General features: G+C 40.4%; 2 protein-coding genes across 3 annotated transcripts; one reads left to right on the top strand and one right to left on the bottom strand.

Annotated features, from left to right (window-relative positions):
• Positions 1-3,079: 3,079 nt before the first annotated feature.
• Positions 3,080-5,035, bottom strand: LOC135116055 (uncharacterized). Its single transcript, XM_064033268.1, has 2 exons — positions 4,183-5,035; positions 3,080-3,948 (listed from the first exon to the last, which is right to left on the bottom strand). The coding sequence occupies exons 1-2, from the start codon at positions 4,386-4,388 to the stop codon at positions 3,480-3,482; spliced, it is 675 nt and encodes a 224-aa protein (XP_063889338.1). The 5' UTR covers positions 4,389-5,035; the 3' UTR covers positions 3,080-3,479.
• Positions 5,036-21,488: 16,453 nt separating this feature from the next.
• LOC135116170 (NADH dehydrogenase [ubiquinone] 1 beta subcomplex subunit 3-like) lies at positions 21,489-46,867 on the top strand. Of its 2 annotated transcripts, none has more exons than XM_064033450.1 (3): positions 21,489-21,639; positions 38,339-38,457; positions 46,608-46,867. In XM_064033450.1, exons 2-3 carry the CDS (start codon positions 38,339-38,341, stop codon positions 46,762-46,764), a joined length of 276 nt encoding a protein of 91 aa, XP_063889520.1. In that variant the 5' UTR covers positions 21,489-21,639; the 3' UTR covers positions 46,765-46,867. The 2 variants fall into 2 exon arrangements, with proteins under 2 accessions (XP_063889520.1, XP_063889519.1); XM_064033449.1 differs by lacking the exon at positions 21,489-21,639 and adding an exon at positions 23,011-23,079.
• Positions 46,868-72,089: the final 25,222 nt, after the last annotated feature.

The following is a 72,089-nucleotide window of genomic DNA, read 5'->3' as shown; positions in this document are numbered from 1 at the left end:
AAGAGAATCACACAAAGATTTTGGATTACATCATGGAAAGAATTCCCAGTAATTTATTCAAGAGAGTTGTCATGGATTTTGAGTCTGCTGTGTAGGAAGCCTTCCAGAGAGTAAAACCCGAAGTCACCCTTACTGGATGTTGCTTTCATTAGACCCAGGCAGTGTGGAAAAAGATTAACGAATTAGGATTAGCTCCATCATACTGTAGAAAGAAGAACACAAGTAGGTTCCTACGTCAACTTATGTGTCTTCAGTTCTTACGAGCAGAGCAGATATGATCTACCTTCAATGAGTTCAGGAATATAGTGGCAGAAAGTCATACAATAGCCCTCCATAGCCTGTTCGAGTACATCAAAGACACTTGGATAGAAGGACGTTTGTGGACACCCAGTAGCTGGTCAGTCTTTGGCCTAGCAATAATAATTTGAACATTTTGTGTAGCAAACATCGGAATGTGAACGTGTATGAGCCAATAGAGGTTTTGCATGAAGAAGCAAAGCTTGTAAATATCCAGTGCCTTTTAATGTCAGAGGGCAAGCTGCAAAGGTACCAAAGACAGACATACAAGGATTACCAGAAAAAATTTTTTGACATGTGGCAAGAGTACAAAGATGGTGAGCTACAGCCTCAAGATTTACTTCGCCATGTCTCCCAGTATCACCATCCTCATTATACTAGGTCATCGGATGAAAATGTGGAAATGTAGGTTTTAAGTGTATAACTTTTACTGTACAATAAAGTATTTTATCCTGTGTTATCTGAATAATGATAAATAAATAAATAACATGAATATCCTAATGTTGATTTTAGCAGAACCATCGAATTGCCCAAGACTGGAAAATATCCACACCGTCGAATCATCCAAGACAGACCGTCGAATTGTAGTTCTGTCGAAATGTCCTGTATTCCCTTTCCTCGACCCTACGATGATGGGTGTGATCAGTAAAACAGATCATCTGAGAGCTAATGAAGACCTGCCGGTGCGGCTACAGTAAGAACTCGTCCTACAAGCAAGAAATTGGCTCCACTTGAAACCATAATAAGAGTGACTTAAGCCTGACTTAAGCCTGTAGGTTGACCTCTGAGGCCCCGGGGTCAGCTTTACCCTTGACGACAACCACTCCCTTCTATCCACAGTGCCTCACCACTATTTTGTAGAACCCATGGTCACAGGCAAGAAAGTATAATAGTATGTATGTGCACTGAATTGAGTAGCCTAAGTGAACGAAAATTACCCACAATTAGTTAGTATTAGTGATAATTACACAATTAAGTTGTTAAATATGTCTGATACTGAGGAAATTAATGCCATAGATGGCCTTAGGGAAGGTGAGGATGAGCGAATAGACAAGGGTCAAGCTTATAATGAAGAAGTTAGTGTCAGGGGATGAGTGCTGACCTACAAAGAAAGGGAATATCAAGTCATTGTAACCAAGGGAAGAGTAGAGTTCTGTAAGCGTAAATGGAGCAGTGTTACCAGCAAAATTAAGAAAGGACTAAACATTGTAATTTGCCCCTTTGATTAGAGCCCATGTCAAATGAAGTAATAGAGGCATTTCATCAGTATTATGTGGAATACACAAAACTGGTGGAACTAGAGCCAGAAAGGTCAGAGGAACTAAATAAAGAGCTGGAACACAACCGAGTTTACCATGAAATATTAGAAAGTATAGAATATAAAAGAAAAAAGTTAGAGTGACAAAAGAAAAATTTGTTCTAGCAAATGGTCTAGACATTCTAGAATCTCATCTACTTGATCATGTTCATCAGCACAAAGAAAGCAAGAAGCAGCAGCAAAGGTAGCCAGACTTAGAAAGAAAATGGAATATCATGATAGTTTAGCAGAGGCAGAGGTTATGTTAGCTAAGACAAAAGCAGAGGCAGAAGCAATGTTCTCAAAGAAAAAGAAAAGAAAGAGATTTAGCAGTCGCTAGTGCAGAACTTAATGTTCTTAGCTTAGTTGAAGAAGTAAAAATGCTTCCAGGTGATGATGAAAGTGTAGGGAAGCAAAGTTATCTTCAACAATACATAGAATCACAAAATGAAATGAAAGCACAAGCAATTGCAAATCAACAAAGTGACAATGCTATGTCTCACAAATATGTTACATTCCATGACCTACAGGAACCTACCTCCTGCAATAGAGATAATGAATTGATAACAAATGAAGTAGATGGACAAATAGTGGACCTCAAGCAATGAATCTCAACCCTACAGCTCAAAGTTTTGTACCAAGTTCTCTTAGACACACTCATGATGTCAACATGCCTAATAATGTGAGACAGAATCATCAAGCTTTTTCACATCCTGGGGGAACTTTTGCAATTAATGTACCTGTTCCAATAGAACCTAACATTTTTGATGGAGAACCCATGGAGTTTCCAAGTTGGATGAAAAACTTTGTAGTTTACGTAGAATCTAGAACTTTTATTAGTAGAGAAAGACTTGCCTACTTAAACAAGTATACCACTGGTTAGGCAAAGGATGCTATTAACATGTTAATGCACTTTAACTCTGATGCTGACTATGGGCAAACAAAGAAAATTATTAGGGAGAGATTTGGAAACAAAAGTATCATAGCTGATGCTTAAACAAGAAAGTTAATGAAACAGCTACCAATCTCTCAGCATAATGGTCCAGCATTAACAGCATTCTTAGATTTTTTGAAGCACTGTCTAGCTGCAATGAAATACACTTCTCATTTGTCATTTCTGAACGACCCTAGAGAGCAGAGAAAGGTGCTAGCAAAATTACTGAAGTACATGAGACTTACTGTTGGTCAGTTGAAATGTGCTTCGGATTTTGCAAGGCAAATCACCTCTGCCAGATGGGAGCTTTCACACGAGACATGCTGCGCTTCGCCACACTGTCAGTCTTTAAATAGTACAACCACCCACATGAATCATCACCTCCCAATCATTCCGGTCTGGAAAGTGTCATTGGGAAACCCAAGATCCACCACTTAACAAAGGGAGGGAGTGGAGGGGATGTGAAAGCTCCCATCTAGCAGAGGTGAATTGCCTCGCAAAATCCGAAGTACATTTCAACTGACCTACAGTAAGTTTCATGTACTTCAGTAATTTTACTTCAGCAAATCACCTGTCTACTAGATGGCGCTGTCACATGAGATTTTAAAGTCATGTGGTTGTTGTATCCATCTAATCCTGTCAAATGCCACATCATATAAACAGGTGTAAAGAAAACTTCCTAGAAAGAGAGCCCAATCTTCATTATGGAAACATAACATTACCCTCACTGAACATAATAAAACAAAACATGTAAAACCCAACATAACATATACATAAACATGAATTACACAGAACCCAGCATCACCTCTTGAAATGGGTCTGTGTCCCGGAGTATATCTTTATTATAATACCTAGCAAACATGGCCTCCCACATCCAACCAGCCTTGGCCATGATGGCAATTACCACGGCCAGTGCCTTGGCCATAGATGCCAAGGCAGGTCTAAGACTACCTACAGTGAACCTCTTGGTGTCAATCCCACACTATCTGACATTGTCTTGAGCCACCTGGCCACCATGTCTTCAGAAACACTCCTATAAGGTTTTATGTAACTGATGAGTAGTTTCCCATCTGCATTCACAAATTCTGTCAGGAGCTTCTCAGTTCTCTCTATATGTTCCTTCATGGTCATAAATACACACAGCCTGTTATCCTGAGTATAAGCTCTAAACTCAATTGTATGAACATTAAACTTGGACTTGCATTGCTTGATGTTACCCCCTAACAAAACTGAAACAGAGTCTTCTCCAAAGGCGATGTTCCTCAGCATTAACAAGTGCAATGTTTGAACCCTGGCTGCTTGCATCAGTGCCATCAGCATCACCAACTTGAGTGACTGGTCCTTCAAAGAAATGCTGTGCAGTGGGTCCATGGTCCTTATCCTCTGCAACCCAGGTTTCACCTCCCAGATCGCTGCATACCTGGGCATAGAAGGGCACAAGTTGAAAACCCTGCACAGAAAACTATTCATGAAAGGGTGATTCCCTGCCCTGCATCCTTCCATCACGATGCCTAGGGCTGAGAGAGCACCCCTTGCTGTGTTAATACTCTCATAGCCCACATCTCTGTGAAAAGTATGAGACAAAAAATTTAAGATGTCGGCAACAGAGGGAGTAAAGGGATTAATGTTCCCTCGAATACAAAAGTGTGACCACCTCTTGATGTGAGGGCTGTATTGTCTTTCAGTCCCTGGTTTCCAGGAAGCCATGTGCTCCAAGTTGTGTCCTGACAGCTGACAAGCCATCAAACTGGTGTGCCTCATTATTGGGTGCTCCTCCGCAGAGGACGGATGCAGGAGCACATTCCTCTTGCTCCATATGAGCCAAGGGTCCTCTACCAGCAGCCGAAGTAGCACGCCCATCCAAGGTTGTGACAGCCAGAGTGGAACAACAATCCATCCTTGGGCCCTTTCCTCCCGTAACTTCTGTAGACATCTAGGGATCAGAGAATGGAGGAAAGAGGTAAACTAATTCAAACTGTGCCCATGGAATTGTAAAAACATCAATATAGGCTGCCTCTGGGTCCGGTGTCCAGGAACAGAATTGAGCCACTTGCTTGTTTAAACGGGAAGCAAACAGGTCTATGCAAGGAGTCCCACAGATATTTCACAACTTCTGAAATATCATCTTGTTCAGCTGCCACTCATGCCTGTCATTAAAGGAACAGGATGAAGTGTCTGCCAACACACTGCACTTGCCTGGTATGTGAGAAGCTGTAATCCAGGCACCATTTTTAATCACCAATCCCATATACCAAGACAAATGTCATCACAAACCACCGACTTAATTCTGCCCATCTCATTCATGTAATTAATCGCTGTAGTGTTATCACACAGCACCTTGATGTGCAATCCTCTTAGGAGATGGGTAAAAGATTCCAAGGTGAATAATATACCCATTAGTTCATGTGCATTAATGTGCAAAAGTACCTCATCAGGGGACCATCTGCCATTAGTAATGAGGCCATCAAGACAACCTGCCCAACCTAGATTTGATGCATCTGTAAACATCTCAATATCTGGTGCCTTTCTGAATATCTTCCTGTCCTGAGTCTCTAGTTCCATAATCCACCAGTTCAAATCTGTCCTAATCTCATCAATAATATCCATCCATCCATTAAAATCTCCACACACCTTTTCCAAAGCCTTGATCTTCGCCCTTTCCATCCTCCTATAATGCAGCTTCCCCATCTCTACAGCTGGGATTGCTGCCACCAGGAGTCCAACCACTCTAGTCACTACTCTAATTTTCTCTTTCGTTTTAGTGACTAAAAGAGAACAGTGTTGCAGAATCTTATCCCGCCTACGCTCAGGCAGGGTAACTGTCATGGCCACTGAATCTATCACATTGCCTAAATACTCTATATGTGTAGTGGGATTCGATACAGATTTCTCCACATTTATGCAGAAACCAACTCTCTGCAACAACTGAATAATGTCATTCATGCACTCATACACCCAGGCAAAGAGCTACTACACATAAGCGTATCTTCTATAAAACTAGTAATGGTATGGCCCATCTTTCTTAGTGTTGAGAAAACAGGCTTCATGAGTTTTGTAAGGAAATGAGATCCTTCCAAAATACCATTTGGCAGACAGGTGAATTGGTAGATCTTACCCGACCATCTGAAACAAAGATATTTCTGTTGTTCCTCTGCTATTCGCACTGAATAATATGCCTTCTTAAGATCAATAAAGGCCATGAAATCATCTTGACTATCTAGCTGTATCACTTGTTCAAAGTTCTCCATCTTAAAGTGTTTACAGTCCACGTGCCTGTTCAGTTTCTTTAGATTTAACACCATCCTATAGTCCCCCATCTTATTCTTTCTCAGGAAGATGGGTGAAATGATTTGATGATCCTGTCTATGTGCCTTCTTGATGGCCTTTAAATCTAACAACTTATTAACCTCCGGATGCATAACAGCTGTTTCTTCCTCACTAAACACATACTGGATATCCTCACTAAATAAATGTCCAATACTATCCTCATCTATATCAAGATGACAGTGTACCACTATATCCATAATGAATGGATCACTCATTAGCTTGCTTTTCAGCCTCTCTGCCTCTTCAATTTGCCTGGTGGCTTGAGAAAGGTCATCCCCAAACAGGAGTCCAGTCATGGGAGCCTTGTCTGAGCACAAGAGGGAATACTTGGAATTAATTAAGTGATAAACCCACAACAGTAGTAGCAAATAAAGTCAAAGTGACAGAATCAGTGACACATGACATGCACACCATGATAGTTCCTGTATGGTTACATCATGTTAGTAATGAAGAGGATAAAGTTTTACTGTATGCCCTGCTGGATGAGCAGTCTGATGCTTCATTCACCAAGGAAAGCACTCTGAATAAATTGAGAGTTAGTGGCCCACCAGTATCCCTTAATATTCATACAATAAGTGGGAAACAAATCACTGATTCTACCAAAATTCATGGACTTAAAGTGAGAGGTTATAATGAAGAAGTGGAAATACTAATCCCTTCAGCATATTCAACTGTAAACATCTCAGCTGGACGGAGTCAGATACCAAGGCCCGAGATTGCTTGTAACTGGCCTCACTTAAAGGCAATCTCTGACAAACTAATGAAATATGACCCAAAAGTTGACATAGGACTCCTCATTGGTCTTGATTGCACAGAAGCCATTATGGCAGAAGAGCAAATAGCAGGTGATAGTAAGAAGCATCCCTATGCTCGTAGAACAGAACTAGGTTGGGGGATCATTGGTAGAATCTCTCCTCATACAAGTCCAGTGGAGGATACAGTGGTAGTCTACAGAACAGTGACACAAGAAGTAGAAATCAATGAAGAAAAGGGGGTTCATTTCTTAGTGGTTCCTACTAAAACTAAAGAGATGATTAATCCTTCTCAAGTGTTTGAAATTGACTTTAGTAACAAAGTCAGCTGACACTCCAGTATCATATGAAGATAAAAGGTTTATGAGTAAGATGAAAGAAGAAGTACAGCAGCTAAAGGATGGGCATTATGACTTACCCCTTCCTCTTAAAGATGATAATGTCAAGCTTCCAAACAACAGACTATTAGCAGAGCAGAGACTCAAGAAGTTAAGAGCTAAACTTGAGAAAGATAATCAACACAAAGGAGATTACAAGGTGTTTATGGATGATATGATTACAAAAGGTTATGCAGAGGTTGTACCAACAAAGGATTTAGTTAGGAATAATGGTAAGGTCTGGTACATTCCACATCATGAAGTCTATCATCCGAGGAACCCAAAGAAGTTGAGAGTTGTAATTGACTGTAGTGCGAACTACAGGAACCAATCATTAAACAGTCACCTGTTACAAGGCTCAGACCTTACCAACAAACTTGTTGGAGTGTTGTGTAGGTTTAGGCAAGAAAGCATTGCACTTGTATGTGATATAGAAGCAATGTACCATCAAGTGAAGGTCAACCCAGAACATAGAGACATGTTAAGATTCCTTTGGTGGAAAAATGGTGACCTTAATGATGAGATAGCTGAATACAGGATGACAGCTCACCTGCTTGGGGCTACATCGTCTCCAAGTGTGACTAACTTTGCACTTAAGAAAGCTGCAGATGACTATGGGTGTGGATCTGATTCAGCCAAGTTTGTAAGAAATAACTTTTATGTTGATGATGGTTTGAAGTCATTAGCTACAATGGATGAAGCTGTCACTCTTTTTCAGCAGAGCAAAGAATTATATTACAAAGGAGGTTTTAATCTTCATAAGTTTTTGTCAAACATCAAAGATGTACTGGCTGCAATTTCTCCTCATGAGAGAGCAGATGGAGTTAAAAGTTTGGATTTTAGTAAGAATGAAGACACACTGCCTATAGAAAGAACTTTGGGAGTTGAGTGGTGCATAGAATCTGACACATTTCAATTCAGAATAAAGCTGAAAGACAAGCCACTCACCAGGAGAGGCATTCTGTCAACAGTGAGCTCTATATATGATCCATTAGGTCTAGTGTCACCTCTCATACTGACTGGAAAGTAAATTTTACAAGAATTATGTAAGAATGCAGTTGAATGGGATGATGAGATGCCAGATTATGTCAAACCTAAATGGATAAAATGGAAAGACAACCTGCACAAACTAGACCAGCTTAAAGTACCTAGATGTTACAAACCTGATGACTTTGGGGAAGTAGAAAAAGTTGAAAATAATATGAGTATAATAATGTGGAAGAAGTATTTTGCACAGACAGCAAAGTAGTCCTTGGTTACATTGCAAATGAAGCAAAGAGATTCCATGTATATGTTGCTAACATAGTAGAAACAATTAGAGATCACACTTCACCAGATCGGTGGAAATTTGTAGAGACACAGTATAACCCAGCAGATCATGCATCTAGAGGCATGACAGCAAATGAATTGCGTAATAGCAAGATCTGGTGGAACGGCCCAGAATTCCTTTGGCAACATAGTAAAATGGATAGCCATCCACAGTACAAGGTCATATATGAAAATTACCCTGAAGTGAAGAAAGTCGTATACCATGCTATAGGTACACAACATCCCACAGATATACTAGAAAGACTTGAGTATTTTTCTGATTGATTTAAAACAAAGGGGGCAGTTGCTGTATGCTTTAAGTTTCTGAACAGTTTCAAAGGAAAAGGTGATTGCACAACTAAAGTAAAAGGAGACACATATGAGCCAGTAAATGTAGCACAAGTGTCAGAAGCTATAAATGAAATCATAAAACAACTGCAAACAAAATTATTCCAAAGAGAGATAAATGTACTGAAATCATCTGCTAACTATAATTCTTTAATTAAAGGGGACAATGGCAAAGGAACAAAAGTGATAGACAGGACCAGTTCCTTCTATAAGTTAGATCCCTTCATTGATAAAAGTGGTATCATGAAGGTAGGAGGAAGATTGAGGCTTTCTAATCTGACAGATGAATCCAAACATCCAGTCATCCTTTCCAAAACATCACACATAAACCAGCTGATAATATACCACCACCACAAAAGAACAAGTCATCAAGGCAGGGGCACACCTTTAAATGAAATCAGGTCGTGTGGATACTGGATAGTAGGAGGATCATCCCTAGTATCAATGCATATTTCAAAGTGCATTATCTGTCGTAAAGTTAGAAGTACAACACAGGGACAGAAGATGGCAGACCTGCCTATCGACAGACTAGAACTATCACCTCCTTTTACATACTCAGCAGTAGATTTCTTTGCCCCTTTCTATGTCAAAGAGGGGCATAAAGAGCTTAAAAGATATGGAGTGTTCTTTACTTGCATGGCATGTAGAGCCATGCACCTAGAGACAGCCAACAGCATGGATACAAGTTCCTTCCTAAGTACATATCGTCACTTTGTAGGATGAAGAGGGCCTGTAAGACAGTTGAGATGTGACCAAGGAACTAACTTTGTAGAACCCAAATCAGAGTATGAGAGATGCTTGAAAGAACTAAAAAACAATAAAGTCAGACAAGAACTCATGAAAGACCAGTGTGACTGGATTGTATTTAACATGAATGTACCCAATGCCAGTCACATGGGAGGTGTTTGGGAGAGGCAGATACGCACAGTGAGAAATGTACTCTCTGTGTTACTTGATCAGCATGGTACCCAGTTAGATGACCAAGATCTGAGAACCTTCTTAGTTGAAACTGAAAATATAGTTAATGGTCATCTCCTAACTGTGAACCATCTTAACTCCCCAGAAAGTTCTACACCACTGACATCCAGTAATTTGTTAACTATGAAAACAAAGGTAGTACTGCCTCCTCCAAGCATTTTAATTAAGAAGGACATGTATTGCACAAAGAGATGATGCAGAGCACAATACCTAGCCAATCAATTCTGGTCCAGGTGGAAAAAGGAGTATGTGCAATTTCTACAACTTAGAAATAAGTGGACAACACCAAAGGAGAATCTTAGTGTAAATGACTTAGTCATCATCAAGGATCAGAATGTAGCAAGGAACCAGTGGAAACTGAGAAGAGTAACAGAAATATCTCCTGATCATGATGGCCTAGTAAGAAAGATTAAGGTCCTGGTGTCAGACTGTAATCTCGACAACCAGGGAAGACGCATAAAGGCAAACAGGACCATCATAGAGAGGCCAATACATAGTCTAGTATTGCTGCTAGAAGGTAATGCATAATAATAGACTGGAGCATCCCCGCCAAGGAGCCAGTGTAACAAAACATATTATGTGCTAGTCCTAGTTTTAAGGTACATACTAATGTTAATTTAAGGTAAATGGTTACACAATTTAGGGAAGCCACATAACTGCACATAAAGCGTATTTACCTCACGTCATTATTCCTCGGCAATCATAAGTGAAATGTTCAATGCAGTGCATGAAGACGTGTAATATGTGTAAGTATCAGTATTCAGTACTATATTAAGCACCAAAGCTGATGCTCACTTGTTAGTAGGGTGTGGTTAACCCACTGGTCACCTGCGGGCATCACTCATGGCCAAGTCGCACTCAGACAAAGACTGGCAGGATGGTGACCGAGGTAAATACTTTAATTTTGTAGTAAAAACTGATTGTCATAGTGCCGAGGTGATTGCATGTATTGTTAATGAATACTGTGATATGTTGAAAGTGTTTAATATCAGTGTATAATGTTATTTTGTAAGAAACTGAGACCAAGAACTTGTTTGCAGTTCTTACGATCATGCCTACCTCATCAATAAATGTCAAGAGAGAGAACCGCCCTTCCTTGACCCTACAATGATGGGTGTGATCAGTAAAACAGATCACCTGAGAGCTAATGAAGACCTGTCAGTGCGGCTACATTCTTCATTAAGAGAGCGTCAAAAACTTTCAAGATCTAACTCCCCTTATAATTTCTGGCACCTAGCCAAAAACATCTCCAATAACTTTGCTTCTTCATCTTTCCTTTCTTTATTACAACCTAATTGCACCACTACCATCTCATCTATTTCTAAAGCTGAACTTTTCACTCAAACCTTTGCTAAAATTTCTACCTTGGATGATTCAGGGCTTGCTGATCCCTCTCCTCCACTCTCTGACTACTTCATGCTACCTATTAAAATCCTTCACAATGTTTTACATGTCCTCGCTAGCCTTAACCCTCAGAAAGCTTACAAACCTGATGGGACCCCTCCCATTGTTCTCTGAAATTGTGCCTTTGTGCTTGCACCTTGCCTAATCAAACTCTTCCAACCCTGTCTATCAACATGTACCTTTCCTTCTTGCTGGAGGTTTGCCTAAATTCAACCTGTTCTTAAAAAGGGTGACCATTCTAATCTTTCAAACTATCATCCTACTGCTTAAATTTCCTGCCTTTTTAAAGCTTTGAATCTATCCTTAACAGGAAGATTCTTAAACATCTATCACTTCACAACCTTCTATCTGATCGCCATTATGGGTTACATTGAGGCTGCTGTACTGGTGATCTTCAGGCTTTCCTTACTGAGTCTTGGTCATCCTCTTTTAAGGACTTTGGTGAAACTTTTGCTGTTGGCTTAGGCATATCAAAAGCTTCTAATAGGGCCTGGTACAAAGCTTTGATTTAATAACTACCCTCCTACGGCTTCTATCCTCTGTTCTTCTCTTCTTACAATTCTTCTAAATCTATTAACAGTGATGTTCCTCACGGTTCTGTCTTGTCACCCATTCTCTTCCAATTATTCATTAATGATCTTCTTAATCTAACTTCTTGTCCTATCCATTCCTACGCTGACAATACCACCCTGCACTTTTCCACATCTTTTGTAGATGTCCAACTTATCAAGAAGTAAACAGTTCATGCAAGGAAGCTACAGAATGCCTGACTTCTGAGCTCTCTGAAATTTCTGATTGGGGCAGAGCAAACTTAGTATTGTTCAATGGCTCAAAAACTCAATTCCTCCATCTATCAACTCGACACAACCTTCCAGACAACTATCCTCTCTTCTTCATTGACACCCAATTGTCCCCCTCTTCTACAGTGCACATCCTCGGTCTGTCCTTTACTTATAATTAAACTGAAACCTCACATCTCATCTCTAGCTAGAATAGCTTCTATGAAGTTAGACATTCTGAGTTGTCTCCCAGTTTTTCTCATCCTCCAGTTGCTAATCCTGTACAGGAGCTTTATCCGTCCATATGTGGAACATGCTTCACATACGAGTATATGGGGAGGGGGCGAAATCCACTCGTACCGCTCTTTAGGACATGGTTTAATCAAAAGCTTTTTGTCTTATCAACTCTCCTCTAACTGACTGTCTTCTGCCTGTCTCTCATTTCTGCAATGTTGCATCTCTTCCTACCTTTTACTGTTATATTCATGCCAACTGCTCTTCTGATCTTGTTAACTGCATGCCTCCCCTCCTCCCGCGGCCTCGCTGCACAAGACTTTCTTCTTTCTCTCACCCCTGTTCTGTCCACCTCTCTAATGCAAAAATCAACCAGTATTCTCAACCATTCATCCCTTTCTCTGATAAACTCTGGAAGTCACTTCCTGCTTCTGTATTTACTCCTTTTTATTACTTGAACTCTTTCAAAAGGGAGGTTTCAACACACTTAACATGTAATTTTTGATGACCGGCACCTCAGTAGACCTTTTTTTTAATTATATTTTTGTTGCTCTTGGCCGGTGCCTCTCCTACATGAAAAAAAAAAAGAACACTACAGACCTTTTGTTTCACTCTAGATTACTTTTTAAATGATTATTTAAATTTATTTACATATAAATATGAAGAATAAAAAAAAAATAAATAAATAAATAACTCCCCCTCCAAAAAAACAATAAAACTGCCTACCTGTCCCCATTTATGTTACTGTTTTGTTTTTTGCCCTTATTGTAATGTGATATTTTATGATTTGTCTTTGTGCATATTTTTATGCATAATATCATTCAAGGGTGCCTGCTGCAGTTGTTGCGTGGTATGTGTGCATGTACGTGCGTGTGTGTATGTGCAGAATATATTCATCTGAAGTGAAAAACAAATAATGATGTAGAGAAAGCAGATATGAGCAATGGTGTTCGGGAAAATCACGGCCAACATTGCATGTAATAATATGTACTCACACTAGGTATTCGAACGGAATGCCGCCGTACGATATATCAGGGCCTTTTGCTGCGAGACGATCCACAGAATATTGTTCAGCCAGTGATGTTTACTTGTACTTAATACACAACACTCTGGTCAGGAAGAGCAAAAATCCTGGAAAGCCACAGACAATAGGGACAAGCTTTAGCATGCCACTACCAGATATGACGATTAAAGACCCTGCAGGCTTCTTTACAGCAGAATTAATTAAAAAAAAGTGCTCCAATACTTCAAGATGTGGACTTCACCAAAAATTATATAGAGGATGAACTTTGAGAAATAAAGCCATCATCAGCTGCAGGCCCTGAAGACATGCAGCTATACTGCTGCAAAAAAGAACTAGCTGTACCTCTACACATGATTTGGAGAGTCACCAAACCGAGGTAAAGTTCCTGTTTCAGTGAAATATGGCATTGTCTCTCCCATCCACAAGGGAGGCAGCAGAGGGATGTGATAAAATACCGCCCTGTAACTCACATACTTCATTGTGAAAATATCTGAGAAAATCCTCTGTGACCATCCTACAGAACATCCTTACAGAACAAGCAAGGCTTGTTCTGTAAGGGCCGATCTTGCCTGTCACAGCTGCTGGTGCAACAAGAATATGTACTCGATTGCCTGGAGGAGGGAAACAATGTGGACATGGTCTATCTTGACTTTGCAAAGGCATTCAGTAAGGTATACTGAGACATGTTGATGTACAAGCTCTCACACACAAAAATAAAAGAACGCCTGGGGACATGGACTCACAACTTTCTTCAAGTGAAGATTCAACAGGTTACTGTAAATGGAACCCTCTTGGAACACTTTTCACTAACGAGTGGAGTTCCCCAAGGTTCCTTGCTCTCATCAGTGACAAAGATGTAGATCAGGCACTCCATCACCTTGTCTTTCGCTGATGACACATGTATGACAATGTGGGTGAAATCCCAGGACAACACAGAGCTACTGCAAGAAGACCTCAACAAAGCATAATCATGGGCAACACAAAACATGCTCCTCTTTGAAAACAAATTTGAGATTCTAAGGTATGGTAACAATGATTCTACCAAAGAAAATAGCAGGTATAGCACCACTCAAGCTCCTATAGAAGTCAGGAACAACCTCTGAGACCTGGGAGTAACAATCAGCAGTGAAAGCAACTTAAACCTTCACATACATAACATCACAGAAGGTGCAGGAAGACTGACTGGCTAGATCCTCAGGACTTTCAGAACCAGGGAGAAGCTGTGCCTCATGACCCTATGGAAGAGCTTAATGATACCTAAATTAGAGTATTCCTGCCAACTGTGGAGCCCAGGAGCTATTGGAGAAATGGAAGAACTTGAATGAGTGCAGAGAAGTTTTAACAGTAAGATCCAGTCACTAAATGGGAAGAACTACTGGGAACGTTTGAAGCACCTGAAGCTGTACTCACTTCAAGGAAGACGAGAAATGTACCAAATTATATACAGCTGGAAGATACTGGAAGGTCTGGTACCAAACATCGGCATTAGTGTAAGCCCAAACCAAACACGAGGAAGGTCCTGCTACATCGAGGGCCCAAAAACAAACTGCCAGAGCCTTAAAACACTCAGAGTGAACAGTTTCAGCAGAAGAGGGCCAAAACTATTCAACAGCCTTCCTCCAAGTCTTCAAGACATGTCATCCTGCAGTGCAGAAGTCTTGAAGCATCACCTAGATGATTTCCAGCAGAAGATTGGAGACACCTCCTCTACCTTCATATCAAACATGGCTACACTACAACAGGCTGGACCACCTCATCCCCATACATCAAAGGCAGAATAGAGGATACAGTGGCAGTTCCTGTAGCTGAGGTTGATCTTCTGAAATCTTCACAAGATATCACAAGGTAAGGATGAGACTGTTTCCTTGATTTCATTGATAGGTCCTTTCTTTATCCTTTGCCCATTCCATGCTATATCCGTTTTCCTTTGCCTCTTCACACCTGTTTAACTTTTTTTTTTTCAAGTAGGAGGGAGGCAAAGGGCAACAAAAATCCTATAAAAAAAAAAGTCCACTGAGATGTTGGTCCCTGAAAAGGGTCCAAAGCAGTAGTAAAAAATCAGAGGATAAGTGTCTTGAAACCTCCATCTTGCACGAGTTCAACCCATAGAAATGTGGAAATAAAAAAGTAGACATGGAGTTCCAGAGCTTACCAGAGAAAAGGATGAATGATTGAAAATACTGTTTAACTCTTGCATTAGAGAAAGAAGAAAGTCTTGTGCAGCAAAGCTGCTGGAGGAGGGGAGGCATGCAGTTACCAAGATCAGAAGAGCAGTTAGCATGAAAATAGCGGTAGAAGGTAGCAACACATGCAACACTGCAGCGATAAGAGTGACTGAAGGCAGTCAGTTAGAAAAGAGAAGTTAATGAGACGAAAAACTTTTGATTCCACCCTGTCTAGAAGAGTGGTATAAGTGGAACTCCCACCCTGAGACATGTGAAGCATACTCCATGGATGGAAAAGGCCCCTGTACAGAGTAAGCAGCTGGAAGGGTGAGAAAAACTGGTGGAGACGTCTCAAAATGCCTAACTTAATAGAAGCTGTTCTAGCTGGAGATAAGATGTGAAGTTTCCAGTTTAGATTAGAAGTAAGGGACAGACCAAGGATATTCAATGTAGAAGAGGGGGACAGTTGAGTGTCATTGAAGAAGAGGGGATAGTTGTCTGGAAGGTTGTGATGAGTTGATAGATGGAGGAATTGAGTTTTTGAGGCATTCATCAATACAAAGTTTGCCCTGCCCCAATCAGAAATTCTAGAGAGATCTGAAGTCAGGCGTTCTGTGGCTTCCCTGCGTGAACTGTATACTTCCTGAAGGGTTGAACGATCTATGATCGCCAGTATGGGTTCCGTCAAGGCCGCTCTACTGGTGATCTTCTGGCTTTCCTTACTGACTCTTGGTCATCCTCTTTTAGAGATTTTGGTGAAACTTTTGCTGTTGCCTTGGACATATCAAAAGCTTTTGATAGAGTCTGGCACAAAGCTTTGATTTCCAAACTACCCTCCTACGGTTTCTATCCTTCTCTCTGTAACTTCATCTCAAGTTTCCTTTCTGACCGTTCTATTGCTGCTGTGGTAGACGGTCACTGTTCTTCTCCTAAATCTATTAACAGTGGTGTTCCTCAGGGTTCTGTCCTGTCACCAACTCTCTTCTTATTATTCATTAATGATCTTCTAAACCAAACTTCTTGTCCTATCCACTCCCACTCCTACGCTGATGATACCACCTTGCACTTTTCCACGTCTTTTCATAGACGTCCAACCCTTCAGGAGGTAAACATAGTACGCAGGGAAGCCACAGAACGCCTGACTTCTGATCTTTCTAAAATTTCTGATTGGGGCAGAGCAAACTTGGTATTGTTCAATGCCTCAAAAACTCAATTCCTCCATCTGTCAACTCGACACAACCTTCCAGACAACTATCCCCTCTTCTTCAATGACACTCAACTGTCCCCCTCTTCTACACTGAACATCCTCGGTCTGTCCTTTACTTATAATCTGAACTGGAAACTTCACATCTCATCTCTTGCTAAAACAGCTTCTATGAAGTTCTGAGACGTCTCCGCCAGTTTTTCTCACCCCCCCAGCTGCTAACTCTGTACAAGGGCCTTATCCGTCCATGTATGGAGTATGCTTCACATGTCTGGGGGGGTTCCACTCATACTGCTCTTCTAGACAGGGTGGAATCAAAAGCTTTTCGTCTCATCAACTCCTCTCCTCTAACTGACCGTCTTCAGCCTCTCTCTCACCGCCGCAATGTTGCATATCTAGCTGTCTTCTACCGCTATTTTCATGCTAACTGCTCTTCTGATCTTGCTAACTGCATGCCTCCCCTCCTTCCGCGGCCTCGCTGCACAAGACTTTCTTCTTTCTCTCACCCCTATTCTGTCCACCTCTCTAACGCAAGAGTTAACCAGTATTCTCAATCATTCATCCCTTTCTCTGGTAAACTCTGGAACTCCCTGCCTGTTTCTGTATTTCCACCTTCCTATGACTTGAATTCCTTCAAGAGGGAGGTTTCAAGACACTTATCCACCAATTTTGACCACTGCCTTGACCCTTTTACGGGACTGGCATTTCAGTGGGCATTTTTTTTATTGATTTTTGTTGCCCTTGGCCAGTGTCCTTCTTACATAAAAAAAAAGAATGAAAAGGGGTGGAAAAGTGTAGGGTGGTATCATCAGTGTAGGAGTGGATAGGACAAGAAGTTTGGTTTAGAAGATCATTGATGAATAATAGGAAGAAAGTGAGTAACAGGACAGAACCGTAAGGAGCATCACTCAGGGGAATAACAGTGACCGTCTACCACAGCAGCAATAGAATGGTCAGAAAGGAAACTTGAGATGAAGTTACAGAGAGAAGGATAGAAGTCATAGGAGGGTAGTCTGGAAATCAAAGCTTAATGCCAGACTCTACTGAAAGCTTTTGATATATCCAAGGCAACAGCAAAAGTTTCACCAAAATCTCTAAAAGAGGATGACCAGGACTCAGCAAGGAAAGTCAGAAGATCACCAGTAGGGCAGCCTTGATGGAACCCCTACTGGCGATTAGATTGAAGACTGTGAAGTGATAAATATTTAAGAATCTTCCTGTTTTAGTTTGAGGGATTAGAAGTCACCCTTTTTAGGAACAGTCTGAATGTTGGCAAACATCCAGCAGGAAAGAAAGGTAGATGTTGACAGAGTTGAAAGAGTTTGACTTGGCAAGGTGCAAACACAAAGGCATATTTTCGGAGAACAATAGGTCAATCAGGTCCATAAGCCTTCCGGGGGTTTAGGCCAGCAAGGGCATGGAAAACGTCACTGCGAAGAATTTTTAATAGGTAGCATGAAGTAGTCAGAGGGTGGAGAAGAGGGAGGAACAAGTCCTGAATCGTCCAAGGTAGTTTTTAGCAAAGTCTGAGCGAAGTGTTTAGTTTTAGAGATAGATGTGATAGCCATGGCACCATCTGGTTGAAATAAAGGAGGGAAAGAAGAAAATTTATTGGATATGTCTTGGGCTAGGTGCCAGAAGTCACAAGGGAAGTTAGATCTTGAAAGATTTTGACACTTTCTATTAATGAGGGAGTTTTTGGCTAGTTGGAGAGGAGACTAGGCATGATTTTGGGCAGAGATATGAGCGCATGTGATTGCTGATGGAAGGCTCAAATTGCTAGTTTCATGTAACTTTTCTTGCCAAACTTAGCTAATTTTTCCTTACTCCTTTATGATGTGTCTCAAGCAGCAAACTCCACTTCCTTTCCACTATTTCTTCTTTATCGAGCTCTCTTCTTCATTGTTATCTTGAAGTTGTATACATGCAGCTGGGTGCCAGGCAGGGTTGCCAGGTTTTCTATCATGAAAATTGCCAAATTTTGACTAAATAAAAATGCTAACCTTTACATTTTCAATCTGCAAAATTTATTGCATTCTGCATTTTACATATGTGTAGCACAAAAATAATGTAAATAGGTACACAATATCTTTTTTTTTTTACTAAATTAACAATATCGCATACAATCAATATAAAAATACATATCAGTCATATTTATCATCAGTGAATTCCAGTACTTTAGTAAATTACCATCCTTGAAAAAAAAAAAAAGAAAATATATATATATATATATATATATATATATATATATATATATATATATATATATATATATATATATATATATATATATATATATATATATATATATATATATATATATATATATATATATATATATATATATATATATATATATATATATATATATATATATATATATATATATATATATATATACTCTTTGTAATGTGAAAAAAACACAAAATCAAATATATTGCTTCATATTTTTCTCTTAACTAAGAAAGCATATAATGATTGAATAATCAATAATAATTGATAATATTTTTTGGCTTTCATCTTTAAATTTTCTGGAGGAGTCATATAAACTCTTCCACTTTGTGGACATAATTTTTTTACTTCTGTCGCAAATCAGATAAAATAGGTGCCCAAACAATACCGCCAGATGATCATTCAGCGGCTTAGTCTCACCTCTTGTTCTTAAAAGACTCCTAACACAAAATATATACTGGTATTACGGTTTTGGCTTTCCTCTCCCTTCACTGACCATCCTGGTGAACTAGCCTTCAACTTTGCTATTCTCCACGACCTAAACCAATTGGTTGTCAATTGGTTGTCACCCTCTCTTCTCCATTAGGCTCCTCCGATCACAGTCTCATATCTGTATCTTGTCCTGTTGCTCCAATCCCTCCTCAGGATCCCTGGCGTTTTGCCTCTGCCAGTTGGGGGGACCTGAGGAGCTATTTTACTGATTTTCCTTGGAATGACTACTGCTTCCGTGTCAGAGACCCGTCTTTGTGTGCTGAGTGCATAACAGAGGTGATAGTGTCTGGCATGGAGGCGTACATTCCCCACTCTTTTTTCTCGACCTAAACCTTCCAAACCTTGGTTTAACACATCTTGTTCTCGTGCTATACATGATAGAGAGGTGGCCCATAAAAGGTACTTAAGCCTTCCATCACCAGAATCTCATGCACTTTATATTTCTGCCCGGAACCATGCCAAGTCTGTTCTCCAACAAGCCAAAACTCCTTCATTAACAGAAAGTGTCAAAACCTTTCAAGATCTAACTCCCCTCGTGACTTCTGGTATCTAGCCAAAAATATCTCCAATAACTTTGCTTCTTCTTCTTTCCCTCCTTTATTTTAACCTGGTGGCACCATTGCCATCACATCTATCTCTAAAGCTGAACTCTTCGCTCATACCTTTGCTAAAAACTCTAACTTGGACGATTCAGGGTTTGTTCCTCCCTCTCCTCCACCCTCTGACCACTACAAGGTACCTGTTAAAATTTTTCATAATGATGTTTTCCATGCCCTCGCTGGCCTAAACCCTCGGAAGGCTTATGGACCTGATGGGCTCCCTCCTATTGTTCTCCGAAACTGTGCCTCTGTGCTTGCAACTGGCCTAGTCAAACTCTTTCAACTCTGTCTGTCAACATCTACCTTTCCTTCTTGCTGGAAGTTTGCCTACATTCAGCCTGTTCCTAAAAAGGGTGACCGTTCTAATCCCTCAAACTACCGTCCTATTGCTTTAATTTCCTGCCTATCTAAAGTTTTTGAATCTATCCTCAACAGGAAGATTCTTAAGTATCTATCACTTCACAACCTTCTATCTGATCGCCAGTATGGGTTCCATCAAGGCCGCTCTACTGGTGATCAGGTTTTCTTTACTGAGTCTTGGTCATCCTCTTTTAGAGATTTTGATGAAACTTTCGCTGTTGTCTTGGATATATGAAAAGCTTTTGATAAAGTTTGGCACAAAGCTTTGATTTCCAAACTACCCTCCTATCAATTCTTCTATCCTTCTCTCTGTAATTTCCTCTCAAGTTTCCTTTCTGACCGTTCTATTGCTGCTGTGGCAGACGGTCACTGTTCTTTTAAATCTAATAACAGTGGTGTTCCTCAGGGTTTTGTCATATCACCCACTCTCTTCTTATTATTATTTATCAATGACCTCCCAAACCAAACTTCTTGCCCTATATGTTCTCACACTGATGATACCACTCTGCACTTTTCCACGTTTTTTTTTTCATAGACGTCCAACACTTCAGGAAGTAAACATTTCACGCAAGGAAATTTTACTTCTAGTGGCTTCATTTTACAGTCACCTCCAGCATTTCCTCAAAAAAAAAAAAAAAAAAAAAAAAAAGCCAGGTTCATTCTTTGGCAGCTTTGAACCCAGGTGTCGGTCACCATACCTGACCAGCCAGTCGCACCAGCGCCGCTTTTGGAATAATAGCGAATTTTTCTCCCATAAAACGAATACTTGTCACATTTAGGTTAGTCGGATATTAGCGAATTCGCATGTTTTGAACTCGCATATATTGAATACCCTATGTACTACTATAATTATCTTTCCTATTTCATACAACCCTGATGCAGATGAGTCATTTTAGAACAAGAATGATTAATAAAAAAAAAAAAATATATATATATATATATATATATATATATATATATATATATATATATATATATATATATATATATATATATATATATATATATATATATATATATATATATATATATATATATATATATATATATATATATATATATATATATATATATATATATATATATATATATATATATATATATATATATATATATATATATATATATATATATATATATATATGCTAAGGAAGATGTCAATTTCTGAAAATGCTAAGCAACAAATTTCCCTGCCAAACATAGTAAAAATATGCCAGAAATGAAAAAAAAAAAAAAATGGCATAAAAAAACGCCAACCTGCTGCTGGGTGCCGGGTGGGTGAGAGCATCTAAAATATTTTAGAGATGGAAACCTTAAGCCGGTGCACTTAATCAATAATTACCTAACAATTTAATTATTGAAATAAAACTATATGATGAAAAAAAGAATTGTTTCAGACAATACTGTAGTACTGTGGTGAAGATGGACAAGCGGATGTGCAGGTGCCGTCCCACTACCAAGACACACCTTCCTGTGCGTGCCGTCAGCTGTTGCCTGCTGCTATTGTTGCTACTGCTGTCTGCCAGAGGTCAGTAAGGGGGTAATAATTACACTATTTATACAAGTCTGGGGTTTGTTATACGCTGCTAAGTCCAGTGGTCTGGCTTGTATAGTCTGGTGGGAGGCTAACCTACATAGACGGGGCACTGATGTAGTCGGTCATCTGCTGATATAACTGGCTGGCTGTTGGCTGGCCCGTCTTCATCACTCAAATGGGGAAGACAGTGCCAACTTAGAGAATTACTATGAAATCCTAAGCAATTTTCCGGTGAATTATGAAAATATTAGTCTACCGATTTCGATATACTATTTCGGCACTTGTGCAGACGTGGGGTCCCCGGCTGGCTTGGCCACGTCCGGCAGATCTGAGTTGCCTCTAACCTAACCTCTCTTCGCCTAACCTGGTAACACTGCAAGGAAAATACAAAACTGGTAACTCAGACCTGCAGGACGCGACCAAGCCAGCCACATCTCTACAAGTCCCATGCCTTTTCAAATCGTGATCTACTCAGTGAAAAGTGCAACGTAATTAACTAGATTAAGTAATTTTTACTCTTGCACCAGTCTCTCAATTTCAAACAAAATTTTCTCTGGTAGTTTTCGGCCTTAGAAGCTCTAACTGATGAGAAGGGTAAGAAAGGCCATGTTGAGATTGGTGTAAGAGTAGAGGAATACCAGGTTAGTTTAGTTAGGGGTAAAACTGCAGGGTTGGACCTCCCCCTTTTCCTCCATCCCACCCCCCCACCCTCCCCAATAAGCTTGGGGGCCTGTGGGGAATCGGGGGTTTTTTTGGGGGGAGACATTAAAGAGCGATAAATGGACTTGAAAATAAAAAAAATTGGGGATAAAATTTAAGTTTCAACCAATACACCAGAATAATTATATACCTAACCTAACCTAACCTAGCCGGGGAGGCTGCGCCCCCCCTGGACCCCCCCTAAGGTTATTAACCTAACCTAACCTTAACCTAACCTAACTGGAGGGGCTGCGCTGCCCCTGGACCCCCCCCTAAGGTTACTAACCTTAATCTAACCTAACCGGGGGGGCTCCGCCCCCCCTGGACCCCCCTAAGGTTACTAACCTAACCTAACTTATATCCTTGGCTAGTAACCTAGCCATGCGATAGTAACTTAGCCACACAATAACAGTACAGTACCTAGGGAAATTTCCCTAGATTGAAAAAATGCATTTATAGCTCTTTTATACCTCCTCCCCCCAAAAACTCCCGATATGATGATAATATAATAAGAAATTCATCAATGTGACTTACGTTTATGGTTGGTGTGGAGATATTAGAAAATACATAATAAATAACAAACTTACCAAATTAGGAAGACTGTGCAGCAGCAGCTGTCTCCTGAGAACAGAGAGCATCATACGGGCTGTACAGGGAAGCTGCCTCAAGGAGAAATGCATGGAAGCGCTTATTCTCTTCCTTGTAGGCCATGAGAAACATGGACCTTGCCAGGTAACCAGCAAAACTTCCGGCGTCCGTATAGGGGCACTTTAACCTTTGCTTCCCTCCACAGCCATTCGATGCCAAAGCTTTCTATCAAGAGATAGAACAGCCTTGTTCCCACACTTGTCACAAACTCTTTCCTCTAGAATTAGTTTGTGGCGAACGCACAAGTCAAAGAGATCCTTTAGTTTTCCAGTATATTTTCTAACATAGTCAAATAATCTGTAATCGCAGTCAGCACACCTATCTCCTGCCATGGCACAACTAAGAGTATATCAGCAGGCCACCCTTGCCAGCTGTGACTGACAGAGATCACACATATTGTATGGTGATTGGCAGATGTATTACCACGTGAATTGACGACGTCACGCTCCAGCTGCGTGCGCCACACAGGTTTGAGCGAAGAGTTCAGCTTTAGAGATAGATGTGATAGCAGTGGTGCCATCTGGTTGAAACAGAGGAAGGAAAGAAGAAGAAGCAAAGTTATTGGAGATGTTTTTGGCTAGATGCCAGAAGTTGCAAGGGAAGTTAGATCTAGAGAGATTTTGACAGTTTTTTTTTTTTTTTTTTTTTTTTTTTTTTTTTTTTTTTTTTTTTTTATATGTAGGAAGGATACTGGCCAAGGGCAACAAAAATCTAATAAAAAAAAATGCCCACTGAAATGCCAGTCCCTAAAAGGGTCAAAGCAGTGGTCAAAAATTGGTGGATAAGTGTCTTGAAACCTCCCTCTTGAAGGAATTCAAGTCATAGGAAGGTGGAAATACAGAAGCAGGCAAGGAATTCCAGAGTTTACCAGAGAAAGGGATGAATGATTGAGAATACTGGTTAACTCTTGCGTTAGAGAGGTGGACAGAATAGGAGTGAGAGAAAGATGAAAGTCTTGTGCAGCGAGGCCACGGAAGGAGGGGAGGCATGCAGTTAGCAAGATCAGAAGAGCAGTTAGCATGAAAATAGCGGTAGAAGACAGCTAGAGATGCAACATTGCGGCGGTGAGAGAGAGGCTGAAGACAGTCAGTTAGAGGAGAGGAGTTGATGAGACGAAAAGCTTTTGATTCCACCCTGTCTAGAACAGCAGTATGAGTGGAACCCCCCAGACATGTGAAGCATACTCCATACATGGACGGATAAGGCCCTTGTACAGAGTTAGCAGCTGGGGGGGTGAGAAAAACTGGCGGAGACGTCTCAGAACACCTAACTTCATAGAAGCTGTTTTAGCTAGAGATGAGATGTGAAGTTTCCAGTTCAGATTATAAGTAAAGGACAGACCAAGGATGTTCAGTGTAGAAGAGGGGGATAGTTGAGTGTCATTGAAGAAGAGGGGATAGTTGTCTGGAAGATTGTGTCGAGTTGATAGATGGAGGAATTGAGTTTTTGAGGCATTGAACAATACCAAGTTTGCTCTGCCCCAATCAGAAATTTTAGAAAGATCAGAAGTCAGGCGTTCTGTGGCTTCCCTGCGTGATATGTTTACCTCCTGAAGGGTTGGACGTCTATGAAAAGACGTGGAAAAGTGCAGGGTGGTATCATCAGCATAGGAGTGGATAGGACAAGAAGTTTGGTTTAGAAGATCATTAATGAATAATAAGAAGAGAGTGGGTGACAGGACAGAACCCTGAGGAACACCACTGTTAATAGATTTAGGAGAAGAACAGTGACCGTCTACCACAGCAGCAATAGAACGGTCAGAAAGGAAACTTGAGATGAAGTTACAGAGAGAAGGATAGAAACCGTAGGAGGGTAGTTTGGAAATCAAAGCTTTGTGCCAGACTCTATCAAAGGCTTTTGATATGTCCAAGGCAACAGCAAAAGTTTCACCAAAGTCTCTAAAAGAGGATGACCAAGACTCAGTAAGGAAAGCCAGAAGATCACCAGTAGAGCGGCCTTGACGGAACCCATACTGGTGATCAGATAGAAGGTTGTGAAGTGATAGATGTTTAAGAATCTTCCTGTTGAGGATAGATTCAAAAACTTTAGATAAGCAGGAAATTAAAGCAATAGGACGGTAGTTTGAGGGATTAGAGCGGTCACCCTTTTTAGGAACAGGTTGAATGTAGGCAAACTTCCAGCAAGAAGGAAAGGTAGATGTTGACAGACAGAGCTGAAAGAGTTTGACTAGGCAAGGTGCAAGCACGGAGGCACAGTTTCGGAGAACAATAGGAGGGACCCCATCAGGTCCATAAGCCTTCTGAGGGTTTAGGCCAGCGAGGGCATGGAAAACATCATTACGAAGAATTTTAATACGAGGCATGAAGTAGTCAGAGGGTGGAGGAGAGGGAGGAACAAGCCCAGAATCGTCCAAGGTAGAGTTTTTAGCAAAGGTTTGAGCAAAGAGTTCAGCTTTAGAAATAGATGTGATAGCAGTGGTGCCATCTGGTTGAAGTAGAGGAGGGAAAGAAGAAGAAGCAAAGTTATTGGAGATATTTTTGGCTAGATGCCAGAAATCACGAGGGGAGTTAGATCTAAAGGTTTTGACATTTTCTGTTAATGAAGGAGTTTTTGGCTAGTTGGAGAACAGACTTGGCATGGTTCCGGGCAGAAATATAAAGTGCATGAGATTCTGGTGAAGGAAGGCTTAAGTACCTTTTGTGGGCCACCTCTCTATCATGTATAGCACGAGAACAAGCTGTGTTAAACCAAGGTTTAGAAGGTTTAGGACGAGAAAAAGAGTGAGGAATGTACGCCTCCATGCCAGACACTATCACCTCTGTTATGCGCTCAGCACACAAAGACGGGTCTCTGACACGGAAGCAGTAGTCATTCCAAGGAAAATCAGAAAAATACCGCCTCAGGTCCCCCCAACTAGCAGAGGCAAAACGCCAGAGGCACCTTCGCTTAGGGGGATCCTGAGGAGGGATTGGAGTGATAGGACAAGATAAAGATATGAGATTGTGATCGGAGGAGCCCAACGGAGAAGAAAGGGTGACAGCATAAGCAGAAGGATTAGAGGTCAGGAAAAGGTCAAGAATGTTGGGCGTATCTCCAAGACGGTCAGGAATACGAGTAGAGTGTTGCACCAATTGCTCTAGGTCATGGAGGATAGCAAAGTTGTAGGCTAGTTCACCAGGATGGTCAGTGAAGGGAGAGGAAAGCCAAAGCTGGTGGTGAACATTGAAGTCTCCAAGAATGGAGATCTCTGCAAAAGGGAAGAGGGTCAGAATGTGCTCCACTTTGGAAGTTAAGTAGTCAAAGAATTTCTTATAGTCAGAGGAGTTAGGAGAGAGGTATACAGCACAGATAAATTTAGTATAAGAATGACTCTGTAGTCGTAGCCAGATGGTGGAAAACTCGGAAGATTCAAGAGCGTGGGCACGAGAGCAGGTTAAGTCATTGCGCACATAAACGCAGCATCCAGCTTTGGATCGAAAATGAGGATAGAGAAAGTAGGAGGGAACAGAAAAGGGGCTACTGTCAGTTGCCTCAGACACCTGAGTTTCAGTGAGGAAAAGAAGATGAGGTTTAGAAGAGGAGAGGTGGTGTTCTACAGATTGAAAATTAGATCTTAGACCGCGAATGTTGCAGAAGTTAATGAAGAAAAAGTTGAGGGGGGTGTCAAGACACTTAGGGTCGTCGACGGAAAGGCAGTCCGACCTGGGGACATTTATGGTCCCCTCCCCAGATGGGGACTCCGAGGCTGGTGTAGGAGTCGCCATGATTTTAAAATTTTTTGAGTGAAGGGTGTGTGTGTTATTAGGTGCTTGTAGTTTTGTGTGGAGGAAGAGAGTTGTCTTTAGAGGGCAGGCTGTGACTACCCCCTTGTGTTGTGAGACACAAAGGGAAACGTTCAGTGAGGTCACAGCTGGGTTTAATGATAAGTTCACAGCACCCCCTGAACAGTGCTTTAGACCTCACTGGGAGTAATTATCGTTTCGGCAGGTGTCTCCTTCTGTTAATGAAGGAGTTTTTGGCTAGTCGGAGAACAGACTTGGCATTGTTCCAGGCAGAAATTTAGTGCATGAGACTGGTGATGGAAGACTTAAGTACCTTTTGTGGGCCACCTGTCTATCATGTATAGCATGAGAACAAGCTATGTTAAACCAATGTTTGGAAGGTTTAGGTCGAGAAAAAGAGTGAGGAATGTACGCCCCCATGCCAGACACTATCACCTCTGTTATGCGTTCGGCACACAAAGACAGGTCTCTGACATGGAAGCAGTGGTCATTCCAAGGAAAGTCAGCAAAACATTCCTCAGGTCCCCCAACTAGCAGAGGCAAAACGCCAGAGGCACCTTCGCTTCGGGGGATCCTGAGGAGGGATTGTAGCGATAGGACAAGATACAGATATGAGATTGTGATCAGAGGAACCCAACGGAGAATAGAGGGTGACAGCTTAAGCAGAAGGATTAGAAGTCAGGAAAATGTCAAGAATGTTTGGCTTATCTCCAAGACAGTCAGGAATATGAGTAGGGTGTTGCACCAATTGCTCTTGGTCATGGAGGATAGCAAAGTTGAAGGCTAGTTCACCAGGATGGTCAGTGATGGGAGAGGAAAGCCAAAACTGGTGGTGAACATTGAAGTCTCCAAGAATGGAGATCTTTGCAAAAGGGAAGAGAGTCAGAATGTGCTCTACTTTGGAAGTTAAGCAGTCAAAGAATTTCTTATAGTCAGAGGAGTTAGGTGAGAGGTATACAGCACAGATAAATTTAGTTTGAGAATGACCTTGTAGTCATACCCAGATGGTGGAAAACTCGGAAGATTCAAGAGCATGGCCACAAGAGCAGGTTAAGTTGTTGCACACATAAACACAACATCCAGCTTTGGATAAAAAATGAGGATAGAAAAAGTAGGAGGGAACAGAAAAGGGGCTACTGTCAGTTGCCCCAGACACCTGAGTTTCAGTGAGGAAGAGAAGATGAGGTTTAGAAGAGGAGAGGTGGTGTTCTACAGATTGAAAATTAGATTTTAGACCACGAATGTTGCAGAAGTTAATGAAGTAAAAGTTGAGGGGGGTGTCAAGACACTTAGGGTTGTCATCAGAAAGGCAGTCCGACCTGGGAACATTTATGGTTTCCTCCCCAGATGGGGTTTCCAAGGCTGGTGTAGGAGTCGCCATGAATTTTGAAATTTTTCAAGTGAAGGGTGTGTGTGTTATTAGGTGCTTGTAGTTTTGTGTGGAGGAAGAGAGTTGTCTTTAGTGGGCAAGCTGTGACTGCCCCCTTGTGTTGTGAGGTCACAGTTGGGTTTAATAATAAGTTCACAGAACCCCCTGATCCAGTAGTTTAGACCTCACTGGGAGTAATTATCATTTCAGCAGGTGCCTACTGCCTCCTCCCAATGGAGTTTCCATATATATATATATATATATATATATATATATATATATATATATATATATATATATATATATATATATATATATATATATATATATATTGTTGTAAGTGGCAATGTAAATCAAAGAGAAGAAGAACAAATGAAAGAAGTGAGAACATGAAGCAGGGTAAAATGAAGGAAGAGAGAGAGAGAGAGAGAGAGAGAGAGAGAGAGAGAGAGAGAGAGAGAGAGAGAGAGAGAGAGAGAGAGAGAGTACAGACACCAGACGTATGATTAAGGGTGGCGCTTGCTGCCCTGTGATTACTGTAAGAATCCTCGCACCCATAGACTCTTTTTCCCAAATTAATTTACCCTATTTCTAATTGTTCCTTTTGATTGACTCTCATGTAGTTTATAGTAGAAGAGTTTCCCTTGAAGACAAAGTGATTAGTATCTACCTAGCCCCTATAGCTTAGCCATTAGAATTGTCAGAAGTGAAGTGTTTTATTCAAATTACCACACACTGAGAGAAGGGTGGCAGGTGAGGGATGTGTATGTATGTATGTCATCACCACCCTGTCTCTCTTTTAACACCCCACTTCCATAGCAGCAGACTGGTACGGTGTTTGGTGAGCTTTACCCACAGTCAGTCACTGTCCAGAGCTTACACAGGATGGATGTACTAAGACAGGCAGTGTTATTTGGTGGAGACTGGGAAGGGAATACAGCTAGTTGGGTCAGTTGTTTTAAGGGGATAAGTGAGTAATTGTCAGCCATTTGCCCCGGCCTACCTAAGTAGCACAGGAGTTTCCATAAAAGTCTGCCAGGGAGTGTACTTACATACAATGCATTCCATATCCCAGTATGTGACTTCACAGCTGGGTGTGTGTGTGTGTGTGTGCGGGCCAAGTTCTTATACAGTCAGAGGTGAATTACCCTCCTGTGTGTTAGTGGGCACTTGTCTGTAGTCGTGTCACTGGTTAGTGTACTTGTTTTGTTAAATGCTATTGTGGGCTGAGGCTGCTCAGCCGCAGAGGACTTCAGTGAATTGCTGAGTAGTGAATTTTACTCCCTCCTCAGGCCCTGTCAAGGCCTGCTGTCCAGGAGGCCGTAAATGACACTGCTCAGCTAGAGGCTGTGCTATGCCATTGGACAGTGGGAGGAATCAATACATAGGCAGTAGTCCAGCGGGGTTTTATACCTCGACCATACATGTGTTGTTGTTCATTAAAATCGTTTCTTCGTAGATATGCTTGTCGACCCTTTCTCACCTGTGGGAGTTAATTGTTGTAGTTCCCTTGTCTGTGGGAGAGTAAAACAGACTGGCAGTCTCATTTGTGTAACCTGGTGTTATGACCATTGGTAAGAAGGGTGCAGGAGTCAAAAGTTGATCTTATAACGCATATTAAGCCCTGCATCCAGTCACATAGGAGGTGACTTGGGGGAAGCTAGTCCAGTTGAGGTGTTCTAATTTTTGTCTGCTCACTGTTGCTACCACTGTTCCAATATTTTAATGTAATCACCACTTGTTCTAGATTATTTGATGAAGGGACAGGATTGATGTTCACCACTTGTATCGAATGTTTTACCTCTCCTCTTCTTTACTGTTCCGAGTTTAGATGATGTACTTGCCCAGTTGATGATGCTTGCCACTGCTAGATCAGATGAGGAGCTTGGTGTGTTGGTAGTGTGGAGGACCAGTAGTAAGCTTGGTATTTCTGGTAGCTGGGAGATTGTGGGTAGAAGTTGATATAGTTGATGTTTGTGAATAAAAGACACGTATGATCAGAGTTCTTCTTGATTTAATAGTAAAAAATGTGCACACTTGATTCAAGATGAGATTATAACGTCATGATTGATTGCTCTCTCTCTGAAGTGATATGAAATGATGACTGGGCAGTACCTCTCAAGACTGACTGTGACTGAGCAGAACTGAGTGAGAAACCAAGACTGACTGCTCATGACCAGGTGACTGACTCAGAACTGGGGCTCACCGTGAACTCTGAACTGGACAGAGCTCACTACAATGTGGGCTGTATTTATCTGAGCTAAGTGGATCACGTTTTGGTTTTTGGGGAGAAGAAATGGCCAATGACATGCCAGAAAATGAGGTAAAAAAACAATGAGAGGGCTAATTATTTTAGCCAATGACCAGGAAGGAAGACTCAGAGCAAACACAGGTGTTTTCCCTAGGGACTGGAAATGGGTGTGAAATTCTCTTGAAAGGTAGAGGAGGAAAAAGGTTAAAAATAGAATAGACTGGCCGGCCATGGGCACACGAGGGATGAATATATGAACACGCACGTGGGATGGATATATGAAATGGTGAATATACATATATATAATAATGATAATTGTTGAGACTGATACAGTGGCAGCTTTGCAAAAGGGCTGGAAACTGTGGTCATAACAATATGTGTGTGTGTGTGTGTGTGTGTGTGTGTGTGTGTGTGTATATATATATATATATATATATATATATATATATATATATATATATATATATATATATATATATATATATATATATATATATATATATATATATATATATATATATATATATATATATATATATATATATATATATATATGCACCTCTGCATAAGATTCACCCCTATTTTACAAGGATGTTTTGTGTTAAATTTACTGAAAAAATAATAATAATGTGTGTGTGTGTGTGTGTGTGTGTTTCATGTAAGAGGGCCACATTCAGACCATGAGGTATAGTTGTGTGTGTGTGTGTGTGTGTATATATATATATATATATATATATATATATATATATATATATATATATATATATATATATATATATATATATATATATATATATATATATATATATATATATATATATATATGTTTGCAGTCACTGCAAAAAGAATTCGGACCTGCTGAACATCTAGTATTGTAAACATGAATATCATAAAAGAAAAGAAATACTCGTATAAATATGGTAGAGAACAGTGGTTATTATTTTAGTATTTGTCACATTCCCTTCGGGTGTAAGAACAAGTTTGAGTTGTTCAGGCATGCTGTCAGCTGGAAGTATTGCAGTGACATCTAATTATCCCAGATTGTGGTGTCATACACATGATGGATGATGTACTGCAAGATTGGAGCTTCTGTTTCATAGATTCCACTTACTTTCAATTGGGTTGAGGTCATGACTATTGCAAGGCCACAGTAACACCTCATTATTGTAGTCATTGAGACATTTGGCAACTTTCTTGGTCTTGTGACATGGGGCTTCATCATGCATGAAGACTGTGCAGCCATGACTCTTATATAAGGGCAGGAGATGGTCTTTAAGAACCTGAATGTAGCTGTCAGAATTCAGTTTTACATTTTTTTATTTTATTTTTATTTTAAGGAAATACAGACCTCATATCATAACAGATTTGGGGTGCTTTACAATGCAGACTGTGTAGGCAGAGTTGAATCTACTGACTGATGACAGCCAGTTTAGTGTGGCAGAACAACCTTGAATGCATCTTAAATGTGGATTCATTTGACCACATTACCTTCCTCCAGTCTTCAGCTGTCCACTGGATATATTTCTTAGCAAAATCCACTCAGGCTTCCTTCATACACAGTCAGTAGAGGCTTGCATGCAGCTGGAGATCTTTCTGAAAGTGGTGTTGGATGTAGATACATGTGTCTTTTTAGATGTTTGAATTAAATTCTTTTATTTGAGAAGCTGTCAAGCAAGGGTTTTTACATTATTTTCTAGCAAGTAGCTTATTGGTAGACTTAGAATTCTTCCTAAGGCATTCAAGATAAGGTTTTTGTTGGAGGAACAACATTGGGTGGTGAATTGTGTGCATCAGCCATCAGCAACATTATTGTTAACTTTGCCCTGCCTGTACACCTACATATTTCTTAAACAGTCACTTTTTTTGCCTTCAGGTTAAATTCTGACTCTTTTCTTCCTTTGTTCGCAACCCACATTTGGGAATATATAAAGAAATTCAAAATAAGAAATGCTGAACTCTAAATGTTGATAAACTGGAGAGCTAGCTAGAGCATCAACTTATCCCCCTTTCCTAACAATGTTGGCACTGAGCCTGTTTCTTGCACACGTCCCACACTGCTTACCCAGGAGCATTACTAGATATCACCACCCGGCTGGTTTCAGCCACCTGGAATAGCCGGCAGGTTTCAGCTGAAAGCATTCACATAGTCAAGAGCATCTGCTGGCCGCTGCATCAAAACATAAATAATCAAGATCGGAGTCCAACAACTAGCTGGTTGCTATAGCAACGATTTTGCTTTGCTTGAAGAAAAAGCAAAAGAAGAAACATTTGTGAACGTGTTTCTGGCTACCGAGAAGGAATACAGATAGTGTTTATTACAAACTCTTGCTAAAACTTGCACAGACTATGTTTGGTATATATATGGAGTTTCTGGGATCCCATGTATACCTCTTCTCATAACCAACTCCAAAAGGGATATCTCAGACGCATGGGTCCAAACAGTGTCCATATTGCTGCTCATGATACTTTCCGGCAGAGTACACATGTGCTGAGACACTGGCTTCCTCAGTGATGATGTAAACAAACCAATTCTGCATCTGTTTTCCAAAATTTTGATAAGTAAATTAAGATATTTATTTATTATATATAAATGGTTAGTACTAAAACACTTTCCATCAATATTCCTCCTATTTTAAATTTTTAAATTAGTAGCTGTTCTCATTTGACCCTGGAAAAATGCCAGGAAGACAGTTGGTTTCCTGGCTGCTATATATTAATATAAAATGGTGCTGTACAGAGAACATTAGCCTGCCAAGTCCAATTCCCAAGGCTGGGACAGACTCAACTGTGACTGAGCAGACAAGCAAGGTGTGTGGGAGACGCCACACATAGGGTGGTAGACACACTGCAGAGCTGTGTCCGAACCAGGACACTTGCATATTGCTTGGCCACACATTAAGGCATGTCTTGCAAAACATAGGGGATATATAGTGACACACAGATCACAAGTGAAATAAGTAAATGTATGTGTTTGTGTGTACTGTTTGAACAAAAAAAACACAGATGATAAGAAAAGAACATGAAATACATGTATAAATGTGTAAAGTATGCTCATCTGTGTAAGTCGCACTGGACGGTAACATAAACAATGACATCATAGTAGTGTCCAGCCACTTGGAAGCTGAGCTGGGGGATGCTTGTATTTTGGCTTGAAATGCTACTATGCTGAAGCCAATCACTGAGGCTGAAATATATGTGACGTAACCACTAACCACTCACAAGGCACACACAGGCTGTCATGTAGAATAGCAAAATAACAAACCAGAAAACATCACTCAGACAAGGGAAATATGTCATTTCTATGCCAAATGAATTATAAAAACATTCCATTGTAAACATTATAATGATGCACTAATGATGCATATTGTGGCAATATAATTTTCATTGACTGTGGTCATCTGTGACAGATATGTACTGGAAGCCACAAACAGGAAAACTACACTGACAGGAGACATGGTGAACGATGAGTGTAGACTAGACGCACCACATGGTCAGTAGAAACACCATAACTTGCGGCACGTGTGAAAACTGACAGCTGAGGAGTCCTAATTCTGAAAATGACAGGAATAGCAGTATTAAAACAGTTGATGCAATATTAAATCAAAGACTGATGGCTGAGAAATCCTAAATCTTGAAACAACAGGAACAGCAGCACTGAAGCAGTTGAGATTATTACAACCAGGCTCAACCCCTCTCACAGCTGCCACTAACTCAGGTCAGCCTCCCTAAGCCACTTCCTACATGAGCTTAGTGCAGAGCACAAATATGATGAATCCAGACACCTGCTGGTTATCTACAGTTGTCAAATCTCTGAGACCGCCACTCAGTTTCATCCACCAACCAATAAGGGAGTATAACAATCACTAATTTTATCCTCCAGGCTAGAAAGAATCAATAAACCACATTATAGGGAACAGACAGTATAGACAATATACACACAGGATGAGGGTAATATCCCACTGAACAAACTGCCAACAGTAACAAAACCACCTAATGTCCAAGGGAAATATTACTCACCCTGGCCAGGTGACAGTATATTTACAATCTTCCAGAAGACGGACTCCCACCTCCTATAAAATTGGTGGAAATCCAGGAATTAGACAACTAGCCTAACACAAATTATGATGTAATCATCTAATTCCAGGCAAGAACAGCTGCGAGCCCAGACATAAGAAGCATTTGACAAACACACAACACAGACAGAACGAGACTGATAGAGAATGAAAGTGGAATTATACGAGTGAGAAAGAGTGAGAAAGCAAAAATGACATAGAAAGAATAGGCGGGAGGGGAGGAGCATCACTCCCTTGTCCCTTATCTCTGACAGATAAGGAAAAGGGGAGGTGACAGGGAAGGTGGTTTGAGATGAGACAAAAGTGGAAGGAAGAGGAAAAGAACAATGGGAGGAAGGGACATATGGGGAAGGAGAGAGAGAGAGGGAGGGTGAGTGGGATAGATAGAGGGAGGGAGGAAATGGGAAGGGATGGGGAAAAGGGGAGGAGGAACGCTAAAGGAAGTGACCACTTGAACTAGTGTTTGTGTTCAAATTGGAGGACAAAATTTGTTTGCCAACCCTGTTTGAATTGGGAGTTGTTCAAATTGAAGGACATTCAAATCACAAGGTATGACTAATTATACAGACTTCAAAACACATGGCCATGGATGCATTCAAGAGTTATGTTCAAAATGTGATTTGGTTCTAGTTCAAGAAACTTGGCTTTTTAATTTCCAACACCGAAGTATAGAGGTGTTGCGTGACAGCGAGTACCATGCTATTTTAGCATTGAATGAAAGCACAGTGCACCATGTGGAGCAGGCTCCTGGTGGGTGTGCTGTGATATGGCACCACAGCCTTGTCTTTGTTTTACATCTTGTACCCACTCACTTGCATTAATTATGTGCTGTGGCCACTGACTCTGATAAAACACTAGTTATGTCTATTTAAATATTTGTAGATGACAGCACTGATGAAAATTTTATTGATTATGGTGACGTCTCATGTGAATTATCATCTCTTGCTGTGTATAATGATCTTTATGTTTTTTTATTGGAGATTTTAATGCTGGTCTTCAAAGACCTTCACATAATCTAAGTTTATTTTTGCAGTTCATTTCTCATGAAGTTCTTGTAAATGTTTCTTTTTCCAGTAATGATTCTAATAATATTTATACATACAAGTCTGCAACTGATTTCAAGTAAAATATTTGTTATTTTCCTATTAGTGAGTCAATTGACAGTCTTGACTGTGTTGTAAGCATTATTAATGATGGAAGCAATCCTTCACATCATCTACCCATAAGTAGAGAAACAAAACTTTCTGTAAAGGTTTTGCCAGATGATAATATGAGATAAGTCACTTCCCTGGACTAGGAAAAGGCAACATCTGATCACTGAGACCACTATAAATTACTCATTAACTATTAATTGGGAAATATTACTGTGCCTGATTATTTGATGTGCTCCAGTGTATCATGTGATAAATATGATGTGCAAATTATGACATTTGTGGAAAATGTTTTTTAATACACTACATGAATGGGCAGAACTGACAATTCTGCGAAGAAAACATACTAACTCACATGGTATTCCTGGTTGGAATTATAGTGTTCAGCCACATAAAGAAAAGTGTCTCTTCTGGCATGATGTGTGGAAGAGTGTTGGGTGTCCAGCTCAGGGACAGCTGGCTGATCTGAGGCATCACTTGCAGCACAAATATCACTGGGCCATTAAGGAGGTTAAAAAAAAAAAACATAATATAATAAGAAATAAGACCACAAAACTATTAATTAAATTGTTGACAGGTATTGTGGGGACCAAGACATTGTAAATAGATTTCATTTCTTGTACAACAACAACTACATACAACAGTGTTCCAGCCAACATTAATGAAACTGTTCATGATGTGAATCAACTTATCAATGATATTGCAAAGTTGGTAAATGTTCCTTGTTCTGTCACGTGATAGAAACAAGTATAGTGAAAAATGCTACTGATGCTCTGGCAAAGAAAAAAAAAGATGAAACATACAATATGACATGTAATCACTTCATTTATGGCACTGAAACACTTTTTAACATTTTAACATTTTAGGTAGAATTTTTAGAGCAATGCTTATACAAGGCTGTTGCAATCATTCAACAAGTCAGTTACTAAACCCATACCAAAAAATAAACATGTGACTGCACTAATTATAGGGCTATATCTCTAAATTCTGTAGTCAGTAAGATACTAGATTATTTTTATTCTGTATTATTCAAGACAAGTTAACAAGTCATGCAATATGCTTATAAAAGTGAATATTCTACATCTTTTTGTACATAAATAGTCCTTGAAACAATTCAGTATTATCAGGCCAGGGAATGAAGTATGTTTGCTCTATTATTAGATGCTTCCAAAGCATTTGATAGAGTGGAGTACAATAAGCTTTTTTAATTTGCTTATTGATAGAAAAATTTCCCCACTAGTGATCAGACTCCATATTAACATGTACCTCATGAACACTACAGTAGTTAGCTAGAATCGAACTTGGTCAGATGATTTTGAAATAAATAATGAATGAAGCTGGGGGAAGTCCTTAGTCCATTACTATATTCTGTTTACATTAACCCACTGATAGAGCAACTTAATGATAGTGAACTTGGGTGTCACATGGGCTGAATTTGTGCAAATGCCTTTGAATATGGCGATGATATACTCAGCCACATGTGTCCTGCTTTATATTGACTGATAGGGATATGTGAAAGTTATTGTGAGTAATATGCAGACAAAAGTACAGTTTTCATTTTTCTGACATATTTTATCAATAGTATAAAACTGATGATGTTTGATGCAAATATTAAAATTGTGTCTGAAGAAAATCATCTCAGACATGTTTTATCATCATGCTGAAGTCTCCTGAATATTGATTATGTAATAAGGAATATGAAGGTAAGAACTAATGTTATTACTAGCCAGTTCCAGTGTATGTTTCACACATTGAAAATACATCTTTTCAATAGTCAGTGTATGTCCCTCTTTGGAATGCAGTTTTGGAATTTGTGACCCCAAAATAAATTATTTATGTAAAACTTGGAGAATGTCTGTCAGGAGGCTGTTACATCTGCATCTCAGAACAAAATCATATATTCTTTCCTCTTACCATGTTTTCCTTTAATATTCTGGATACAATAACAGAAAGAATGGCTGATTTCTGTATAGCAGGATTGTGCCATTCATCTTTTATTTCCAATTTCTTATTTAATTGTGATATGTACTTGAACCAAAATAACTGGAAGATTAGGAATAAATTACAGGATTGTTTTGTGTCTAACAAAAGGCAAACAAGTGTACACTTTGGTGATACTTATATTCCTGTAGACTGGTGCCCAGTATTTGTTAAAGAGATGCTCTTGATACAAGATGAAATTAGAAAATCTCCTTAGCAAAGAATGCATAAAAGATTATATATATAGTGTTTGTATGAACATTGTAGTATATTTTATTTAGTTCTAATTATTTTATGATTTAAGTAGGTTTTTTTTTTTTTTTTTTTTTATGCAGTTTCTTGTGATTTTTTTTTTTTTTTTTTTTTTTTCATTAAAATTTTTAGTTATTAGTTTCAGAACAAGTTTCTTCTTCATAAAACTTAACTTTAAGGCAGTACAAATATTTAATTTGATTTGATTTGATTATTACTATTGTTCACTATGAGAAAATTTATGCATTTTCTATTTAAGTGGTGTCTTTAGGAACATATCTCTGATATAAATAGAAAGTTTACTGTAATTTATTTATTTTATTATTTTTTTTTTTTACATATATTTCCTCAAACTTACTCTGTGCATATTTAGTTGATTTAAATATCAATATTGAGGTATATTGATTAGATAATGATACTTTGTTATGTCATATTTTACCTGCTAGGTTTTACTTCTATAGATGAGAGAATTGTAGGACATTTACATATTGTACAATAAAATAACAGTTCTTCTTGTGCTGCAGATGGGTGGTGGAGACATAAAAATCCCTGATTGGCGGATCTATAAGGTGGAAAATGCACCAGAGCTGATGCAAGTGGAGCGTGCCCTTGCCTCTCATGGGCTGCGAGATCCCTGGCTAAGGTATTTGTCTTTTTCTTATATTTTTATTTATTTATTTTTTTTATGTAGGAAGGACACTGGCCAAGGGCAACAAAAATCTAATAAAAAAAAATGCCCACTGAAATGCCAGTCCCATAAAAGGGTCAAAGCAGTGGTCAAAAATTGATGAATGAGTGTCTTGAAACCTCCCTCTTGAAGGAATTCAAGTCATAGGAAGGTGGAAATACAGAAGCAGGCAGGGAGTTCCAGAGTTTACCAGAGAAAGGGATGAATGATTCAGAATACTGGTTAACTCTTGCATTAGAGAGGTGGACAGAATAGGGGTGAGAGAAAGAAGAAAGTCTTGTGCAGCAAGGCCGCGGAAGGAGGGGAGGCATGCAGTTAGCAAGATCAGAAGAGCAGTTAGCATGAAAATAGCAGTAGAAGACAGCTAGATATGCAACATTGTGGCGGTGAGAGAGAGGCTGAAGACAGTCAGTTAGAGGAGAGGAGTTGATGAGACGAAAAGCTTTTGATTCCACCCTGTCTAGAAGAGCAAAAAATATATATATATATATATATATATATATATATATATATATATATATATATATATATATATATATATATATATATATATATATATATATATATATATATCTCGGTTGCTGGAATTCTTAAAGCTTGAGAATTTGCATATCCATAATTTTACCTGCTTCGTCTTTGTCTTCCTTGTTTATCATAAACCTTTCTGTCTCAGGAACATTTATTGTTGCTGATCTGTCAAGTGTATCCACCTTCAGATGGAAGATAAAGTGTATAAATTTTTCATGTACATGCTCAGCACAAAATAGTCTGCACAGTCACAGGAGGCTGAGGGAAAATTCTGTGCTTCAACCCTTTTGAAACAGGGAATGTCTGATAAATAAAGCTACAGATCTAAAGGTTTCTAGACTGTTATGTACCACCTCCAAGCCATGGTGCTACCATCTAACACCATATCCAAGAGCAGTCAAGGCTCGGGTACACTTCAAAAGACTACGCTAATGAGAAGTAGGATTCTCAAGCATGAATTAATATTTGATATTATTGTAGAAGCTTCTTCATTAAAGACTGCACAAACATCCAGATGTCACCAAAGATGTGGCAGCCAAAATTAAAAATTATTATCTCCAGATGGATCTTGGTTTACCAACTTGACACACTGCTAGGAAGCCTCTACTCACTGAGATCATGAAGAAAAATTATACAAGAATACTGGTATCAGATATCAAAGGGAGGGAAAAAAGGTGATATTCCATGTTGAAAACACCTTCAGGTCTGTAAGGGAACCTCCAAGGTCATAGGCTCTGGAGAGCTTTGTATGTTGGTGTAGGGAATACACCACTGAAATAGACTGAAAATAAGGGGGAATTAATATTTGCATTTTCTTTGGGTTGTTGAAATAACTAATTCTATAAGATGTTAACCCTTCTCTGTAATTTGGTCTATAAAATTGCAAACATGCCAGTGCATGTGGTCATAAAAGCTCTCATGGCACTGCTTACCATGGAAGAGATTCATTGTACAATACAGAAGATGCCTTGCACACTTTGGGAACAAAATTTCCAGAACACATAAAAATCATGATGAAATTATTAACAATTTCATTGCAGTGCATCTGGCCAGCCTCCTTTGGCTGTTCCACTGAGCATCCACCCCTCTGCTGACCTCATGCTGCTTTCTTCATTTTTATCTGTAGCATGTTTTTGCAAGTTATTTCAAGCAGTAGAATTATTATTCTTTGCAGTATACAGGGTGTTGTTGCGAGCAGCAATTTAAAGTGAAGAGAAGTAAGAATGAATGAAAGAAGAAGTGAGAGCACAAAGCAGGGAAGAGTGAAGGAAGTGAGAAAGAGTGAGAGTACAGATGCTAGACATATGATAAGGAGTGGCTGCTCAATGCCACAAGATTACCATAAGAATCCTCACGCACATAGATTTTCTATTACTTGATTCTGTTACTTGAAGCCGAGGAGAAGGCGAGGTTGCTTGAAGCAGAGAAGGAGGCGAAGATGTATGAGAGGGAGGAGGCTGAAAAGAAGTATTTTTGAGTTGGGAGATGACTTGGATTGAGGCTAATTCACCTCATGGCTTGAGGAGAGGAGTGAAGGAGGATACATGAAAGGTGAAAGCTTTGCAACAGCAGAGATTAGGCTGTGATGCCCGCTAGTGACCATGGAGGCGCAGATGGCACTAGCAGAGAACCTGCCAGTGTCGGGTGTTGATTTCTTTCAGGGGAATGACCTGGCAAGTGCGAGAGTTTGGGTGTAGTCCCCATCTGCAAACACTGACCTGGACGTGGCGGCTGCTGAGATTGCTGACTCTGTTTGTTGTGTTATTCACCCTAAGGCAAGGCAAGCACCCCGGTGTCAGGTGCCCACAGGATCAGTGACTTCAGGGGTCAACTGTAATAAGGCAGGGCTACCACAAGAGGAGTGCAGAGTTTGTCTTAATGCTGCAGTGGTCAGTGCCCAGAGGCCTGTCCCACTGCTGGCAAGGGTTTTGACAAGCCAGTGTTAGACTCATCTTTGAGTCAGTGTCCTGGGACTGACTGCACAATCGCAGAGCCAACATAAGAAACACCTGACTTTGGTGAGAGTGTTGCTGAGGGTGAGGCTGGAGTGTTGGATTTGGGTTGTTTGTATGATGGCTTGCCTCATCCTGTGGAGCCTCGGAGGTGGCACTCATGTGGTGTTGTCACCTGGTGTTGAGACTGTGGGCACCACCAGTACTCATTCAAGGTCCCAGCCTGGTGTGTCTGATGTGTCAGGGGTTCCTGCCAAGGGTGGGGAGACTCCTGACTCCGCTGGGAAGGTAGGAGCTTCCTTCCCTGTGGGATGCACTGGAGGCGGGGAGCAGGCTGCTCCCGTGCTGGGACCAGACACGGTGGGTGTTTGGTCACATAGTGAGCCACTCCTGCTGGCAGCCAATGCTGCAGCTGTCATTGTACCTAAGGAGGGTTCTGTCCCTCAGGGATTTCTTGTCCCACTGTTTGCCAAGGCAGGAGTGGATGGCGAGGAAGCAGAGGGTCAGGCAGTGTTTGCAGAGGATAGCAATATTTTGTCTAGCTGGCGGAGAGAGGAGGACAAAGGTTTGTTGCTGCATTTTGGTGTGCCATCCACAATTAAGGAGGCACAGTTGCTAGAAGAATGTAGTGGCCAGGTGTTTGGTCATTTTAGAGTCAGGTTGACTCGGGAGCATTTGACACAGTTTTAGTGGTTGGAAGTGGCCATGTTTGTTGGACATATCTGTGTGGGGGTCAGGCTGGCAAGCCTCTCCCCTGTGTTATGGCTAGAGTTGTTTCTCCTAGTGTGTGAGTGATTAGAAAAGTTGCTCCCCCAATCCCCCTTCCATTGTGGGCTATGATGATGTAGTTGGTGTGAGCATTATGATGCAGTGTCAGGAGGCAGCACTGAGTGAGGCTGCCTATGATGATGTGTGGCCTGCTGCTCAGAGAGTACCCTCAGTGATGCTGGAGGCTTTGTTTGGCCCAGCAGCATGTTGGCCAGGCTCATGTTGGAGCCGGGATTGGCGGCATTGTGATGCCACATGGAAGAGTTTAGCTCCATGTGCGGGAATGGATGTGCTGCATCCCGGAAAGGAGCAGCCATCAGCTTGCTGTGGCAATACCTGTGTCATCAAGGGGCCAGCAGGAGGAATGAAGTGTGATAGTGTTGTACCTGACAGTGAGACACAGGTTCAGTCATGTCACACCCAGGAAGTACTATGTTGTTTTGTTGAGAGCGGCCCAAGGGCACCTCTTAGTTTTGCCTAGGAAGTGGCATTTTTTGTTTCACCAGTTTTATGGATGTGACACGGAAGCTTCATGGTACCATGAATGAGCAAGTGAGAGTAATGTTGTGGGCTGTGAAGGCCCAGAGGTGAGATTGATGTGTTCTCCAGAGAGGAGATTTAAGAGGGCCAGCAAGTCAGATTTGTTTGGAGGCCCAAGGGAGAGTAGTGTTTGGCCGGGAAGTATTTTGCTTGTCTCTGCTGTGATGATGATGCACTAGGAGGCTACAGTCTCTGGTGAGTTCATTGCATGGTGCAAGGATGTAGGGATATCATGGTATGGTGACTTTGATGTTTATACTATATGGAGGAGAAGATACAAGGGGAATAGGCTGTACAGTGAGGAGAGGAGAGGTGAGAGTTGGCAGAGTAGTGAAGGCAGAGGACTGAGAAGACGACAGACGGAGGAGAGGTGGCCAGAGTCAAAGGAGTAGTTGGCACAGCTGTAGCTGCTGGCAGAAAGAGATGACTAGGATTCCCAGCAGAAGAAAAACTGCACATGTAGCTGTGAAGACCATAGGTCCTGGCATTTAGTCAGAGATGGGTCTTAGAAGAGGAGTAGGAGGAAGAGAAATAAATAGAGGCATTCTGAGTTTGGAGGGTCTATTGGGAGCCCCTGTTATTTCAATTGTTGTAGTAGTTACTTATGTATGTGCTGTAGTAATCTTTGATATTTTGTGATGATTATATGCCCCTTGTTTGAATCCGATGATGTGCTCAGTTAGTTATGTGTTGATTTTGAAGTTGTTGTTGTTCCTAAAATTTTCATAAGCTTTGTATATTTCTGTTTTACTTCCTCCTCAAGTCCTGCCAAGGCCTGCCATCCAGGAGGCTGTAAGTGACACTACTCGGCTAGAGGCTATAATACGCTGTTGGACAGTGGGAGGAATTGATATGTGGTCCAGCAGGGTTTTATACCTGTACCATATATGTGTTCGTGATTGTTTCTTTCCAGATGTGGTTGGTGATTCTTGTCCAGTGGGTGCAGTTGGTTGTAGTTGTGTTATTTCCTTGTCTGTGAGTTGGTAAAAACAGACTGGTGGTCTCATTAGTGTGACCTGGCACTATGACTTGTTGTGAAAAGGATGCAGGAGTCAATTGTTTCTTTCCAGATGTGGTTGGTGATTCTTGCCCAGTGGGTGGAGTTGGTTGTAGTTGTTGTGTTGTTTCCTTGTCTGAGTTGGTAAAAACAGACTGGTGATCTCATTAGTGTGACCTGGCACTATGACTTGTTGTGAAAAGGGTGCAGGAGTCACAAGGGAACCTAAACACCTGCATTTGATCCCTGCACTGAATTCACATAGGAGGTGGCTCAGGGAAGCTAGTCCACTTGCAGTAGCTGTGCAAAGGGGCAGGAAATTGTGGTCGTAACAAGGGTGTAACACGAGTTTCTGCAGATATTGCCAGAGGTGAAAGTACAGGTTATTCTAAGTTAAAAATGTTCTGTGCACATATGCATTTTGAGTTGTTGTTTTGCCGTGGTATGAAATTCAAGAGTGGCCTGGCAATAAATGCAATGGCTGGGCCAGGCAGGTAATCTTGGGGGAGGAACACCTTTTCTACACACTTCACACTGTGCAGTACAGTCTGAATGTATTCACTGTCACTGTCTCAAAGGAAAACTGTTTGGTCACTCCTTCCCACTCCCTGCCCAGGTAGTGCATTGTGCCATGCAGCCTATTATTTTATTTATCATGTCTATACTCTCATTGTGTAATGTTTATTGGTGAATGGTATTGGTCCATTGTTGTCATTTGTCTTGTCATGGGATACTGTGAAACTCCAAAACCTGTAGAAATCATGACTGAATTATTCACAATTTCAGATCCTCGCCATGAATACACACCTGACCCGACCATTGTATCTGTTGCCAGGCCTCACTTGAATTTCATGCCATGGCTAAACAATGCTTCAAATTGCACATGTGCATAGAACATTTTCCACTTAGAATAACCTGTACTTTCAACTCTGGCAATATCCACAAAAACTCGTGGTACACCCTGTATAATTAATACGTACCTCATCTTTGTTTTACATGCTTTGTTAAAACAGTAAATAAATGATAGTTTTGTTTTAGATTATTTTTGTCCCCGGCTTGAAATATCAGATACAGTAAAATCCCTCTTATCCGGCATTCGAGTATCCGGCAGCTTCAAATATCCGGCATATTTTTCCCCGAGCCTTAAAATCAATAAAAAATCAATGTGTACTCATAAAGTCGATTAAAATTCCCGCGCAAGGCATACTTTGTCCCTTGGCCACCAGAGCGCACTGCTTTGCGCCATCCGCAGCCCACTGCACTGTGTTTACTCAGTGACTCAGTCCCGCGTGTGCACTGTTTATCGCCTGACGCCTTCATCATGCCTAAAGTTGTAGAAAAGAGGAAGCGTGTTGTGCTTACACTTAAGCAGCTGATCAGATCAGCTGATCTTTGTTATGGTAAGATCCGTGAGTGTAGGGTGGTGATTGTGGACATAATTTCACTTCTATTCAAGTATCCGGCAATATTCAAGTATCCGGCATGTCGGCGGTCCCGTTGATGCCGGATAAGAGGGATTTTACTGTATATGGTTATTTGTTTCCACAGTTTTTCTGAAGGCTCAATACATAAATGTTATTAATATTTTCCTACTGATTTTTTTAAATTGGCTTGGGGCATAGCTGACTGATAAAATTATTGAAATAAATTGAATACAACAACAAAAAATTTCCCTGGTGTTAATACTGACAATATCTTTATTTATTTACTTATTTATTTATTTATTTATTTATTTATTTATTATTTATTTATTTATTTATTTATTTATTTTATTTATTTATTTATTTTATTTATTTATTTATTTTTTTTTGATGTAGCAGGAGTGAAGCAATCAACTACCCCTCTAACAGGAGAGAGGAGACATAGGGAAGAGCTTCCACATCAGCTTGAAATACAGCAACTGTTGTAATGCTAAACATAAAATGGGTAGATGACAACTTGATTTTCAGTGTTCTTGTCACCCTTGCACATGTCATCATCCCTGGTTTCAAAAAAACTTCTTACTGTAAAAGCTGGTTCATTCCAATTCCTGTTTTTTTTTTTTTTTTTTTTTTTTTTTTTTTTAGGGAGGGATATTATGTTAATATAATAACTGACCTTCACTATTCCAGCTGAATTCCTGACTGATGACCCACAAGAATTCCATGTCCCTACTTCCCTCTCTATTAATTTGACCTTTAAAATCTACTATCTGCACAAGATGAATAAAAAATAGTAGCCACACTAGGGAGGACTTTGTGTGGATGTGTTGTGTAGTTAAATTTGTGGATTAACCCTTTCAGGTACTAGTAAGTTTTGTAAGTTTTCTTTCCAATGCCTCTTCTCTTGGCATTTATTTGGGGCTGCTTTGCATGCCTAATGAAACTTTGATTTAGAAACAGTTTTCTTTCCTTTGAAAGTCATAAGTAGGCTCATATTATATATCATTAGATTGACAAGGAAAGTATCTTTATGATGGTCACTTAAGAAAATTCACTAAAAAGTAATTTAACTAATTTTTTCCCTCAAAAATAAATACAAAACAAGAAAAATATGTTCACAACCTCATAGCTCAGAACTTTTCCTGTGAGTATTCTGCACTCAACACATCACTTAAACCATCTTTTTATGACCTTCACAGTAGTACTACTGTCATTGTGATGTGTCAATTAGATCTCAAGAAAATTCTGTATTTATCTTGGATTATGTGCAGACAGCCTGAGTTACAGGCTGAAACTGACAAATTATCTAACAGTCAGCGTATTCTGGGAAGCATCAGCATTGCCAATTCATTACTTTTGTGAAACTTATGCTTATCTTTGACTCACCAAAAATTGACACATTTAACATCAGAAACTTTATTTTTAATTCATTTAAATAAGTTCATTGAAGCACTTGTGCGTTGAGGGAGTTTCGCATGAAGACATTTTGACACACGTGCATCTAGTGCATGAGAGGGTTAATTTTTCGCTCTGAGATTCATAAAATTTTTAGTGGTGAGAAAGAGTGATTGGATGTTAAAGAAGACAAAAATAATTAAGGAAGAGATTTTTTAATTAGGTATATAAAGTACAGCTTCCTGTCTAGAAATGTCGATACCTTGAGTAGATTTGGAGAGGTGACCAAGGTGAAGAGTGTATGTCAACTAAAGGAAAAACTGGACAAGTCTGGATACAGAGACAAGACCACATCTGTGTAGCTCAGACCATGTACTGTACAAGATAGTCAGCTACGTAAATTTCACACACATGTACACATTTGCTTAATGGTTTAGCAGTCAAAGAAATTTTTTTTTTTTGTTCTTGTTTCTTTTGTTTTACCATGTGTACCTCTCTTCACAGGAATGAAGTGTGGCGATATAACAAGAAGGAGTTTGGCACTCATGGAGAGAGGCTCAGGCTAGTGCTCTTCCGAGGCTTCAAGTGGGGTTTGCTGGCAGCAGTTGGCACAGTTCTTGTGGAGAAAGCTTTTTTCAGTTCTGATGATCACCACCATTAACTTCACCATTCAGAGACACTTATCAGTCTTGTAGAATAGTTATATTCACATTGATTAATAATGTATATAATTTTTTTGGAAATAAAGTTTTAGATAACCATTATGCTTTTCTCAGTAGATGCAAAAGGGTTTTGATGGATGTGCTGCAGAGTGCTTGAAATGTGGTCAAAAGAACATCATGCTGTGGTTGGTAAGGTAGGTGAATGTGTGCTTTATTGATGCAAGGTGGCAGAAGAGTGGACAAATGCATATGTAGTCCCCTCACATAAAAGGAAAAGGAGATAGATGGGAATGCTTTAACTATAGGGATACAAAGCAGGGTTCACACAAGAAATGTTACTCGCTGTTACAGCATTTTGTGTTCCCATGTTCCCAGAAACTTGTTTTACCACTGAGCAAGTATTCACACAATCTCTGGATTATTCTTATGTCAAGTTCCACGCTGGCCAGTAAGGATACAAAGCAGGGTTCACACAAGAAATGTTACTTGCTGTTACAGCATCTTCCGTTCCTGTGTTCCCAGAAAGTTGTTTTACCACTGAGCAGGTATTCACACAATCTCTGGATTATTATTATGTCAAGTTCCATGCTGGCCAATATTTACAAGCACACCACCAAAGCAAGCCATGCACACCCTTTCAGCAACAAAGAAGGCATGCAAGGCTTCACTTCACTGCAGTGGACATACTTTTTTTTTTATATGTAGGAGGGACATTGGCCAAAAGCAACAGAAATCCAATAAAAAAAAGCCCACTGAGATGTCAGTCCCAGCAGTAGTCAAAAACTGAAGGATAAGTGTCTTGAAACCTCCCTCTTGAAGGAATTCAAGTCATAGGAAGGTGGAAATACAGAAGCAGGCAGGGAGTTCCAGAGTTTACCAGAGAAAGGGATGAATGACTGAAAATACTGGTTAACTCTTGCATTAGAGATGGACATACTAGGGGTGAGAGAAAGAAGAAAGTCTTGAGCAGCCAGGCTGTGGGAGGAGGGGAGGCATGCAGTTAGCAAGATCAGAAGAGCAGTTAGCATGAAAATAGTGGTAGAAGACAGCTAGAGATGCAGCATTGCAGTGATGAGAGAGAGACTGAAGAGAGTCAATTAGAGGAGAGGAGTTAGAGACAAAAAGTTTTTCATTCCACCCTGTCTAGAAGAGCAGTATGAGTGGAACCCCCTCCCCCAAGACATGTGAAGCATACTCCACACATGGACAGCGAAGGCCCTTGTACAGAGTAAGCAGCTTGGGGGGTGAGAAAAACTGGCAGAGACGTCTCAGAACACCTAATTTCATAGAAGCTATTTTAGCTAGAGATAAGATGTGAAGTTTACAATTCAGATTGTAAGTAAAGGACAGACTGAGGATGTTCAGTGTAGAAGAGGGGGACATGAGTGTTATTGAAGAAGAGGGGATAGTTGTCTGGAAGGTTGTGTCGAGTTGATAGATGGAGGAATTGAGTTTTTGAGGCATTGAACAATACCAAGTTTGCTCTGCCCCAATCAGAAATTTTAGAAAGATCAGAAGTCAGGCATTCTGTGGCTTCCCTGCATGAAATGTTTACTTCCTGAAGTGTTGATGCCTATGAAAAGACATGGAAAAGTGCAGGGTGGTATCATCAGTGTAGGAGTGGATAGGACAAGAAGTTTGGTTTAGAAGGTCATTGATGAATAATAAGAAGAGAGTGGGTGACAGGACAGAACCCTGAAGAACACCACTTTTAATAGATTTAGGAGGAGAACAGTGACCGTCTACCACAGTAGCAATAGAATGGTCAGAAAGGAAACTTGAGATGAAGTTATGGAGAGAAGGATAGAAGCTGTAGGTGAGTAGTTTGGAAAACAAAGCTTTGTGCCAGATTTTATCGAAAGCTTCTGATATGTCTAAGGCAACAGCAAAAGTTTCATCAAAATCTCTAAAAGAGGATGACCAAGACTCAGTAAGGAAAGCCAGATCACTGGTAGAGCAGCCTTGATGGAACCAATACTGGCAATCAGATAGAAGGTTGAGAAGCAATAGATGTTCCTTTTGAGAATAGATTAAAAAACTTTAGATAGGCAGGAAATTAAAGCAATAGGAGAGTGGTCTGAGGGATTAGAAGTCACCCTTTTTAGGAACAGGCTAAATTTAGGCAAACTTCCAGTAGGAAGGAAAGGTAGATGTTGATAGACAGAGTTGAAAGAGTTTGACTAGGCAAGGTGCAAGCATGGAGGCACAGTTTTGGAGAACAATAAGAGTTGATAGATGGAAGAATTAGGTCCATAAGCCTTCCAAGAGTTTAGGCCAAAGGCATGGAAAGTATCACTGCGAAGGATTTTAATGGGTAGCATGAAGTAGTCAGAGGGTGGAGGAGATGGAGGATCAAACCCTGAATCGTCCAAGGTGGAGTTTTTAGCAAAAGTTTGAGCAAAAACTTTAGCTTTAGAAATAGATGAGATGGCTGTGGTGCCATCAGGTTGAAATAGAGGAGTGAAAGATGAAGAAGCAAAGTTATTGGAGATGTTTATGGCTAGGTGCCAGAAGTCATAAGGGAAGTTAGATCTTGAATGATTTTGACACTTTCTATTAATGAAGGAGTTTTGGCTAGTTGGAGAACAGACTTGGCATGATTCTGGGCAGAAATATAAAGTGCATGAGATTCAGATGATGAAAGGCTCAAGTACCCTTTGGTGGCCATTTTTCTATCATGTATAGCACAAGAACAGGCTGTGTTAAACCAAGGTTTAACATATATATATATATATATATATATATATATATATATATATATATATATATATATATATATATATATATATATATATATATATATCCACGAAGTGAGTATAGCTCAGGGCCTGTAAAGCTCAACTAGGTAAATAAACACATATACAAAAAATTTCAACCAGGTCACCACAAAAAACTTCAAGCTTACCTACACAGATGGCAGTTACTTTGTACTTTTAAGTAATACAAAGGCATTGTGGATATCACAGTTAACTGACGCTAACATGAATCACAGCCCAAAGGAATGGTGAAATGCTCTGGTATGACAATGTATTAATATATTATTATAAATAAGGTAAAAAAAAAAAAAACAAATAAATAAATAAATAACACTAGATATTTTTAAACATTTTCAGCAATGTGTTTTGTGTTGGCCTTAAAGCATTCAATAGCATGAGCCACAAACTGCCAGAATAAAATCTAAAAATTCTCTTTGTATTTGAGCAGATTGCTGCTGAGACTCGACCAGCTCTCAGTGTGCTTGCCATTAGCTCCTGTTGTGCCTTCACTAGTCCATGCAGGTCTCACATCTCCTTCAGATTCACTATAAATTGTTGCACCTGCTCAAGTTCTGCTTGCAATGAATTTAAGATGAAAACAGGACTTTAATTAACATATTTACATATCATATTAATGAATTATAATAAAAAAAATAAAAATGTATGGTTGAAAAATACAGCACATGATAAATGTACATACAGTGTTCACAAGTATGTACTGGAGAACATAATGTAATGCATGTCAACATTAAACAAATGGCATAGTTATTCACCATTGGGGAACATCATCTGTATGATGGATGATTTGGAAAGTTGGGTCCTCTTCCACTGTCAGTAATGAGGGATTCTCCCTTAGCACCACCCTGCAGACCCAGAAACATCAGCAGGTGAGGATCTGATGACTCCATCACCACTGCTGGTGAATGTCTGTGGTTCAGCTGAGGTTCAGACACTCCTAAAAAAATAAATAAATAAAAAAAGCAAAGTTCTTAAATTATTACAGAGAGGGAATGACTTGTTAGTTTGTGATGGCTGTTTTTATTGACATTTATTTTTAATGAGCAGTCAACTTATTCATGTTTATTACTTAGTTTTGCTGGTTTGATGTTCAAGAGTGCATTTATCTAAATTGGGAAGCTGAGTGGTGGATATGTTGCCTTGCAACTGAAGTCCCAACCTGCATGGATATCAAAATTGCAGTTTATATATACAGTGTAACCTCAGTTACCGAATGTCTCCCTTTTCAAACAATTTGGTTTTCAAACAATAATTTTAACTCATAATTGCTTTGGTTGCTGTATCATAATTCGGTTTTTGAACAAAGTTACTTGATTTCAAATACTACAAGACATAGCAAAAGCTGCCATTTATCACTAATTTATAGTTTCTATAAATATTTCCTTTGTTTTTTTATATACTGTATTTGGAGGAGAGACACAGAAGGTAAGACAATAATTCAATCTTTGAAGTAAGTTAAATGTGATCCTTTTGAAGAACCTTGATGTAAACAAATAAGGTTCGCCACTCTGGGATAATCCTAAGCCTCCTGTGGCTCTCTCTATGACCCACAATGCCCTAACTACTGCACAGCTGCATTTTTCCAGTAGCTTTTCCCAGCAGCAAGATGTCTAAGTGTTATGATCACCTTCATTGTGGCAGCGAATGGGTTGCTCCTCTCAGTGTCACTCTATAAGGCTTCCCACACTTGATCAAGAGAGAATGCCTTCATGGTCTAAACAATATCTTTTGATGAGTTCTGTGTTACTAAGTTCATTCAATACATCCTTTCTGGATAGAAAATTTCTAAACTGGAGATGTTGTGGAGCGGTCATCTTAGCAATGGAAGCATCAGTCATCGCTTACTAAGACATGGTGGACAGGTGTCTGAGAACAGATTAATCTATTTTACATTGATTCCTATGGGAAAAATAGTTTTGGTTTTTAAACATTTCAGATTTTGAATGGCATTCAGGAATGAATTAAGCTCAAAAACTGAGGTTCCAATATATATATATATATATATATATATATATATATATATATATATATATATATATATATATATATATATATATATATATATATATATATATATATATATATCATCAGCCAGTTAGAAACTCCTACGTTAATTTAAATCTACCAGCTGTAATACTTGAATCTATGATAGCTTATCTTGAAAAGTTATTAAACACTGCATTGGTCACTGTCTGAGACCTAACTGCTACAGATACTGTATACACAATAATTTATAATCCAGTGCTTAGCAGGTTTTTGGTTATGGTTATCAACTAGCCTGAGAACCCTCCCTTACCAAAAATTATTAATCATGCACTCACATTATATTATAATTTATTCTTGATATATTCCTAACGTTGTTGTGATCATAACTTTATAAGTTGTGGCACACAGTTATTTCACTATGTTAACTATATTAAATATTGGTAAAGTTTACAACAACACCATCAAATTACCATATGTACACAAGAGCAAACTTTTGTTAGATAACTGGATGTGTTTTAAGCACTGCCAACACAAGCCTAACTTAACCCAACCTAGCTAATCTATCTTAACCTAATCTAACTTGACCCTTTCACAATGTAAAACAAACATTCAAGAAATAAACCTGTTCCAGCAGTTTGGTCAAGAAATAAAATAATGCCCATACCAAACCTAGATGTAAGTCATGTTGCAAGCGGTGATGTAAAGCAAAGAGAAGTAAAAATGAGTAAAAGAAAAGTGAGAATACGAAGTGGGAAAGAATGAAGGAAGAGTGAGAGGGAGGGGGATATAGATGCCAGACATATGATTAAGTGGGCTGTTTGCTCCATGATTTTACTGTAGCCCATAGACTCTCTTTCCCAAATTAGTTTACCCTATTTTTAAATGCCCCTTTTGACTCAGTCTCACACAATTAATAGCAGAAGAGTTGTCCTTGAAGACAAAGTGATCAGTATCCACCTAGCCCCTATAGATTGGTCATGAGAATTGTTAGAAAAGAAGTGTTTTATTTATATAAGTCAGCGCGGAGTGCAGCATGTGAGCAGGTGGGTGTATGTATGTATGTATGTCATTATCCCCCCCTCTTATACCCCCCCTGACTAGTAGAGTGGGAGAGTGTTTAGCACTCTTTTCCCAAAGTTAATTACTATCCAGAGCTTACATGAGACAGATGTATTGAGACAGGCAGTGTTGTTTGACAAAGACTAGGAAGGGATAAAGCTATAGTGTTTTCACTCCTGGAAGAACATTTGGGTGTTTTGGGCTGAGTAGGGGAATTCCCCATGAGCTGCATTGCCTGCTTTGCCATGTCTCTACGGGACCAATTATCAGTTTAACACCTTGGTGGAAAGGACAGGTGACTGTCTTACCTCCCCCCCCACACTCTCTCTCTCTCTCTCTCTCTCTCTCTCTCTCTCTCTCTCTCTCTCTCTCTCTCTCTCTCTCTCTCTCTCTCTCTCTCTCTCTCTCTCTTAGTATTATATGATGCTGTGTGAATAACTTTTCTATAATTTGTGGTTATTGTTCCATGTAATCTCAATTTGGGGCAGAGCAGATTCATCACACTGTCATCTCCCTCACATTAGTGCCTTTCATTGTTTGAGCTATTGCTCTGGAGGATGAAATGATAGGACTTCTACTGGCCCTTCTTTTCTAAAAATACTTACTCTTGTTGTAAATAAGTTCTTTCTCCCAGCTGTAAAGAACACACAAGCACTTGGGACTTGCTTCTATTGTGGGAGTGTTCCTTGAGAAGCTGAGCCACCTCTTTCTCTGACCTGAGTCACCTGATCCTACCAATAAGCACCCCAGGTGCTCGAGCTAAATGATGTCACAAAGCTATGTTGTCAAGTCTTGTGATATTCATGTAAAGTCCAGACTGTTTATTGTCTTAAAACCCAAAACATTTGTACCACTGCAAGGCATGATGAGTTAAATTATCCATACTTAATACTTGAATTCCAATAAAAAGTAGAAAGAACTGATATATTTGTGATGAGTCAGGCAGAGCTAGATGCATCGTGATGTTCAGCTGCTTAGTGTGGGGTTTAATGGGAAGTGTTTGCTTTGGAATAAGAGAGATTTTGGCATGGAACACGGTCACTTGAGGTGTTGTTTTAGAAGTCTGGATTGTGTGGCTTTGTCAGCATAGCAGGTATGTGATAGTGTATTTCAGTGTGAAGATATTGTTGGGCAAAGTGTTGGATGTTAATGAAAAGTAGGGAGTGGGAGAGAGGACGATTAGAGTGCACCATGGGTGTGTTGCAGGAGTTTCACGGTGATGCTTAAGGACCGTAGCTGCAGCCGTCTTCACCATTGTGTGCCTGTCTACTGGAGGAGTGGTGTAGTGTGTGGCCATCCTGAGCCCTATCAGTCTGTGGTGACAAGAGGGAGACGCCTGTCATCACTCAGCAGGGGGAAAGAAGCGTTCGTGTGAACAAGGGTTACTGGTCGTGTCCCGCAACTGGAAATTTTGAGGTGTACAAGTTTCATTTAGTTATTTCTTTTTTCTTTTCCTTGTGAGTTTACATGAGTTGTGTATTGATTTATTGATATCCATTAAAGTGTTATTTGTATGTTTTATGTTTGTTTACCCTGGCAGGAGATTTTTTTAGTTTTCACTCCAGTGGTGAAGCTAAGGTGAGCCCAGGCTGGCTGGTGGGCAGCTGGTACTTCATTACATATTTAAGAGAAATTGTGTGATGTGGCAGAGTAGCTAACAGATGCCAATCCCTAAACATTCTTTCGAGAATAAAAAGAGTATGGTCAGGTCATTTGCTTTAAGGAGATAATTGAGTAATTACTGGCTGTTTGCCCAGGCCTACCTAAGTAGCATAGGAGTCTCCATAGTAGTCTGCCAGGGAGTGTAGTTACATATATAACGCATTCCATATCCTGGGGCGTGACTCCTTATCTATGTGTGTGTGTGCACGCTGAGTTCTTGTGCAGTGAGTGGTGAATTACCCTTCTGTTCGTGTGTGGGCACTTGTTTGTAGTCATGTCACTTGTTAGTGTACTTGTCTTATTAAATGCTACTGCATCAAGCTCCTGGAGGTGTTTGACCTGCATAGGACTTCAGTGAATAGCTGAGTGGTAAATTTTACTTCCTCTTCAGGCCCTGCTAAGGCCTGCCATCCAGGAGATTGTAAATGACACTACTCAGCTATAGGCTATAATACGCTATAGGACATGTTCAGTAGTCCAGTGTGGTTTTATACCTTGACCATATATGTGTTGCTGCTCATTATTATTGTTTCGCTTTAGACATGATTGTTGATCCTGTCTCAGCTGTTCCCTTGTCTGTGGATGGGTAAAACAGACTGACAACCTCAAGCCCTGCACCAAGTCACGTAGGAGGTAACTTGGGGGAGCTAGTCCAGTTGCAGCAGCTTTGCAGAGGGGCAGGAGATTGTGGTTGTAACAGTTGTTTGTTTCATTGTCTTGTGTGTTTCAACATTCATGTAACCCATGGAGGGCGATGCTGGTAGCCAGGGTGACTCGTGACCTGAGTCCCCTGCCTTTGTTGGAAGTGGCAGTGCAGATTTAGCCTAATTCGGTGTGAGGACAGATAGTCCCAACCTTGGCGTCCACAGACAAATTAACCCTGCCTGCAGTACTGGTGGTTTTTCCCAGACCGAAGGCATGTCTGAGGAAATGAGATTCAAGTTGGAAATGAGAAAAATGGAGATGGAGGAGGCTAGAGAGAAGGAGGAGCAAGAGTTGAGAAGGCTCCAGTCAGCTGAAGCTGAAGCTAAGGAAAGGAGACTAAAGAATGAGGAGGCTAGAGAAACCAGGAGGCTTGAAGTTGAGAGGAAAGCTAAGAGGCTTGAGACCGAAGAGAAGGCCAGATTACTTGAAACTAAGAAAGAGAAAGAGGTGAGGCTACTTGAGGCCAAGGAAAAGGCAAGGTTGCTTGAAGTCAAGAAGGAGGCAAAGATGTATGAGAAGTAGGAGGCTGAGAAAATTAAGATATTTGAGTTGGAGAAAACTCAACTATAAGTTAATTCATCTCATGACTTGAGGAGAGGAGGACTTGAGGAGGATACTGTCAAAAGCCAGATGGTGAGTTGAAAATTGATTCCTGAGTTCAATGAAAAGAAGATGACAGAGTGGTTTTGGAGATTTGAGAAGGCCACTTGTAGCCACACCGGCTGGGCATCAATTGGCTCTCAGGTGATCTGTTTTACTGATCACACCCATCATCATAGGGTCGAGGAAAGGCAGTTCTCCCTGACACGTTTATTGATGAGGTAGGCATGACCAATGAGGTAGGCATGACCGTAAGAACTGCGAACAAGTTCTCGGTCTCAATTTCTTACAAAATAACATTATACACGGATATTAAACACTTTCAACATATTACAATATTCATTAACAATACATGCAATTAACTTGGCACTATGACAATCAGTTTTAACTACAAAATTAAAGTATTTACCTCGGTCACCATCCTGCCCGTCTTTGAGCGCGACTTGGCCGTGAGTGATGCCCGCAGGCGACTAGCAGGTTAACCCCACACTACTAACAAGTGAGCATCGGCTTCGGTGCTTAATATAGCATTAAATACTGATACTTACACATATTACACGTTTTCATGCAAATAGAAAACTATTGAACATTTCACTTATAAATGCCGAGGAATAATGACGTGAGGTACATACGCTTTACATACAGTAACACCACTGAATTTGATTGGCCTCAGGAGAGATGGGTTGGCCTGGTGGCTAATATGTTGAAGGGCAAGACCTTGGAGCTGTATGATAGGATGTCAGTTGAGGATTTTGAGGATTATGAGGAGTTCAAGGCTGACATCCTCAGAGCTTATGAGCTGCAGCTAGAGGCATATAGGCTGCAGTTCTGTGGAGGTAAGAAAAGGACTGGTGACTCCTATCTATAATGCACTTGCTACCTGGAGGAGATGTTTGAAAAGTGGATTGCTAGCAAGCAGGCCATTTCATACCATGAGTTAGAAGAGTTCATGGTAATGAAGCAGTTTATTAATGTGGCTGAGAAGGAACTGGTATTGCTGCTCTGTGAGGAAAGATTTAAAAGCCCTAGGGAGGCACTAACATGGGCCACGTGTTGGTGCACTGGCTGGTGCCATGTTCGATTGGTGGTAAGTTGAGTGGAGCCAATGACAATTTGTCTGGGGGTGCAGCTGGTGCAAGTTTGTCTGGATGCCCACAGTTTGGAAATAAGTTGGGACAAGTTAGCCCTGTTGGTAATAAGTCCCCACCCAGCCCACAATGGAGACAGTCTGGGAGCATGCAACAAAGCACTCCTCATTAAAATATGCAGCCTATGTGCCATTACTGCAACAATACTGGACACTTTACGTACAATTGTCCCAAATTAGTGTCCACCACAGCTTCCAAGACCTAAAGAAGCCGACTTTGATTGTGTCACAGGGCTGGGACCAGCAGAGTGATGAAATCCAGGCTGTGTTTGGTCATGAGGGTGAAAAGGCCGTCATGGCTGCCCCCCTCATCTGTAGGTACTTCACCATCTCCTGTGAGGTCTGAATTAGACTGATGCTGCCCTTTCTTGTGTTGGAGCACAATTGACACTGATGGGGTTGAGTACCCTGTTACAGTTTTGAAAGACAGCAGCACAGTTGAACATTTCACTTATGAATGCCGAGGAATAATGACGTGAGGTACATACGCTTTACATACAGTAACAACTGTGACACTTTTTCGCTCCCCACACCTCTCATTCAACACCCTCCGGGTCATCAACATCATCAGATTCTGTACTTGTTTGCCCCACTTCTTTTCCCTTACAAGCTACTTTAAAATAGTTTCTAATGTCTCCTTGTTTGCAGCTCCTTCTTCTTTGCAGCAAAAACTCATTCTCAATGCAGTGAAGTGTCATAACATCTCGGGTTGACATGTATGTGCGCTGCTCAGCAAACCTGACAAAGCCAGCTATGTGTTTCGCAGCCTGTTTCCAAGTTACTTTAGGCTCATTATCATCATCATCATCATCACTATCATCACTAATTTTCTCTAAATGATCTTTTACTACAGCGTTGATAAGTTCCTCGTCTGTGAGAGTGAATGTTACGGCCTGATTTTCGTCCACGTCCACCCATTCCTGTAACGCTTCATCTGTCACTTTAAGTTGCACATTTCCCCCCATTTCCCTCAGCTCACTCACCACCGATTTTTTCATGCCACCTACAAATCCTTCAAACTCCTCATCATCCTCATCATCACACAACATCAAAGGGTACAATTTGCGCCAACATCGCATCAATGTTTGCCTTTTAACATCTAGCCAAGCAAGTGAAGCCATGAATATCGCATCCTTAACATTGAACTGTTTTTTGGAACTCGGGGATTGTGCCGTCTTCATAATTAATCATAATTTAATCGATTTTATGAGTACACATTGATTTTTTATTGATTTTAAGGCTCGGGGAAAAATGTGCCGGATACTTGAAGCTGCCGGATACTCGAATGCCGGATGAGAGGGATTTTACTGTATATTGCTCTCTGTTATGATTGAATGTTACTTCTTTATGATGCTTATGTGCCTTATGTGCATGCAGATGTTTTCTTGTATTTCAATACTCGTGCTGATGTCAAATTAATTGTCACTACAGGCTAACCGCATTAAAGTGAGTAAACGACTGGGTCATTTGTCATCCTGATCCCTTATAGACGTGACGGTGTCTACAGTTAATGACTATGGTCTGCCGTATGCTGGAGAAGAAAGGCGAGGATCACAGTGGAGCGTCTTCAGGATTACCCAGAGGACGAGTGCATGTGTACGTTTGTGCGTTCCGCTGCCTGGTGGGCAGTGCTTGAGGTGGCCAAGGAGCCTCGCACACTGATCTGCCTGTGGGGCCGTCTCGCAGAGAAGTGCGTGTGTGCGTATGTGCGTTCCACTGCTTGGCAGGTAGGGCATGAGGTGGTCTGAGATCTGCCCGCGGGGCCGTCTAGCAGAGAAGTGCGTATGTGCGTACGTGCGTTCTGCTGCCTGGCAGACGGGGCATGAGGTGGCCTGAGAGCCCTGCATACTGAGTGCGAGTGCATGCATGCGCATTGGAGCACATCGGAGCGAATGGAAATATTTGTTTGTTAGCGCAGGTGTACAGGTGTGTCGTGTGAAGGACACATAACAATGAGGTAGTCTGTGTATTCATGACGAAGTGGTGTAGTGGCAAGATGATTGAAAGCAGCAAACATCTGGGCCTTCACACATATACAGCGAACAGGGGGAGGGGGGAGGTCGTACCTCATGGTAAATAGTGCCTACCTGTTTGGGTTAGCTGACGCGGCGGAGGAAACATAATCTGCCACTGGTGACCTCACCTTGGTGGACACCAGGGTTCAACCTTTTTAACGAGACCTGTGGGAAATGAGACCCGTTTCACACTGACTCAATGTAATGATTCGATTGGCATCGGATTCGGGATCAAAATCGGTCAAAACGTGTTGGCGGGTCCTTGAGCTTCTGTGAGTTTGCAGAGCCTTCTTTGGTTCAGGGTTGAGTATTCCCTTTGTCTGTTACATGTGCAGTGCTGTGCTGGATTTGATGTTTTGCTTTCACAGTTTGTGCCCTCCCAGAGGTTGTAGTGTGGAGTGCCCGTGTCCTCGTGGTGGCGAGGAGTGTCTGTGCCCTTGCTCTGGGCGGGATGCCAAGTGGTGGTTGTCCTCGCGCTGGTGAGGCACTGGGGTGACTGTGTTCTAGCGCTGGCAGGGCGCTGTGTGGTGTCTGTGTCCTCATGCTGGTGAGACACTGTGTGGGGTGGCTGTGTCCTCGCTCTGGCGAGATGCCATCGTGAAGTTTATGTGCTTGCTGAGACTAGACACTAGCAGGGTGCAGGGAGTTTATGTGCTTGTGAGGGCAAAACACCAAACTGGCCTCGATCAATGAGGAAGGAAATACCAATTGGACCTCATGTCCTTGCTCTGGCAAGACGCCATCGTGAAGTTTATGTGCTTGCAGAGACTAGACATCAGTAGGGTGCAGGGAGTCTATGTGCTTACAGAGAATAGACACCAGTAGGGTGCAGGGAGTTTATGTGCTTGCAGAGACTAGACACCAATAAGGTGCAGGGAGTTTATGTGCTTGCAGAGACTAGACACCAGTAGGCTGCAAGGAACTTATGTGCTTGCAAAGACTAGACACCAGTAGGGTGCAGGGAGTTTATGTGCTTGTAGAGACTAGACACCAGCAGGATGCAGGGAGTTTATGTGCTTGCAAGGACAAAACACCAAACTGGCCTCGATCAACGAGGAAGGAAATACCAATCGGACCTCGATCAGCGAGGACAAAATACCTAACTGGCCTCAATCAACGAGGAAGGAAATACCAATCGGACCTCAATCAGCGAGAACAAAATACCAAACTGGCCTTGATCAACGAGGAAGGAAATAACAATCAGACCTCGATCAGCGAGGACTGAAATAACAATACTGTTGTCCAAGGAAATCAAGATCAGAAGGTAGGAGAAAGGACCTTTAACCACTGATGAGTGGATTATTGCATCATTCCTTATGAACTGGTGGGAGCAGGCGTGGAGCTGAGGATATAAAATACGCTCTTGGCCAAAGATAAGGATGGACCTGTCATAATGAGACATATAGGCGGAGCTGGAGACATGCTCGAAGCTTTTCTGACCACTTCTTAGTGACCGCTGTGTACTTGAAGACATCACCAGTCAATTGTGCACATAATGGCAGTGGCAGTGGCGAGAGTGACTACGTTATGGAGTTTCCCCTGGAGTTTGCACTGTAACGTAAATGTCGGGGTTTTTTACACTCATTAACGCAGTCGCTCTCATATGACGTGTCTGTCTTGTTACTGTACGTAAAGTGTATGTACCTCACGTCATTATTCCTCGGCATTTATAAGTGAAATGTTCAATAGTTTTCTATTTGCATGAAAACATGTAATATGTGTAAGTATCAGTATTCAATGCTATATTAAGCACCGAAGCCGATGCTCACTTGTTGGTAGTGTGGGGTTAACCTGCTAGTCGCCTGCGCCTGTGACCATGGGTTCTACAAAATGGTGGCGAGGCACAGTGGATAGAAGGGAGTGGTTGTCGTCAAGGGTAGAGCTGACCCCGGGACCTCAGAGGTCAACCTATAGGCTTACGTCAGCGTCCCCTCATCCTGTGACTCACTCTTGCTACGGTTTCACATGGAGCCAATTTCTTGCTTGTAGGCCGAGTTCTTACTGTAGCCGCACCGGCTGGGCATCAATTGGCTCTCAGGTGATCTGTTTTACTGATCACACCCATCATCGTAGGGTCGAGGAAAGGCAGTTCTCCCTGACACGTTTATTGATGAGGTAGGCATGACCATAAGAACTGCGAACAAGTTCTCGGTCTCAATTTCTTACAAAAATAACATTATACACTGATATTAAACACTTTCATCATATTACAATATTCATTAACAATACATGCAATTAGAGACGTCGCAGTGAGCGTTTTGATACCAGATAGCGCCAGAATTTTTAATTCTCGCCGGAAAATAAATACTTTTTGGGGCAAGGTTTTACAAACTTACAAAGGTGTATCGTTGCACAGTAATGCATCTGAATTTTAAATCAATTAATTTCGTGATAACTGACAGCACATGACATTATTTGAGCCTCTATTCATAATTTCAGATGATATTCTTAAAAGAGCCTATAAGTGTATCAAGGCAGGCAATCTGTAATTTTCTACTGACCTCAATGGAAGTATACTAATATATACTTGCATTTTCATGTACTAAACAACAGGCAAATCCATTTAATGTAAAGAAAATATAATTCTGTATCAGAGACTTTATTTTTGCGGTACGATCACTATCCTCGGGTACTTGGGCAGCGAGCAAACCAAAACACAGGACCACGCTTACTCGACTACCCTATACAATAGATACATCACCGCCACAATCATGGACTACAGCGGAATTAAGAAAATTCCTGAAAGAACGAGCTATACCCTATTCTGGATATAGTAAAGCAAAGTAAAGGCCTTTGTATCGGCAGAACTGAGAGGCTATTGTTTACACTTTACACTCCTTCCTAAAGGCACACGGCGCTTTCTTTAACTGAAGAATCATGATCAAGATAAGTACGTCGTACGTCCGCCAGCGGTGCTGTTCTTTTTTTTTCACTGATTACTTTCATATACAGGACGTGTCAGTGATATCTAATATTTTTCAACATTCCCAGATAAAATGCACAAGCCGAAATCAACATCCTTTTATTTTTACTGTTCATACTTACTTAAAAAAAAATCATTACCTATTCTTAGTTTTATCTTATAATTCAATTAACAAAGCCTTATCATACACCAGTAAGTATGAATATTAATATTAAGGGTTATGTTTTTAATTTTAGATACACTTGTGCAGCAATTCATGCTGTACTTTTCCTGCACATCGATTTCAAATTTAGCTAAGACACCCCTTTGCCCCAGGAAATCGGAGACAATTAAAAATGCTGGCGCTGATAGGTATCTACCAGCCTCACTGCGACGTCTCTAATTGACTTGGCACTATGACAATCAGTTTTTACTACAAAATTAAAGTATTTACCTCGGTCACCATCCTGCCCGTCTTTGTCTGAGCGCAACTTGGCCGTGAGTGATGCCCGCAGGGCTCACAGGCAAGAAAATATAATAGTATGTATGTGTACTGAATTGAGTAGCCTAAGTGAAAATTACCCACAATTAGCTAGTATTAAGAGTGGTAATTTAATTGCTCTTTCAGTGTCTCAGTATTGACACAATTAAGTTGTTAGATATGTCTGATACTGAGGAAATTAATGCCGTAGATGGCCTTAGGGAAGGTGAGGGTGAGCAAGTGGACAGGGATCAAACTTGTATTGAAGAAGTTAGTGTCAGGGAGCGAGTGCTGACCGACAAAGGAAGAGAATATCAAGTCAGTGTAACCAAAGGAAGAGCAGAGTCCTGTAAGCGTGAATGGAGCAGTGTTACCAGCAAAATTAAGAAAGGATTAAAAATTGTAATTAGCCCCTTTGAATTAGAGTCCATGTCAAGTGAAGTAATAGAGACATTTCATCAGTATTATGTGGAATACACAAAACTGGTGGAACTAGAGCCAGAAAAGTCAGAGGAGCTAAATGAAGAGCTGGAACACAATCAACGAGTTCACCATGAAATATTAGAAAGTATAGAATGTAAAAGAAAAGAGTTAAAGAATGACAGAGGATCAATTTGTTCTAGCAAACGGTCTAGGCATTCTAGAGTCTCATCTACTTCATCACGTTCATCAGCAGCACAAAGAAAGCAAGAAGCAGCAGCAAAGGTAGCCAGACTTAGAAAGGTAATGGAATATCATGATACTTTAGCAGAGGCAGAAGTTAGGTTAGCTAAGACAAAAGCAGAGGCAGAAGCAATGTTCTCAAAGAAAAAGAAAGAGAGAGATTTAGCAGTTGCTAGTGCAGAACTTAATGCTCTTAGCTTAGTTGAAGAAGAAGTAAAAATGCTTCCAGGTAATGATGAAAGTGTAGAGAAGCAAAGTTATCTTCAACAATACATAGAGTCACAAAATGAAATGAAAGCACAAGTAATTGCAAATCAACAAAGTGACAATGCCATGCCTCACAAATATGTTACATTCCATGTAGCCGCACCGGCTGGGCATCAATTGGCTCTCAGGTGATCTGTTTTACTGATCACACCCATCATCGTAGGGTTGAGGAAAGGCAGTTCTCTCTCTGACGTTTATTCATGAGGTAGGCATGACCGTAAGAACTGCGAACAAGTTCTCAGTCTCAATATCTTACAAAATAACACTATACACTGATATTAAACACTTTCAACATATTATAATATTCATTAACAATACATGCAATTGACTTGGCACTATGACAATCAGTTTTTACTACAAAATTAAAGTATTTACCTCGGTCACCATCCTGCCCGTCTTTGTCTGAGCGCGACTTGGCCGTGAGTGATGCCCGCAGGCGACTAGCAGGTTAACCCCACACTCCTAACAAGTGAGCATCGGCTTCTGGCTTAATATAGCATTAAATACTGATACTTACACATATTACACGTTTTCATGCAAATAGAAAACTATTGAACATTTCACTTATAAATGCCGAGGAATAATGCCGTGAGGTACATACGCTTTACATACAGTAACATGGCTCCCTTAAATTGTGTAACAATTTACCTTAAATTAAGATTAGTATGTACCTTAAAACTAGGATTAGCACATAATATGTTTTGTTACATTGGCTCCTTGGCGGGGATGCTCTGGTCTATTATTATGCATTACCTTCTAACAGCAATACTAGACTATGTATTGGCCTCTCTATGATGGTCCTGTTTGCCTTTATGTGTCTTCCCTGGTTGTCGAGATTACAGTCTGAAACCAGGACCTTAACCTTTCTTACTAGGCCATCATGATCAGGAGATACTTCTGTTACTCTTCCCAGTTTCCACTGGTTCCTTGCTAAATTCTGATCTTTGATGATAACTATGTCATTTACACTGAGATTCCTCTTTGGTGTTGTCCACTTATTTCTAAGTTGTAGGAATTGCACATACTCCTTTTTCCACCTTGACCAGAACTGGTTGGCCAGGTATTGTGCTCTGCGCCATCTCTTTATGCAGTACAGGTCATTCTTAATGAAAATGCTTGGAGGAGGCAGTACTACCTTTGTTTTCATAGTTAACAAATTACTGGGTGTCAACGGTGTAAGACTTTCTGGGGAGTTAAGATGGTCCACAGTTAGGGGACGACCATTAACTATATTTTCTGCTTCAACTAGGAAGGTTCTCAGATCTTGGTCATCTAACTGGGTACCATGCTGATCAAGCAACACAGAGAGTACATTTCTCACTGTGCGTATCTGCCTCTCCCAAACACCTCCCATGTGACTGGAATTGTTAAAAACAATCCAGTCACACTGATCTTTCATGAGTTCTTGTCTGACTTTATTGTTATTTAATTCTTTTAAGCATTTCTCATACTCTGATTTGGCTCCTACAAAGTTAGTTCCTTGGTCACATCTCAACTGTCTTACGGGCCCTCTTCGTCCTACAAAGCGACGGTATGCACTTAGGAAGGAACTTGTATCCATACTGTTGGCTGTCTCTATGTGCACAGCTCTACATGCCATGCAAGTAAAGAGCACTCCATATCTTTTAAGCTCTTTACGCCCCTCTTTGACATAGAAAGGGCCAAAGAAATCTACTGCTGAGTATGTAAAAGGAGGTGATGGTTCTAGTCTGTCAATAGGCAGGTCTGCCATCTTCTGTCCCTGTGTTGTACTTCTAACTTTACGACAGATAATGCACTTTGAAATGTGCCTTGATACTAGGGATGATCCTCCTACTATCCAGTATCCACATGACCTGATTTCATTTAAAGTTATGCCTCTGCCTTGATGATTTGTCCTTTTGTGATGGTGGCATATTATCAGCTGGGTTATGTGAGATGTTTTGGGGAGGATGACTGGATGTTTGGATTCATCTGTCAGATTAGAAAGCCTCAATCTTCCTAGTACTCTCATGATACCATTTTTGTCAATGAAGGGATCTAACTTATAGAAGAAACTGGTCTTGTCTATCACTTTTGTTCCCTTGCCATTGTCTCCTTTAATTAAAGAATTATGGTTAGCAGATGATTCCAGTACATTTATCTCCTTCTGGAATGCCTTTGCTTGCAGTTGTTTTATAATTACATTTTCAGCTTCTGACACTTCTGCTACATTTACTGGCTTATATGTGTTTCCCTTTACTTTAGTAGTGCCATCACCTTTTCCTCTGAAGCTGTTCAGAAGCTTGAAGCATACAGCAACTGCCCTCTTTGCTTTACAATCAGAAAAATACTCAAGTCTTTCTAGTATATCTGTGGGCTGTTGTGTACCTACAGCATGGCATACAACTTTCTTCACTTCTGGATCATTCTCATTTATGACCTTGTACTGGGAATGGCTATCCATTTTGCTATGTTGCCAAAGGAATTCTGGGCCATTCCACCAGATCTTGCTATTACACAATTCATCTGCTGTCATGCCTCTAGATGCATGATCTGCTGGGTTATACTGCGTCTCTACAAATTTCCACTGATCTGGTGAAGTGTGATCTCTTATTGTTTCTACTCTATTTGCAACATATACATGGAATCTCTTTGCTTCATTTGCAATGTAACCAAAATACTTCTTCCACATTATTATACTCAAGTTCTCCCTTCAAGAGTTTATGGATTCTAACTGACACCACTGCTGCTGCTGGTTCTAGTCTGGGAATTGTTATGGTTTTTAGAGGTGTGACACGTGACTTTGCCATTACTAATGCACAATGAATTTGGCCAGTCTTGCTAATTAATCTAATATATGAGCACTGGCCATATCCCTCTTGACAGGCATCTGAAAAGTGATGGAGTTCAACCTTTTCTACTTCCCCAAAGTCATCAGGTTTGTAGCATCTAGGTACCTTTAACTGATCTAGTTTGTGCAGCTCATCCTTCCATTTTAACCATTTAGGTTTGACATAATCTGGCACCTCATCATTCCAATCAACTGCATTCTTACATAATTCTTGTAAAATTTGCTTTCCAGTCAGTATGAGAGGTGACACTAGACCTAATGGATCATATATAGAGCTCACTGTTGACAGAATGCCTCTCCTGGTGAGTGGCTTGTCTTTCAGCTTTATTCTAAATTGAAATGTGTCAGATTCTATGCACCACTCAACTCCCAAAGTTCTTTCTATAGGCAGTGTGTCTTCATTCTTACTAAAATCCAGACTTTTAATTCCATCTGCTCTCTCATGAGGAGAAATTGCAGCTAATACAGCTTTGTTGTTTGACAAGAACTTATGAAGGTTAAAACCTCCCTTGTAACATAATTCTTTGCTCTGCTGAATAAGAGTGACAGCTTCATCCATTGTAGCTACTGACTTCAAACCATCATCAACATAAAAGTTGTTTCTTACAAACTTGGCTGCATCAGATCCACATCCATAGTCATCTGCAGCTTTCTTAAGAGCAAAGTTGGCTACACTTGGAGATGAAGTAGCTCCAAACAGGTGAGCTGTCATCCTGTATTCAGCTATATCATTATTAAGGTCACCATTTTCCCACCAAAGGAATCTTAACATGTCTCTGTGTTCTGGGTTGACCTTCACTTGATGGTACATTGCTTCTATATCACATACAAGTGCAATCCTTTCTTGCCTAAACCTACACAACACTCCAATAAGTTTGTTGGTAAGGTCTGGGCCTTGTAACAGGTGACTGTTTAATGATTGGTTCCTGTAGTTTGCACTACAGTCAAAGACAACTCTCAACTTCTTTGGCTTTCTTGGATGATAGACTCCATGATGTGGAATGTACCAGACCTTACCATCATTCCTAACTAAATTCTTTGTCGGTACAACCTCTGCATAACCTTTTGTAATCATATCATCCATGAACACTTTGTAATCACCTTTGTGTTGATTATCCTTCTCAAGTTTAGCTCTTAACTTCTTGAGTCTCTGCTCTGCTAATAGTTTGTTGTTTGGAAGCTTGACGTTATGATCTTTAAGAGGAAGGGGCAACTCATAATGGCCATCCCTCAGCTGATGTACTCCTTCTTTCATCTTATTCATAAACTTTTTATCTTCATATGATAATGGAGTGTCAGCTGACTTTCTATCACTGGTCAAGTTCAAACATATCTCTCACTTGAGAAGGATTAATCATCTCTTTGGTTTTAGTAGGAACCACTAAGAAATTAACCCTCTTTTCTTCATTGATTTCTACTTCTTGTGTCACTGTTCTGTAGACTACCACTGTATCCTCCAATGGACTTGAATGGGGTGAGATTTTACCAATGATCCCCCAACCTAGCTCTGTCCTACGAGCATAGGGATGCTTCTTGCTATCACCTGCTATTTGCTGTTCTGCCATAATGGTTTCTGCACAATCAAGACCAATGAGAAGTCCTATGTCAATGTTTGGGTCATATTTCATTAGTTTGTCAGAGATTGCCTTTAAGTGGGGCCAGTCACAAGCAGTCTCAGGCCTTGGTATCTGACTCCGTCCAGCTGAAATGTTTTCTGTTGAATATGCTGAAGGGACTGATATTTCCACTTCTTCATTATAACCTCTTACTTTAAGTCCATGAATTTTGATAGAATCAGTGATTTGTTTTCCACTTATTGTGTGGATATTGAGTGACACTGATGGTCCACTAACTCCCAATTTATTCAGAGTGCTTTCCTTGATGAATGAAGCATCATACTGCTCATCCAGCAGGGCATACAGTAAAACTTTATTCTCTTCGTTACTAACATGATGTAACCATACAGGAACTATCATGGTGTGCATGTCATGTGTCACTGATTCTGTAACTTTGACCTTATTGGCTACTACTGTGGGTTTATCATCTTTAGGCTGAGTTGCTTGTGCTGGCACCTTTTGGCTCTCAGTTCTTGTCATGTCATCATTGTGAAGAGCTGTGGGATGGTATCTCTGACATACTTTACAAACTTTCCTTCTTCTACAATCCTTTTCTTTGTGACCCATTTTTAGACACCCTGTACATAACCGTTTTTCTTTAGCAAATTTGTACCTAGTATTACCATCGAGTTTGGCAAATTCCTTGCAATCATCTAAATCATGATCCTTTGTACAGTAGTGACAGAATCGTCCTTTCCTTTCCTGGTCCTTGGGATACTGTTTGTTGGCTTGTACATTTACTTTACTTTGGAATGACCACATTGGTTTTTCCTCAATTGATTTAGCCATGAAAGTTCTACTCCCTCTATTCTTTGTCATGATGTTTGATTCCCTTGGTTTCCAATTGGTTGCCCATGTTTGAGTTTTGATCCAATCATTTACTTCCCTACTTACTGAATTCCAGGAAAGAAATGGATTGCTTGCTCCTTTTGCTTCTTTCTGGACAAATTCACATAAGTATCAAGATATATCATCGCTTGCTTTCTCCAGTCATGAACAACATGTTCAGGGAGTTTTGCTAGCACCTTTCTCTGCTCTCTAGGGTCATTCAGAAATGACAAATAAGAAGTGTGTTTCATTGCAGCTAAACAGCACTTCAAAAAATCTGAGAATGCTGTTAATGCTGGACCATTATGCGGAGAGATTGATAGCCAATTCATTAACTTATTTGTGTAAGCATCAGCTATGATACTTTTGTTTCCAAATCTATCACTAAGAATTTTCTTTGCTTGCACATAGTCAACATCAGAGTTAAAGTGCATTAACATTTTAATGGCATCCTTTGCCTCACCAGTTGTATACCTGTCTAAGTAGGCAAGTCTCTCTTTACCAATAGAAGTTTTAGACTCTACATAAGTTTCAAAGTTTTTCAACCACTTGGAAATTCCATGGGTTCTCCATCAAAAGTGTTAGGCTCTATTGGAGGGAGGCTCCACTTGGGATCAGGTATGTTGATTGCAAAGGTTCCCCCAGGATGGGAAAAGGATTGATGATTCTGTCTCACATTATTCACATTATTAGGCATGTTGACATTATGAGTGTGTCTACGAGAGCTTGGTACAAGACTTTGAGCTGTAGGGTTGAGATTTATTACCTGAGGTTCACTAAATATTTGTCCATCTACTTCATTTGTCATCAATTCATTATCTCTATTGCAAGAAGAAGGTTTCTGTGGGTCATGGAATGTAACATATTTGTGAGGCATGGCATTGTCACTTTGTTGATTTGCAATTGCTTGTGCTTTCATTTCATTTTGTGACTCTATGTATTGTTGAAGATAACTTTGCTTCTCTACACTTTCATCATTACCTGGAAGCATTTTTACTTCTTCTTCAACTAAGCTAAGAGCATTAAGTTCTGCACTAGCAACTGCTAAATCTCTCTCTTTCTTTTTCTTTGAGAACATTGCTTCTGCCTCTGCTTTTGTCTTAGCTAACATAACTTCTGCCTCTGCTTTTGTCTTAGCTAACATAACTTCTGCCTCTGCTAAGCTATCATGATATTCCATTTCCTTTCTAAGTCTGGCTACCTTTGCTGCTACTTCTTGCTTTCTTTGTGCTGCTGATGAACGTGATGAAGTAGAAGAGACTCTAGAATGCCTAGACCGTTTGCTAGAACAAATTGATCCTCTGTCATTCTTTAACTTTTTTCTTTTACATTCTATACTTTCTAATATTTCATGGTGAACTTGTTGATTGTGTTCCAGCTCTTCATTTAGCTCCTCTGACCTTTCTGGCTCTAGTTCCACCAGCTTTGTGTATTCCACATAATACTGATGAAATGCCTCTATTACTTCACTTGACATGGGCTCTAATTCAAAGGGGCTAATTACAATTTTTAATCCTTTCTTAATTTTGCTGGTAACACTGCTCCATTTACGCTTACAGGACTCTGCTCTTCCTTTGGTTACACTGACTTGATATTCTCTTCCTTTATCGGTTGGCACTCGCTCCCTGACACTAACTTCTTCAATACAAGTTTGATCCCTGTCCACTTGCTCACCCTCACCTTCCCTAAGGCCATATACGGCATTAATTTCCTCAGTATCAGACATATCTAACAACTTAATTGTGTCAATACTGAGACACTGAAAGAGCAATTAAAATTACCACTCTTAATACTAGCTAATTGTGGGTAATTTTCACTTAGGCTACTCAATTCAGTGCACATACATAATATTATACTTTCTTGCCTGTGACCATGTGTTCTACAAAATGGTGGCGAGGCACAGTGGGTAGAAGGGAGTGGTTGTCGTCAAGGGTAGAGCTGACCCCGGGGCCTCAGAGGTCAACCTTTAGGCTTATGTCAGCGTCCCCTCGTCCTGTGACTCACTCTTGCTGCGGTTTCACATGGAGCCAATTTCTTGCTTGTAGGCCGAGTTCTTACTGTAGCCGCACCGGCTGGGCATCAATTGGCTCTCAGGTGATCTGTTTTACTGATCACACCCATCATCGTAGGGTCGAGGAAAGGCAGTTCTCTCTCTGATGTTTATTGATGAGGTAGGCATGACCGTAAGAACTGCGAACAAGTTCTCGGTCTCAATTTCTTACAAAATAACATTATACACTGATATTAAACACTTTCAACATATTATAATATTCATTAACAATACATGCAATTGACTTGGCACTATGACAATCAGTTTTTACTACAAAATTAAAGTATTTACCTCGGTCACCATCCTGCCCGTCTTTGTCTGAGCACGACTTGGCCGTGAGTGATGCCCGCAGGCGACTAGCAGGTTAACCCCACACTCCTAACAAGTGAGCATCGGCTTCTGGCTTAATATAGCATTAAATACTGATACTTACACATATTACACGTTTTCATGCAAATAGAAAACTACTGAACATTTCACTTATAAATGCCGAGGAATAATGCCGTGAGGTACATACGCTTTACATACAGTAACATTCCATGACCCACAGGAACCTTCTTCTTGCAATAGAGATAATGAATTGATGACAAATGAAGTACATGGACAAATATTTAGTGAACCTCAGGTAAAAAATCTCAACCCTACAGCTCAAAGTCTTGTACCAAGCTCTCGTAGACACACTCATAATGTTAACATGCCTAATAATGTGAATAATGTGAGACAGAATCATCAATCCTTTTCCCATCCTGGGGGAACCTTTGCAATCAACATACCTGATCCCAAGTGGAGCCTCCCTCCAATAGAGCCTAACACTTTTGATGGAGAACCCATGGAATTTCCAAGTTGGTTGAAAAACTTTGAAACTTACGTAGAGTCTAAAACTTCTATTGGTAAAGAGACTTGCCTACTTAGACAGGTATACAACTGGTGAGGCAAAGGATGCCATTAAAATGTTAATGCACTTTAACTCTGATGCTGACTATGTGCAAGCAAAGAAAATTCTTAGTGATAGATTTGGAAACAAAAGCATCATAGCTGATGCTTACACAAAAAAGTTAATGAATTGGCTACCAATCTCTCCGCATAATGGTCCAGCATTAACAGCATTCTCAGATTTTTTGAAGTGCTGTTTAGCTGCAATGAAACACACTTCTTATTTGTCATTTCTGAATGACCCTAGAGAGCAGAGAAAGGTGCTAGCAAAACTCCCTGAACATATTGTTCATGACTGGAGAAAGCAAGCGATGATATATCTTGATACTAACAGTAATAACAACACTTCTAGTAGCAATGAAGAGCACCACCCACCCTTTGAAATGTCATGTGAATTTGTCCAGAAAGAAGCAAAAGGAGCAAGCAATCCATTTCTTTCCTGGAATTCAGTAAGTAGGGAAGTAAATGACTGGATCAAAACTCACACAAGGGCAACCAATTGGAAACCAAGGGAATCAAACATCATGACAAAGAATAGAGGGAGTAGAACTTTCATGGCTAAAGCAATTGAGGAAAAACCATTGTGGTCATTCCAAAGTAAAGTAAATGTACAAGCCAACAAACAGTATCCCAAGGACCAGGAAAGAAAAGGACGATTCTGTCACTACTGTACAAAGGATCATGATTTAGATGATTGCAAGGAATTTGCCAAACTTGATGGTAATACTAGGTACAAATTTGCTAATGTTACTGTATGTAAAGCGTATGTACTTCACGGCATTATTCCTCGGCATTTATAAGTGAAATGTTCAATAGTTTTCTAT

The sequence above is a fragment of the Scylla paramamosain genome, chromosome 30 (genome assembly GCF_035594125.1).
Source record: "Scylla paramamosain isolate STU-SP2022 chromosome 30, ASM3559412v1, whole genome shotgun sequence".
Taxonomy (NCBI): domain Eukaryota; kingdom Metazoa; phylum Arthropoda; class Malacostraca; order Decapoda; family Portunidae; genus Scylla; species Scylla paramamosain.
The sequence above is the reverse complement of the archived record's forward strand: the minus strand, read 5'-3'. Positions and strand labels throughout refer to the sequence as shown.

Excerpts from the sequence above, each read along its gene's own strand:
- LOC135116055 (XM_064033268.1), bottom strand. The coding sequence starts at position 4,388 with ATGGGCGTGCTACTTCGGCTGCTGGTAGAGGACCCTTGGCTCATATGG. Across the intron at positions 3,949-4,182 it reads TACAGCCCTCACATCAAGAG|GTATGCAGCGATCTGGGAGG; the intron begins GTGGTCACACTT and ends TTCTATGCCCAG.
- LOC135116170 (XM_064033449.1), top strand. The coding sequence starts at position 23,026 with ATGGAAGCGCTTATTCTCTTCCTTGTAGGCCATGAGAAACATGGACCT. Across the intron at positions 23,080-38,338 it reads AGAAACATGGACCTTGCCAG|ATGGGTGGTGGAGACATAAA; the intron begins GTAACCAGCAAA and ends CTTGTGCTGCAG. Across the intron at positions 38,458-46,607 it reads CTGCGAGATCCCTGGCTAAG|GAATGAAGTGTGGCGATATA; the intron begins GTATTTGTCTTT and ends CTCTCTTCACAG.